At 42.5% G+C, this 59,130-nt stretch overlaps 1 protein-coding gene across 1 annotated transcript; it reads left to right on the top strand.

Annotated features, from left to right (window-relative positions):
• Positions 1-4,563: 4,563 nt before the first annotated feature.
• On the top strand, positions 4,564-37,265 carry LOC114694525 (liver carboxylesterase 1-like). Its single transcript, XM_028871495.2, is given in 15 exon segments — positions 4,564-4,680; positions 6,771-6,975; positions 10,610-10,754; positions 13,344-13,474; positions 15,165-15,318; positions 15,903-16,007; positions 16,652-16,756; positions 19,752-19,790; positions 21,472-21,612; positions 23,174-23,254; positions 23,778-23,925; positions 32,947-33,078; positions 34,109-34,181; positions 36,987-37,048; positions 37,051-37,265. Coding segments are annotated over 15 exon segments (1,650 nt in total). The 5' UTR covers positions 4,564-4,670; the 3' UTR covers positions 37,170-37,265.
• The last annotated feature ends 21,865 nt before the right edge of the window (positions 37,266-59,130 follow it).

Below are 59,130 nucleotides of genomic sequence, written 5' to 3'. Positions count from 1 at the left end.
TGCAAAATGTTTTAATGAATGTGAGGAGGGCTAAAGATTTTAAAGTGATGTGCACCATGTGCAGCCTTAACAAGAGTATAAAACTCCTACGAACCACAAACTCAAGGAAGTGTTTATACCCATTGTAGGCTTTTCTCTGTGGATGTCTGTCAGGTGATCACAGTTAAGTTTGTGGACCTGTAGCAAGACTGTGATACAAAGTGTTTCTGGAGTTCAGACACAAGGCACCTCGCAGGTTTATGTTCATGAATAAACAGAATTCTGTACCCAATGGAGAAAGCAAAAAAGGGGGGGCATATTTTTCATTATAGCTTTGTTCAAAAAATGTTGCAAATGAAGAGAAGAGTTTGAAAATTCTACCCTCCCATAGTTAGGGAGGAACTGGGAGTACTGGGGGGTGTGAGGAGGAAACCATAATCAGAGTACATTGTATGAAAATAACCTATTTTTAATTAAAGAAAAAGAAAGAAATGGAGGGTGGATCTATTTTGGAAGCCTGGGTCCTCTGCACCGTACTCTATTCACATTCATTATTATATTAAAAATGTCCACAGTTCAGATTCTGATCAATCTTCCACATTTCAAAAGTGAAATATGGGTCCTTTTACATCTAGAAAAATCTATTTGTTTTCAATTTGGTATGTGGGTTTTATTGCCCGTTTGGAACAGCCTGTCCTCAGGGACAGATCTAGTTTACTTTCAGAAGTCTAGTGGAGAGAGTGACTGAGGTCACAAAGGATTCCTTGTAAGACCTAGTCTAAAACCTCTTTCCAGTTTCTTCCTGTACCAAATGGAAGTAAATAAAACATCCCAGAAAATGCTATCTACTCTGGCATGGTCATGGAGCTTACAACAGTAATTTCTTCCATATGTCACCAGCCATACCTGTAAGGGGGTGGGGGTGGAGGCATGGGACATCAACTGTGACTGACAGCCCTCTTTCCCAGAATATTCTTTGGATGTTCATAGCAGGATGAAGACCACCACCACTCAAAGGCGTTAAAAACTCCCTGGAACTCCTTGGAGGAACCTATAAGCAAAGCATACAGCACAGAAGTACCTGCCAGTAAGGAGACAATTAAGGGTTCCATACTGGTTGTGGGGCCATCCACTGGAGTCGAGTCAGTCTACCAGTGGCCACACCCTTAAAGGAACTGACTCTTCCTACTAGCAATCAAACACTCTCAAAAGGCCTAAGTGAGTGGTGGGGGCTCATGACTCCCCCCCCCCCTCCCGTGCTAGAATGTTGACTGGCTTTGGTGTTGTACAGGCAAGTTCAGCTACTGTGAGATCTTGAGTGCCTTGGTCCTGTGATGGCGAGAAGACATGGTTTTGCTCCAGTTCTCCCTGAACTCTAGCTCTACAATCCTTCCTCTCCTTCTTGCACAGTGTTTTCTGAGCTGTGGGAGAGGAGGGTGATACAGATGCCCATTTGTGCCTGAGCACCCCACCTGACACATGCTCTCTGTACATTGCACTTGTTGATCTAGAAAAGAACCTGTGTTCAGTTCCCAGCAACCACATAGTGACAAAACACTGTAACTTTAGTTCCAGAGAAGTCAGGTCCTCTTCTGACCTCCACAAGCACTGCAGACCTGTGATGCATAGAAATTCATTCAGGCAAAAAAAAAAAAAAAAAAAAAAAAAAAAAAAAAAAAAAAAAAAAAAAAAAAAAAAAAAAACCCAAACCAAAAAACCTTATACACACAAAATAAAAATGAACAATCCTCAAAAAAGATACAAATTTAGAAGGCATTTGATATTACTTCCATTTATCAGATAATTGTAATTGTGTCCTTTTTTTTTAGACAGGGTTTCTCTGTGTAGCCCTGGCTGTCCTGGAACTCTCTCTCTCTCTCTCTGTGTAAACTAGGCTGGTCTAGAACTCAGAGATCTATCTGCCTCTGCCTCTGCCTCCTCAGTGCTAGGATTAAAGGCATGTGCCAACCTTCCAGCAGTAATAGTGTCTTAACTAGGATTTACTATTGCTGTGAGGAGACACCATGGCCATGACAACTCTTACAAAGAAAACAATTAATTGATGGTAGCTCACTTACAGTTTCAGAGGTTCAGTCCGTTATGATCATGAAGGGGAACATGATAGCATGTAGGCAGATGTGGTGCTGGAGCTGAGAGTGCTATAGATTGCAAGCAACAGGAAGTTGACTGCCTGTCACACTGAGGGAAGCTAGAGAAAAAGAGACCATAAAGCCTGCCCCCACAGTGACACATTTCCTCCAACAAGGCCACACCTCCTAATAGTGCCACTCCCTTTGGGGGACATTTTCTTTCAAACCACCACAAATAGGTTCACCCTTGGGACCTATGAGCTCCCCAATCATGGGTTCGTGGTCATATTTGGAATATCAGGTATAAGTTTCCTCCTGTGAAGCAGACATTAAATCCAATTAGAAAGCAGTTGGTAACACCTATAACATTTGTGCCACTATTGAATCAATGAGTCATTATTATAGCTTACAGGGTTCACAACTGGATAAGACTATTCATGAATCCCCCCATCCCAGCAGCCTACCCACCACCTTTCTAGTACCATGGACACAAGCCAGTAGAGGGGGAGCTTCCTGCTTAGTACCGACTTGATTTCTCTATGCCTTGTGACCAAAGGATGTGGTGTCTTCAGCTTCAGGGTCTCACTGTAAATTTATGTTGGGCTATCAGAGCAGTGGCAGGAGCCTTTACTGTTTTGGGGGTTCTCCCAGACACTCTTGACTAACAACTTGAGTGGGGAAATCTCCTACCTGGTATTGGGTTTTTATTTGGTAAACTTATTGTTTCTGGGAGGAGTACTATTCTCTATGTAGGGTAACTCCAATTAATATATTTTATATGAATATATGCTCATAAAATATTTATTCTACTTTTAAAATAATCTTTCGTATTAATTGGTCCTACTCCCAATCCTTCCTCTACCTTATCCTCTCATCCTTCTCCCCACTTAATCCCCCATTGTCCCTGTTCCCCAATCCATATTACCTGTGTTTTAATATCTCCTCTCACATTAAGATCTTCCTTCTCTCTCCCATGAATGATACTTTTCTAGTTTTCTGAATTCTGTAAGTAGTTCAAGTTAAACACAGAAATCTAAAATGTTGACACTAAGATATTCATATGAGTGACAACATGTGACATTTATCTTTCTGAATCTGGGTTACCTCACTCAGAATGACTATTTCCTGCTCCATTCATTTACCTAAAAATTTTGTAATTTCATTTTTTAATAGCTGAATAAAATTTCATTGTATATAAGTACCACATTTTCATGATGTACTCATCAACTGATGGCATATAAGCTGTTTCCACATCCCAGGTATTGTGAATAAAGCAACTATGAACATGAATGAAGATGTGTCTCTATTGTAGAAAATAGAATATTTTGGCTATATAGGAATTTATATATCCAATGGTTATATGATAGATTTGTTGCTAATGTTTGGGGAAATGACACACTGACTAATGAAGAGACCTTCAGGGAGGCAGGATGATTCAATACATGTGGTATGAAAGCAGAAGAGGGAACTAGCTGGGAAAAACAAGAAAACTAACAAGAATGATGGGGTGGGGCAAGAGGTACAGAGTGTGCAGGAGAATAAGAAAAAAAAAACTGTAATGACACACCTAAGAAAAATGCCTTAATGAAAGCCATCACTTGAAAACCATCCTTCAAAAGACACTGTAGAACTCTTAGCAAGAAACTTGTGCTTAACAGTCAGAACATTAGAAACAATGCTGTGTTTCTTGATTTATTTTCACTGCTACCTGGGCAAAGGGGGAAAGGTTCGATCTTCCGCCTAAGAAGACTACACTCACAGGTTTATGAGCATCATAAACCTACATCATCATAAACATACATCAGCAGCTAGGTGTAGTTTTTGCTTTCCCAGTGTCCTTCCTGTGGAAGGAAATGCCAGACATTTTAGCACATGCTTAATTATGAACAGACAGACAATTGGATGGACAGTGATTAGAATATGGAGGGATGGAGTTAGTCCATCCCCAAATGCCTGCTCTACAAGGTAGTGCATTCTCTCACAAGGTGGTGTGCTACACAGGAGCTCTTGGCAGGAATATTAAAGGCAATTCAGACAATAAGGGAGATGAGATCGTGTTTAAGATTGCTTCCAAGCACAAGACCTTAGATCTCTAGGAAACACAGGCTCAGGAAGGTGAAACCATTTATCTTGGAGCTGAGATTTTTGGAGGCCTTGAGTTGTTCTAAAATCTCCTATCCTTTTCAGGGTTGCCAGATCAAAGCTACCCCCTTCCTGAAGGCACCTGCCTGCTGTGCTAGTTTATACCTCTAGGAGGCTCACAGAACGCCGAGATTTGAATGTCACAGAGACACCTTATGCAAGAATTGTCTTTGGCCTCTGTTATCTGAGAGTTGGGCAATGACTGTGCAAAAGAGAGAGTAAACTCTAGGTGGGCGTGGCTTAGAGCTCCCACTAGACACCCGGAGAGCTCTTGTTTGAGGAATTTCATCTCGTTGTCTTATGCAAATTGGCTGAGTGGGCAGGAGTTCAGTGATTTGTGTATAGCTATGGGGCAGGATCAGGGCATTCCCTCCAAGCACCAGACACCTCACTGGACCCGAGTCACTGCCCTTCCATGATGTGGCTCGTGCTTTGGTCCTGATCTCTCTCACTGCTTGCATGACTCAGGGTGAGTACTCTTGGATGAAGGTACGAGGTGCACATTTGAAATTCTTCGTCTTGGGTACAGGTTTATGGAGGTGCATGTGGAAAATGACAAAACAGGCCCAGCTTCTCTAAGGTGTTCATCTGTTCTGTTTAAGTCTCCTACAGACAGAGGGGCACAAACATTCTAAGACCCTCAACTCCAGATCAGAGCCAGAGGAGGACATAGATAACCTCCTGCCTCTGCAGGAGGAATTAGTAATTTGCCTCCTATTCTTAGTCTAGGTCTCATCGTGGCATGGAGAAATGGCTAACCAAAATATTGAAAACATAAACAGTAGAAGCAAAATGCAGGGGTGCATCTTAGCTCTGTGTCTGGAGCTGTGAGTTCTTGGGTAAGGTATTGCATTTTGTAGTGCCCGGACTCCCCTGTTTCTAAAATAGATATGCCAACAGCATCTTCCTCATTTAACTGCATGAAAATGAAATGAGTGGTTATGCCCATAGCAGCCCACGATGTAGCCTGCTCTAGAGGAGATGCAGAAAAGGGCTGGTTTAAAATGCAGTATGCTCACAGATAATTTGACATGGAAAATCATACCAACAGCAGCTGGCCACTGAAAAGATGATTTATCACTAAGAAAAGGGGCACACCAATGTGGCAGAATGGGAGGAAAGCACTGGGGTCAGTTAGAAGGTTGAGACAGAGTGGAAACTGGTAGCAAAGGTCTTTGTCATGGTTTACCCTAGAAAAAAGAAAGGAAGCAGAGAACAGTGGAACAGGCTTGGCTAATTAGGGTTATTTCAGGGGGGTTGGGGATGTAGAGGCTGTGTCTGGTTTTCGGGTACCTAGTTTCAAGTGATCAAGACAGGTCAGTGGTAGCCCAGGGTAGGAGACTGAGATGAGCATGTGTCTGGAGTGAGAGCTCTGGAGTGGTTGGACCCCAAAAGTGTGCCGTTTACCCCAATAACAAGAGCTTCAAATGTCAAAGCAACAGGTATAGAAATCACATTCACAGTCAGTTCAGGGGTCCAATGTGGGGCTCTGGCACCCATCTTTGTCATCCCATGGAGGGGGACTGAGTTTTCCAGGGGGAATGTACCAGCCCAAGGTCTTCTGGAATCATACCCAGCTCTGTCTCTAGCTGCAGAACTCCCACAGTGCTTCCCCATTAAGGGCAGTGGCAGCACTGACATGCCTAGACTTTCTCTTCTCTCTGGCTGTGTGACATTTTGAGAGGCTGGGAGCAGAGTGTGAAGCAGAATGAGAAAGGATTCAAATTTGGAATTGAACATTCCTGTGCTGCTGTTTTCCCTGTCAATGACCACCTCATTTCTATCTTCAGAAAGTTCATCCAGGCTGCTTGCAATTCCTGATTCCTCATCTAGAGCATGCCCTTGATAGCCCCTATCTATCAAGGCTTTGGGGAGGAAGACTGTAAAAGATTAGGAATGTATATGTCATATACTAGGTGGTCAATACGTACATACCCATATTACATAATTGGCAGCTTCTGTAGCTCCATTAATGCCTCCTGTCTCGTATGTCTGCTTTTCTACTTGGGACAATCTAGTTTCTACACACCTCAATTGCATGGATAATGATCTTGAGTTAACATAGGTCACACCTAGTGATTTCCGCTCAGACTTTACCCTCCTTATCAGAACTCTGGGCACTCTCTCTCCTTCTCCCTGGTTTCTCTAATGCTGTGTCCACTCTTCTCCTGCTATGATTCTCAATCTCACATTAGCTTTTTTCTGTGTTTAAGCTTTTAATCTCTCTCTTTTTTCCACACTGGTGCCCTAGTGTACATACATTCATGATGTATTCTCTCATTTTCAGATGGATAACTACATGCCTGTCACTGACCACCTTCCAGTATTGAAATGCCTCCAGATTTCTCCATAATTCTTTCCCCTAATTATACAATAGCATTCTAGTATAGATGTTTTGGAGTCACACAAAATAGTAATGCTACTTCCTATAGGCATTTTAACACATATACTTGGCAGGAAAGACATCTCAGTAGGACTGGTGACCTAAAAGCAAAGCGAAAAAGCATGTAATTTGTCTTGTGTCTCTGATGTGTTCTTTTACTTCTCCATGTACACCAGGACACCCATCCTCACCACCTGTGGTGAACACTGTTCATGGCAAAGTCCTGGGGAAGTATGTCAGCTTAGAAGGATTCGCACAGCCTGTGGCCGTCTTCCTGGGAGTCCCCTTTGCCAAGCCTCCTCTTGGATCCCTGAGGTTTGCTCCTCCACAGCCTGCAGAGCCCTGGAGCTTTGTGAAGAACGCCACCTCCTACCCTCCTATGTAAGCCACTAGGGTGGGCCTGGGTCTCTTTAAGTGGAGATGTCTGTCTCAGTGTGGTGCAGGAATGAGTCAAAGGGATCTTCTGATTGGCTATACTTTCTTTTTAAATTCTAACTTAATCATTTTTCCTATTATTGAAAATAGATTTTTATACACTATATTCTGATTATGGTTTTCTCTATTCTATTTATTTCCCCTGTTCCTCCCAGTTCCCCCTCACCTCCTCTTTCCACTGGCTGCATAACTTTTCTGTCTCTTGTTAGAAAACAAACTGACACCTAAGGAATAATAATAAAGTACAGTGAGAAAACAGAAACAAACAAATTGGAATGGGACAAAACAAACAGAAAAAAAAAAGAGCAAAGAAAAAGCCTGAGTAACACCTAATAGATACAGAGACACACATGTTCACACGCGCAGGAAATCCACAAAAACAAAACTGGAAGTCATAATATGACTCCATTTGAGGAGCAGTATGGAAGCCTAATAGAGCAAAAGCTTCTTAAAATAGATACACATATAAAGGACAAATAACAGGGAGGACAGAGCCCCAACTAGACATCTCTCATAACCCAATGAAGACTCCAGTTGCAGGAAGGTTACGTCTGTTCGAGTTGTTGTCTAGAGGGGTCCCACATGAACTGCAAAGCATCCCAGGCTACTTGTTGCTCTCCACAAATGGACAGCACAGCGCGATTGCTGAAGACAACACCCACATAACTCTCAGGACATGGAGAAGTGGAGCTGGTGCCTACAGAGAGCCCTCACCCCTTCTGACTAATGTTCCTGGTATTGGAAGGTACTCTGGGACTCTCAAAGGAGAAAAGTAAACACCAGCCCAGTTACACACCCTTCCATCTGTAGTGGTGATCAGCTTGCAGGACATTTTGGTACAAAAGTGGCAAGAAGCTTGTGGGAATGGCTAACCAGATCTGATTTGATTTAAGGCCCACTCCATAAGACGGAACCCATAACTCACACTGCTTGTGTGTCCAAGAACCAAAGGCTAGATAGCCCAGGGACTTAGGGTAAAACCAAACACTACTGGTCTACAAAAGGAATGTAGCACCACAATGACTCCTAATGACATTCTGCTAGACTCATAGATCAGTGCCTTGCTCAGCCATCATCAGAGAAGCTTCCCACTGCAGCAGATGAGAACAAATATAGAGACCCACAGCCAGACATGCAGAGAGTGAGAGATCATGGAACACTTAGCCCTAAATGAGATGTCTCCATAAAGACCCTCCCCTCAGGGCTCAGGGTATTTGTGGAAGAAGAGGTGGAAAGAGTGTAAGAGCCAGAGGAGATGGAAGGCACCAAGGAAACGAGGCTTTCACCACAGAATAACAGACACACCTATGAAGTCACTGAGATTGTGGCAGCATGAGCAGGGCCCACACACATCTGCACCAGATGGGGTCCTAGAGCTGAGAGGAGAAGTGGACACATGTCCCCACTCCTAACCCAGAAACTATCTCCAATTAATAACTATTTACAAATGAAAAATTAATTTTCTCCAAAAGAGTCTCACTGGGGAAACAAACCAGTCTTAAGGGTAGGCCCCAGGGCCAGTAGTAGATGGTCAACAGCAAATAGACTCAATGGCATCTTTGGAGGTTCTCTGTCTCATAATGTTTTGTCAGAGCTTTATTTGTCTATCTATCTATCTATCTATCTATCTATCTATCTATCTATCTATCTATCTATCTATCACCTATCTATCATCTATCTATCTATCTATCTATCTATCTATCTATCTATCTATCTATCTATCTATCTATCTATCATTTATTTACCTTACAGGACCTGTGCGAATATAAGACCTCAATCAATGGCATCTTTGGAGGTTTTGTTTCCTATATGAACTCAACTTCTTTGGAGATCTTTTGGCTGTACTTTCTCATGGCATCCTTAAGGACACTAGTACCTCTAAGGAATCCTGATGCTGTCACTGTCTTCTAGATCCCTTTATTTAGTAGATTCTTACTGAGCCAGATATATTCTAGGTTCTAAAACCCCATGGCAGACAAAAAAAAAAAAAGATTCCAACTCTAGTGGACATTAAATATAAATTAACAAAACAATTGTATATCATTATAAAGTGTGCTAAATATTTTATAATGCCCACTGTATCAGCCAGGGGAAATACTTCCTCGTGTTATTAATTCTCCCATCTTGAACCATGGCATTGCTTGGGAGTAGAGTGTGTAAGGGTATAATGAATAAGTGTCTAGTTTCTAGGACACAACCTGAACAATGTCTGGATTGACCCTGTCAGCCCAGTCAGTAGAGCATAGAAGCCCCAAAGATGCAGATGGTCGCAGAGCCACCTCCAGGGCACCCAAGGTACCTGCAAGTGTCAGTTCAGCTATTGCCTCCTCAACAATGCTTCCGAGGAGCTAGGATCCTATCTCTAGATGTCTTCCTGCCTTCCTTCCCTTGCTTCTCTTTTTAAAATATTTGCTCTTTTTATATTCTTATTGCAAATGTAAAAAACATACATATTTCAGAAAAGCCCAGGGAAACAAAGACAAAAATTGAAATCATGTACATTTAAATAGTTAGACTAGCTGTTCACTTTGACTCATGTCCAGTTTTTGTCTGTTGTATACCTTCCACTTTAAAATGGATCATGTATACAATGCCACCTTACACAATTGACTATGAACCGAAAGTTTATTAATAGTTGTATTTAATTGGGCATATAACTGTAACTTACTGATCCAGTGTCTCATTTGGGGACATTGAGTTATTTTTTAATCTCAACATCATAAAGGGTGCTGTAATAAAATATATGATAGATAAGTCATTACAAAAAATCATGAATGTCCTAGGACAAGTTCCAAGAAATAACATTTCTGAGCCAGAGTATCTATGTAATTTTCATTACATTTACTTATATATGTGTGTGTGTATTTCTTTCCATAGAAATATGAAAAAAGCCATCCAGTAGACCATTACCAAATATTAAATTTTTAGAAAAAATGATTTTTGTCTATTGTACGAACATAGTAACAATCACAACAATAAAAATTGTGACTTTGCATGTCTCTAAATACCAGTGAAGTTGATCTCTGTACCCATTTTCAACTCTGAATTTCTCTTCCTGTTCTGATGAATATTGTTCTTGGTGGTCTTGGGAAACTTTCCCAGGATGGAGATGTGGAAGTTATCTGTGCTGGCTGCACTCTTCCCACTGTGTCAGGGGACACCTGTGTCACCCTGTTCTTCTGGTTGATGGAAGTGTATTAAGGACTAGAGAGCGTTTACCTGATTGAAGAGCATGGACACCCCGCAGGTCATTCTACAAAGCCTAGAAAAGGGAAAAATTCTGTCTAGACACTGCAGGAACTCTCTTCTCTTAGGGAAGTCCAGCACATAAGCACATCATTCCTGGGTCCAGAATATCCCCAAGGCTCTGAGACAGGAAGAAGTGCCAACTTGTTCTCCCTGTTCAAAGTTAGGAGGCATTTATAGAACCATAGGGTTACCTTCAGGAGCCACAGAGACTGTCTTAGGCACTGATTCTCCACTAGTAAGCTCAAATTCACAAAGCAAGCAATGTTGGGCCTCAGATAACATATCCAGCTTCTATCTGCTATAATTTGGGTCTTGTCTCTCTCCTTCCCAGGTGCTCCCAAGACCCAGTGGCAGGGCAGATGCTCTCAGAGCTCTTCACCAACAGAAAGGAGAGCATTCCTCTCCAGTTTTCTGAAGACTGTCTCTACCTAAATATTTACACTCCTGCTGATCTGACAAAGCACAGCAGGCTGCCGGTAAGCATGGGATCCACTGGTCCATACTTTTAGGTTCCAGCATCAGGCTCTTCTGTGACACTGGGAGGCAATGAGGGAAGCTGCTGGCAGAAATACTACAGACAAGGCCTGAGTCACAAGCCCAATGATATCAGACTTCGGTGGGGGCTGTCTTTTGTCTGAGATGCTCATCTTAATCTTCCAAGCTCATTCACACTAAAAGTAATATGACTAGCAATAATGACTACTCTGAATTATTATGGTAAGAATTTGATACCCAGAGTAGGTATAGGCTAATTTTCATGATACTCAAAGCTGAATGTAAAGAGAAAATTGAATGATACCTTTTAAAATATAAACAGATTTTATTTAATGTATTCATTATAGTCCCAATACATAGGGGACTTCGGTAGATTCTGCTAGTGTGCAAACAAAAGAAATTTCTTTGATTTTCTAGAATTTGCAATGTGATAAATATGACAATTAAATGATTCATAATGACAGTCAGATTAACATGAATGCTATGTTAGAAACAAAATGCTATTTTCTCATTAGATTTGAAGTAGTTTTCATAGAAGAAAGGTTATTTAGTTGGGCTATAAAATAATATGCATTTTAATATGCATAAATGGTTCCTAGGAGGACTGTGGGAATGAGATATTTTAGAATTTGAGGGGACAGGAAGCTAGTGCAGTCTGAGAAGTACTTGAGGACCGGAGTTTGATTTCCAGCACCCAGCAGAAAGTAAGACATGGTTGTACACACTTGTAATCTCTGGGCAGGAAAAGGAGATGGGAGGGTCCCTAGAGACCAGAGGTCATCAGCCCAGCAGAGGTGCTGAGGCCAAGGTCCCACTGAAGAGACCCTGCTTCAAACAACAATGAGGAGGGTACCTAAAGACAGGGCCTAAGGCTGACCACTGACCTCCATGTATATATATTTGACATAGACATGTACTCCAATGTCTATACATTTGAATATAGACACATACCCCTGCTGGAGAACACCAAGATAAGCTGGACCATCCATCTGGTCCTGTCTTGCCAACAACACACAACCCCTTGGTCTAGAGATGTTCCAGAAACACCATATTGTTCTTTGATAATCAGAAGATTTATAGATGTGTCACACCAGCGTCCATTCCTGGAGGTATCATAGAAATGAAGAGTGCCACTCTTCCCCAGAACTCCTGAAATTGGAACTGCAGTTTACAAGCTCTCCACATGATCTCCATGTATGGTGAAATTTTGTTTTCTGTTATTCATAATTGGAAGATCAACAATCATTGTATTTAACATTTGAATCTCCTTAGATCCTGCTATCAAATTCTGATGTTTGAAGAAAGGACAGACTACATTAGATAATTGAACTTAACAAAGACACAAACACCGAATAGAGTATTTGTGATTGGAGGGTGATTTCATTTTCCTCTGTCTCCAGTTGTCTGGGTAGTCTTGGGGAAGTTGTTTTAGCTTTCTAACTCTCATTCCTGGTACTGATGACCTGGTGACACTGACTGTGACTTTCAATAGCTTTAAACTATAGGATTCTATGAATAAGCAAGAACAGTTCACTTAATACTTCTGTGGCACCACAGACTTTCAACAGTGTGTATCTGAGGTGAGACTTTTTCCTGTCCATGAACTGTTATATTCTAGCTCCCTGTTCCTTCATGGGGCGTGACTAACATTTCATGCTATTTCATTGCCTTGTAAGAATCATCCAACTGAGGCAGGAGAGATGGCTCAGCAGTTCAGAGTGTGCACTGTTCTTCCAGAAGATGTGAATTCAGTGCTCAGCACCCATGTCAGGAGGCTCACAAAGGCCTCTGATTCCCTCTCTAGGAACCCATGCTTACCCACACAATCCCACTCTTTACACATATACACACTCTAGAATAAAATGAGCCTATAAACAAAAAAGTGTGTTCCAAATAATTGCACAGCTAGAAACGCAGTCTAATAGACATGGTTCCGAGTGAGAAAATTAGGATGTTTTTACTCAAAAGGAGTGTTGATATTCAAGTGAAAAAAGTAAAATTTTGGCTAAAGCATAAAATGCATAGAGACATTTGAGTACCTTCTACAACACAAGTCATGAGGCTTCTTTACTGTACTTTGTATAATGTATGGAATTGTGTATATCACAAAGTCCCATGTGTTCTGATGCAGAAACAAGCTCTTTGTACGATATGTAATGTAATACAGATCATGCATTTTTTCTTAAGTCTCAAAACACCTTTCACGCGATCCCTTTTAAAATGTCTATTGATTTATTGTTTGGGAAGTTCATGCATGATACAATGTATTTTGATTGTGTTCATACCCACTCACCCCTTGAAATCCTCTGGAATCCTCTTCTACATCTTGCTTCCACCTCACTATATATGTATGGTGATGGGGCATTATATATGTGATGGGACAAGCTACCTTTTGTAGGCCAAAGTGTTGAGCTGGGCCTAAACTGGAATGGAGAGAAGAGTTCCGGTGGCTGTGTGACGGGTACTGATGTGGTTTGGTTGATGCCCTTCTGAGTCACAGCTTCAACATTAGTATCAACACTGAATGAACTCTATGGTCTTCCCCATTTTGCTATATTCTCCTTGTCCAGGTGATGGTTTGGATCCATGGAGGTGGACTGGTGGATGGGGCATCCACCTATGATGGACTGCCCCTCTCAGCTCATGAAAATGTGGTAGTAGTGACCATTCAGTATCGCCTGGGCATCTGGGGCTTCTTCAGGTGAGCTACCGGACATTCTTAACCTGTGTCAGTCTCTTTTCTGTTACTATAACAAAAAGCATGGGACGTGTAATTACATAGAATTCTAATTTACTTAGCTTTAAATTTGAGATGCTAAAAGTCCAAAATTGTGCAATTTCAACAAATGAGCCATGATCGGAGACTTTGGCTGTGTCACAACATGGTACATAAATAAAAATGGAAGCTAAGCATGCAGACCGATCACATGGTGGGACAAGTATTCCAAAGAGCGGGGTGATGTTCCTTTAAAAATTAACTCATTCTCTGGGGAGCAATCAGGGTCACAAGAGAACTGTATTAATTCCTTTCCAGGGCTGCATCTGCAGTGACCAAATTTCCTTTTACTGAATCTCAACTTCCATAGGTTCCTTCACTGCCTACTAATGCCACAACACAGAACAGGACATGGAAACTGAACCTTCAGTGGGCAAACCATTTGCAAACCTAAATGATCAATACACAAGTCCTTTCTCCAACTCTAGTTAAAGTCCCATGTGTCTAGACTGTTATTGTTATAACCATCTAATATTATAGCTGTTCTGCACAGGGCCCAGCATGCTCTGTAAAACATATTAAGTCCTGTCATTCCTCTACACAATGTTTTTCTGTAGCATGAATCTTAGAAGGTCTTATTAATAAAAACAAACCTGGAGCTGGGTATTGGGGTGAATGCTGGAAGGTCAGAGAAGCAGAACCAGCCACAGCCACTTCACCTTGCCAATTCCTCAGCTGATCCTGTTTCCTCAGACTGGAAGCCTCTCAGCTGAACTGTGCTCAAAAGCCTAAAAGCTTAACCAGCTCTACTTCCTGGTTTTCTTGCCTTATATACTTTTCTGCTTTCTGCCATTATTTCCTGGGATTAAAGGCATGAGTCACCATGTCTGGCTGTTTCCAATGTGGCTTTAAACTCACAGAGATCCGGATGGATCTTTGCCTCCAAAAGGCTAGGATTAAAGGTGTGAGTGCCACCATTTTCTGGCCTCTATGTCTGTCTAGTGGCTGTTCTGTTCTCTAACCCCAGATAAATTTATTAGGGTGCACAATATATTGGGGAACACAATATCACCACATTTTTCCTGTTACTTAGAATGATACAAAAGTCTTTGTCAATGCCCATAGCATCCATTCTACCTACATCTCACACCAGCTACATTCACTTCTATTTCTGTGGCCCTGGGGCCTTTGTAACTATGCTTCTCCTACTGTAGCTCCATCTTCTGATACTTGCAAGACCCACATGCTCATTTTATTCAGATCTCTACTAAATGTCACTGCCTAATGAGGTCTTCTTTGGCTATGCAATCTGAAATACCATGCTACAGTCCCCACCCTGTCACCCCATTTCCCCTTTCAGACCTAATTTTATTTTTTTTTCACTAGCTTTTCCTATACTCATTTCTTCTGTTGGTCTATGGACTTCAGCAGGAGCCAACTGTAGTTAGAGATTTCATCTGTTTGTTTTCAGATGAGCCCTAGCATTTAGACCCAAGTTGTGTGCATGGTGGGTGGCTCCTGAGTACAAAGTACCTGGATGAAGAGTGTAGGGACCACCACAGAGCATTGTTGTAGGGATGAGTGGCAGGTGAGAACTCACTAAAAGCCTTAGTTTATTTCTTGTGTTTAGAGCACAGTCATGGCATCTCTGCTCCAACTCACCATTGTCCTACAGCACAGGGGATGAACACAGCCGGGGGAACTGGGGTCACTTGGACCAGGTGGCTACCCTGCGCTGGATCCAAGACAATATTGCCAACTTTGGGGGCAACCCGGGTTCTGTGACCATCTTTGGAGAGTCAGCAGGAGGTTTCAGTGTCTCTGTTCTTGTAAGTGTTTCTAACTCCATGGAGCAACAGATAATCCAGGTGAATGGATGGGTTAAAAGGAGTGTATGATAGAGGAACCCACAGAGACAGCTGACCTGAGCACATGGGAGCTCAGGGACTCTGGACCAACAGCTAGGGAGCCTCAATGGGACCAACCTAGGCCATCTGCATGTGTGTGACAGTTGTGTAGTTTCGTCTGTTTGTAAGGTTCCTAGCAGTGAGATCATGACCTGTCCCCTGGTGCTTAGCTGACTTTTGGGAACCTGTTCCGCATGTTGGATTACCTCACCCAGCCCTGATGCAGGGCGAGGAGCTCGGTCCTAACCTCAACTTGATGTGCCATGCTTTAGTCAAGCCCATGGGAGGCCTGTCCCTTTCTGAATGGAGATAGAGGAGGAGAGGGTAGGAAGGGGTTGGATTGGAGTTGGGAGGGATGTGAACAGGAAGAGAGGAGGGAAGGGAAACTGTGGCCAGCATGTAAATAAATGAAAAAAAAGTTAATTAAAAAAAAGAGCATGTGACAGAGCCCCAAGGGCAAGTGAGTTACTGACTTCCCCTGTGAGCATAAACTCTCTTCCTCCCAGGTGTTGTCTCCCCTGGCCAAGAGCCTCTTCCACAGGGCCATTTCCCAGAGCAGTGTGGTCCTTAATCCTTGCCTGTTTGGGAGAGATGCCAGACCCATAGCTAAGGTATGTGTCACTGTCACCTTGGACAGCTCCTGTGCCAATTACTCTGACCTGGGACCTCAAGGGTTTCTTGCTGTGGGATTCAGCTGAGGTGCTCAAGTGATCTCTGAAGAAGAATGGCTGTGCAGGAAGGGCTATTGCTTAAAGGGACACACTACACTTCATGTGTAACATGTTATCCAGGCCTCCAGCCATTCTGCCCACATTTTAGTGTATAGGAGACACGGCCATCTCCCGTGCATATATGAACACCCTCATTTCTAGGTGGAGAAAGTAAGGCATGAAGAGGCTGAATGACTTATCTAAGACAACAATGTGTCAGATGTGGGATCTGAAACCAAATAGTGAAACCCAAACATCCTCAGCAGCTGCACTTGACTTTGAGACCATTAAGTCCTCCTTGTGTTTCTGGGAATAGAAAATGTATCCATTTTATCAGGCACCAGAGGCATGGGGATTGTATAACAAGATCCTGTTCCTGTTCTGCTCAGTAACAGGAGTTACACTCTGGGACTCAACTCCTGTATTTGCTGGTCTAGAATACTGTCAAGCAGCCATCCGGTTGCCTTAGAAATTAGGAAATAGAAGAAGCCACAGTCTGCATGGAGGGAGGGAAAGATTCGCTCTTGACCCCTGATCTCTTACAGAAAGTGGCTGTTCTTGCTGGCTGTAAAACCACCACGTCAGCTGCCATGGTTCACTGCCTTCGCCAGAAGACAGAGGAGGAGCTCTTGGAAATCACACTGAAAATGGTAGGTGTCTCCATCCTAGTAGCCCCACCCTGTATATCTGGCTCAAGCGTTCATTTGTTCAGCTATGCTCCGGCTTTATATCCCCTTAAACAATTTCTTGCCTCTCAGAACTGTCAACTTTCTATCTAAATTGAGATTTTTCACTGCTTTCTTGTTATGAAATATTTCAAATATCAAAAGGTCCAATAATAACATGATGAGAAATTATATGACAGACACCCCCCTGCTTTATCAAAACACAATATTTTGAGAAATTGCATACTGTGTGAGGAGCTCGGCAGTGAGGAATCCCAAGCTAACTGACCCTGGAGCCGGGTTCTGAGAGGAGTGCAGTTTACAATAAAACCAGCAAGATGTCTGTCAGGGTTCTGGAAGGTAGCAGTAGTCAAATGATGAGGCTGCCCATGGGGACTTGTCTTGAGCCAAAAGAACTTTTTCACTGGGAGTAACTGACTCCTTACATGCTACATCTGGTCTTCAAGTCTCACATAAGTAAGATAGGAAGACTTTGGAAGCACCTGTCACCTTATAATCCTCATTCACCATGAGTGTAAATGGAAGTCGGTAGAGCTTGAGAATTTCCTGCAATTAAATGGAAAACGCCATAATGATTTGTTTGTGTATTGGTTTTACACTTAGAAAACCCTGCAATGGTTTGGTTTAGGATCTTCCTGTGTAAAGTGTTAGGCCTGAAATAGTTGTAGATCAAGAATTTGAGCTGAGTAAAATGAGGAGAACTTGTGTGCGTGTGATATGTTCATTCTCTCAGTGTATTTCATAACTTCCTGCTCACATAACCTTTATGTAGTATGTGGGGGGCCGTTGGGGTGTGTATTTATTTCTGGTTAGTCAGATTGCTGCAGACACCTTACAAGTGGTGCAGATCACGTTTACTGGCATTGTGGTTTTCTTGTTAATGACATCATAGTTCTTCTGGTATACATTGCTGTGTCTGGTGATGCATTAAAATATTTTCTCATAAAAACTATACTATCTTAACATCATCATTTTCAGATCTTTAAGAAACAAAATCTTCCCTATTCCCACATATAACTGTCAATCTGAGTTTTGGGGATGAGACATGAAACAGAAAGCATTTAAGGAAAGTGTCACAATTAGTGTAGAAAATAAATTCACAGCATACTGGTAGCCCAGTTTTCTAGATTTTTCCAAGGTATTCACTTAATTAAAGTTCTAGGATTGCCATCAATCTCCCTACCAATTCATCTACCAACAATCTATTCATCTTTATAACCGAGTCCTGTTCGTCACTTTTCTCATCAATCTAGTAGAGATCCATCTAAAACTTTGAATTAATCCCTTTCCAATCTATTCATTATCCATGAATCATTCAGTCAATCTCTACCTACATGCCTTCACCCAGACCTCCAAAACAATAGTCTGTTCTATATCTACCTATTACTTTTCATCTGTATTTTTAGTGAATCCACCTAAATAAACAGTACTTGTATTGATCAGATACATCTGTACATCTATCTGATGTCTGTGTCTCCATCTATTTTTGGTCCATACAAAAGGGAGCTGCTGTGGGACGGTCTATATGTCAAATTGCTCTGATTGGTCAATAAATAAAACACTGGTTGGCCAGTGGCCAGGCAGGAAGTAGGTGGGACAAGGAGAGAGGAGAATTCTGGGAAGCAGAAGGCGGAGGCGGAGAGACACTGTAGCCGCCGCCATGACCAGCAGCATGTGAAGACGCCGGTAAACCACCAGCCACGTGGCAAGGTATAGATTTATGGAAATGGATTAATTTAAGATAAAAGAACAGTTAGCAAGAAGCCTGCCACGGCCATACAGTTTGTAAGCAATATAAGTCTCTGTGTTCACTTGGTTGGGTCTGAGCAGCTGTGGGACTGGCGGGTGACAAAGATTTGTCCTGACTGTGGGCAAGGCAGAAAAACTCAAGCAACAGGGAGCTAAAAGGGAGACAATGAGGATATAAACTGAATGCTTTTCTGATCGCAACAAAGAAATGCCCAGGATGCAATGTGTTGCAATGAGCATGCAGGATTTGAGGTTTTCTCATCTCAAATGAGAACAGTCTTCAAGGTTCCTTGAACGGGAAAAGAAATATGTTGTACAGAATTTTCAGATAATAAAAATGTCCTGGAACAAATGGCTTAGGGTGTGGCTGGTTCTAAACACTCTTAGTATACTGTTGGGGATGTACCTATCTCCATCCTTTAGCTCCCCATTCTTATTTGAGGGAAAATGGAGTGGGAGGGCTTCTCTCTAAACTAGTTTCCTTTCTTAGCAGGTTAAAGGTTTTAGAATTCTAGACTAATACTCTATATGCTTGGGAGGCAACGTACTACACAATTCAGCAGTAATGTTAAGAGTATACTCAGTTTCCCTGACAGAGTTTTACCAAGATCTCTGATTTCTGTGAGGCAGAGTGTAGAAAGGAGACAGAAAACCAGTTGGAAAGTTCTATCACTGCCTTAATCCAGGCAAGGCATCTCCTGGACACAATGCTCTAGGTCATATACAGTTGCCTGCATTCCTGAGTCAGGGGTGAGGAAGGAGAAAGGTAGGGGTGATGTTGAAGGGGAAATGCTGTTCTGATGCACATCCCAGCTTCAACCTTGTCTTCACCCTAGGCACTGTGTGCCCCCTACCACTGCCTTGACCTAATAACTCTACTCTCCAGGGGAGACATCAAGGTGTTGTGCTGGAGAAAACAGATGAGGGAGAGAGATGAAGAGATGGAGAGCACAGGCAGAGGCCCCAGACATCCTCTCCATGCTCTGGAGAGCCTGAGTGGGCCGCAGGTCCCGTCTCTTTACTGCATCTGCCCCTCTTCCTGCTTCACCATGTGCCCAGACTCTGAGGATCCAGCATAGGGTCTTCTAATTCTGGGCCCTGCCAAGGAAGGATCAGGAGAAAGAACTTAATATCTTAGGGTGAAACGCAAAGGATTTACTTATGTCTAAGGGAAGTTCCTCACCCACTTTCTCTGACGTTCTCTCCACAGAAGTTTGGTGTTCTTGATTTTCTTGGAGACCCCAGAGAGGTAAGGCCCTTTGCTTTCTGTATTACAAGTGTCGAGTCCTACCCATTAAAGGAGAGAAAAGAACTCTCCTTTGTAGATCCCTATTGTTTCTTATGTGTATTCTGCTCAGTTCCAGAGAGGGAAAAATCACTTGCTTGTAATACAGTCCTGGCAACCAGGGGCAACCAGGGTAGCCTGATTCCCAGTTCAGTGCTTCTACTCAGCAACTGGATCCCCTAGAGTCACCTATTTCCCTCCAGTGGATGTTTTCTGCTTCTAAAATGATCTATAGGAGAAGGATGAACTAGACCTTTCAAAGAGCTGAGATGACTCACTAAGAGTCCAGGAGCCCTCACCAAGGAGCACAAGTCTCATGGGATGACAAAGGGCTGGTGTATGAGAGAGGAGCCTGACCAAAGTCTCAGTGATGAGGATACTGCCCCCCTCCCAGCATCCAGAATACACCCTTGGTACCCCTCCTCTCCCCGTCCTTCTACTTCCTAGCACTGACCAGGAGGGGAATCCCTATTCTTACTATGTAGGAGGAATGTGTAGGAGCTGGGACAGGACAGTGAAGAAGTCAAGATTTTCTACTTTCTTAGAAACTTCTTTTCTAATGGGGCACAGTATCAGGAAGATAAATTGATAAATTGTGTTGTGTATCTGGCAGTGGTAGAGGAGAGAGAATCGGCAAGTAGTTTGCATGAAGGGCAGATTCGGGTTATGGCTTGAAGAGTCAAGCCATGCTGGAGGGAAGTGAAGTCAGCTATCTGAAGCCTAGAAACTTTGCAGCCTGGAGCTGCAAAGGCCTGCTGCAGGATCGTGTGTGTGAAGTAGAGGCAGTCAGGACAGAAACAGACTTGAGTCTGGGGAGGTGGAGGAGGAGGGAGGTGGGGGTTGGCTATGGAGAGACTTGGGTTGTGATTCAGCAGGATGGGGGTGGGGTGGGGCGGGTATCCAGGAGGGTCTGAATGGAGCAGTGAGATGTGTTGAGTTTACAAACATCTCTTTGACTGCAATATGGAAATAGATAACAGAGGAGGGGCAGAGACCTGCCAGTGGTCACTGTGTGACTACAGCACAGGCAAGGGATTCTGGTGTCTATGCCAGGTCACGGCGGGGTGGAAGCATCAAGCAGTAGGTGTGGCAGCAGGATCCGGAAGCTGAGAGTTCACACCTTGAACTGCAAGCATCAAGTAGACAGTGCCAACCAGAAGTGATGAGCTTTAAGCTTTCAGATCTCCCAGGGACTGACACACTCCCTTCAGCAAGGCCACACCTTTTAAAGCTTCCTTAACAGTGCCACCAACTGGGGACAAAGTGTTCCAACAGGGAACACTTAAACCACACACATACACACACAAAACTGTGTATCATTTATAAATTATAATATATTTATAGTTAAAAATCATGTACAATTTTAAGTATATACATAAAATGGCATATGATTTGTTACATACACACATATAATATACATATGTTGTATATATTGTATATTTTGCTTAAGATCAATACCCACTCCCTGCCAATATTGTTTCTGGTTCCCTGGGCACATTTCTGTTTTTAGCAACTCATAGACTTAGCCCCATCTGGGAGCCACGTGAGTCTGTGTGCTGCCCAAGCTTTGAGACAGGTAGAAAGTGGAGTCTGATGTTACATGGGGAAGAGTAATCACAGACATGGCATTTTTTTTCTTCCCTAGAGCTACCCTTTCCTTCCCACCGTGACTGATGGAGTACTGCTGCCAAAGACACCGGAAGAGATCCTGGCTGAGAAGAGCTTCAACACTGTGCCCTACATGGTGGGCATCACCAAGAAAGAGTTTGGCTGGAGCATGCCAATGGTGAGAACACACAGGCCTCTTAGCAGTACCCATACAGCCTCAACTCATACAACACACCTTTGTAACTATGCGTTCTTTCTAGTCACAATCTCCAACCAGCCCAGAGAAACTGTCAACACTGCCTTATTTCCATGAAAACATTCTCCAGAATGGCCCAACTGTCCTCTGGGAACTACAGACCTAGAAAACCCTCTCCATAGACACTATCTTTCCTTAAGGAATCTTAAAATTTCCAGGCGGGGAGGGTCTGTAGAGAAGACGGTGATACAGATGGAGTGATAAGGGACATCTTGAGAACAGAAGGAGCTGGAGGTCAGGGGAAGCAGGCTGGAGCACAGTAGCTTCCACCTTGGACCTGAACTATTGGGTCATACAGATCTCCATGAGTGTTCTTGGTACTTCATTGTTGAGGTCCATAAAATCACTTCAGAATAAATTAAAATTGTTTCTGGAAGGTAAGGAGTATGGAGGTCTTTCCTCTGTCAAAGAAAAATTCAGACACTGACTAAACCAGTAGGATGTGTCTTATTTCGTAGAATTTTGCAGTGCGTTCAGAGTCCTGATGTGTATGGAGATTTCCAGGCAGAGATAAGCTCCAAGAGACACTGTGGTAAGCAGTGAGTCAGTGTCTCTAGTTACTGAATTTAATTCATGCTCACTTACCAGGAACAAATTCCCTTTTCATCACGATAGGACGCAAAGACACAAGTTGAAGTATGGGCCTCAGCAAGTGAAGTCTTCATTCTCCATGGTGACCCAAAAGGAGATCAGGAGTTACCTCCCCAAAGGGTCACATTTTCTAAAGGCTAAAGAGTTGCAAGCAACTTTTTCCTCAAGCCCTTGAGAAAATAATGTCGCTGAGGAAACTGTATCTCATAGGACAGAGAAAGGATTGGTGATCACAAGAGAGGGCTCAGGGGCCAGTCCACCTATCACTAAGTACAGGCCAGAGATAGAGTAACTCCAGTTGAGTTTCCTGAGCTTTCCCAGGCACCAAAGAGAGACCAGTGTCATGCTAGGGCTCTGGGCTAGCCTTTAGCTGCTGGAAGCTGTACTGGAATAGGATCAAGTTTCTCAGTACAGACATTTGGACAGGGTCTAGACACACAGAAGGTTCCCCAGCTCTACCTGAAAAGGAATTGCAGAAGTCATCAATGAAACTCAGCCATTTGGTTGACTTGACTCTGGTTTCCATAGACACCTGAGATACAGGTCAGGGCTTGTATCCTCCCTGTACTCTCAACACTATCCTAGACTGAATACCACTCATTCTCTGAAGGATTAGTGCATGTTTGTAATTATATAAATTATATATAGTATAGATGTGCTATTTATAGAATATCTAATATGTCATATATGTGATATGTGTATCCTCTTGTACTACATATATCTCTAGATACAACTTGATTTTTTTCATAGGTTATTTCTTCAAACATGAAATTTCACATCTAACAAGGCCTGGTAAAGGAGCTTCCTTCTGTATTGGTTTGGATGTTTGATGTTTTTGCTTCTTTCTGTTAATTCCACATGATTCTCAAATGGCAATCATTGTGTTTAACAGATGATAGGCTTCCCACTTTCTGAAGACAAACTGGACCAGAAGAGGACCACTTCCCTTCTTTGGCAGTCTTACCCAATCCTTGTAAGAATTTAGAGAATCATGGGACTCGGCTGAGAAACAAAGAAGTATGGGTGCTTGCCTCCAAACACACACAATGCAGTAGCTAAAAGTACTTATGTCTGTGTCTCAGCCTGTGTTCTGGTTTGTATGCTTTAGTACAATGTAAAAAACATTTGTCACTTGTTGCTTAAAAATTCCAGTATTCCCAGGACATATTATTGGGGAAAAAAAAAGATTCTTTTGGAAAGCTAGCAAAAGATGGAGGCTATCATCAGCAAAGGCCAGCATATCTAGGGGGTGGAGACCCAAGACATCTGCAGGTAATTGTTGGGAGGCAAAGAAGACAGGTGGGCACCACAATAATTTACAAATTTTGACGGCTTTGAACTTCTGACACATGGGCTGCTACTGTCTGTAGGTCACTGGATGTTCTGGGCTCTGATAAGCTAAAGAAAGTTATTGACAAGCAAATCTCATGAACCATGTCTTTCTCATTACATTTCTTACACATACTTTTTTATGATCACTTTCTGACCCACTTTAGAACATCTCTGAGAGTCTGATTCCAGCTGCCACCGAGAAGTATTTATCAGGGACAGACGACCCTGCCAGAAAGAAAGACCTTCTCCTGGACTTAATGGGAGATGTGATGTTTGGTGCTCCATCTGTGATTGTGTCTCGTGGCCACAGAGGTGAGTGCATGGGAGAAAGCTATAGACTCACCAGCTCGGCCTCCAACACACCCTCCTCTTGAATTAGACAGGAAAGCTGCTGAGGGTCAGGCCTCAAAAGCTGGTTCCCTGTGACCTGCAATCTTTTGTTTCACCTCTGCCAGTAGGAGTCTATGAGAAAAGTGTTCAAAAGTAATTTACTGTAGGAGATAGTACCACCAAACACTATGTTGGGATGAAGTAACACTTAGAAAAGATTGAGGCAAACTAGTGTACTGCCTAGCATGTGCGGCTCTTAGATAGTTGCAGCTTAGGGTTTTTCTTATGGTTTTTCTCTCTCAGCAGCAAAAGAGCTGTCTATACTCACCTGTCATTGGCTAAGAGCTCTTCCACAGGGATTATTAGGTTTATGACGTCTTTATCTGTTACAAACATGAGCACAGTTGTTTCTAATGATCAGGAAAAGGCTCAGGCAAGTCCTGTTGATGTTGTATGTGAACATCAGGCTGGCCTGCCCAGAAACATGGGCAGTTAGTAAGAAGGTGTAATTGTTCCTTCTCCCATTCCATAACAAAAAATATGACATGTCAAAACTTAAGGGAAGGAGGCTTTACTTCAGCTCAGAATTTTCAGCCTGTCATTTGGGGAGTTTGAGCAGCTCACATCATGAGTACAAGTAAGTATTGAAGCTGTGTGGAGCAGCAACAGACATGGTCCTGACTGGGTCATATGAGTATGACCCAGTGACCTACTTTTTATAAACAAGGTCACACCTTCCCCAGTTCGACTTCCACCCAGTAATGTGTTAGAACTTTGAATGCATCAACAGATAAAATATTAGCCATAATGATCTAACTGTCTCTGGAAACACTCCCATAGACACAAAAGTAGGATTTACTAGTTTTCTAAGTATTCTTAATGTACCCAAGTCACTGTGACTTACCGTCAAAGGTATTGCATCTGCCAAAACTGCTCCTTCTGTGAGGTTAAGATGATTTTCTAGCATTACTTTTGCAGCTACCTGTGAAAAACTACAGTAGTGAAGAAAGAATGGAGAATACAGCATAATGAAATATTTTGAAAGAGAGAAACTTTCTATCATTTCTTAAATTGCAAATTGATAAGTTATACTTACCAACTTAATGGTGTACACATTTTTTGCTTGATTATACAATGCCTAATAATTATATCAACTGATTAACACACACATTTCTTCAAATAATTAACATTTTCTACAGTGAGAAGACTTGAAATTTCCTCTCAGCTATTTTTTCTGGGGGGGGGTGCGGCGGGTTCGGGGTTCAAGACAGGGTTTCTCTGTGTAACAGTTCTGGCTGTGCTGTCCTAGAACTCACTTTGTAGACCAGGCTGACCTTGAACTCACAGAGATGTGCCTGCCTCTGCCTCCCAAATGCTGGGATTAAAGGCATGCACCACCACCATCCCGCTTCCTCTCAGTAATTTCATCATTAATATATACTATACTGTGGGTTGGATGACTAAAAAGAGAAAGAATTCCTTCCTGCTGGATATTTTTATTCCTCTTCTCCTTCATCTTCCTCATTCCTTGACCTCCAATCTTCTTAACCCCAAGTTTTGTCTGTATGCTTGTGAGTAAATCTAGATTCCACAATGAGTAGCAACAAATGACATTTATCTTTCTATGCTCAACTATTTCACATGTCATGGTGCTCTCTGATTCACCCCACATTGTAAAAGTAACCGTTTCCTTTTTGAGGCTAAAGAGAACTCCACTGTCTACACATCCGTGTTTTCCTTCTCCTCTGATGCTGATGGGCACAATTGATTCTGTAGCTTGATTGTAGTATGTTCTGCTGCAGTGAAAGTCGGGAGCAGACATCTCAGAAAACTCTTCCCACATATTTGAAGTAAACACCCAGTAGTGACACTGCTGGGCCATATTGTGGCTTTGCTCTCAGTCTCTTAGGAACCCCACATCGCTGTTCATTCGCTTCAATAGTATTTAGAGAGTTGCCTTTTCTATACATATTTACTACAATTTTCTATTTTCACTTCTCAATAAACATCTATTTGGATCATGAGAGAAGACTTTCATTATTATTTTAATTTGGATATTTACATATATTCAATGATAAGATAATAAGAACTTTTCACTTCTTGTTCATGGAGTTGGTGTTAAATCTGTGTTAAATCTAAGTAATTGTTTTCCGTGAATTTCCAGAATTACTGCTTTTCCTTTATGATTCTACTTGTGATTGGGGTTTCTGAGCTTAAATTTGTCTTCTCTCCAGTATGGTTTCATTTATGAATGTGGAAATCTGGTTTTCTCAACAACATTGGCTGAAGAGACTGTTTTATCTTATCTTATATTCTTGTCACCTTTGTAAAAAAGCAGTCAGTCCCTGCCTGTGTTCTGATCTTTGTTATATCCCATGGTTCAATGTATACACATGGGTAAAGCAACTACCATACTGTTCAGTAACTGTGGATACAGAATAGAGTTTAAAATAAGGCAGTGGGATAGTTCCAGCGTTGTTCTTGCTAATCATGATCATCTTGGAAGCAAAATTTTTAGATTATTTTTCTCTTTCTATGATGAATGGCATTAGAATTGGAGCAGATATTTTATTAAACCAATAGACCACTGTGAGTACTATGGACATTTTAAAATGGATCCTTACACTCCATGATCAGGAGATGTCTTTGTATTCATTTGTGTGTTCATTTTCTTTAACCTATGGGCCGTAGTTTTCAGCATTCAGCAGTAGTACCATTGGATTAAATTTAGTTTTATATTCCGACTGCCATCATTGTGTAGGTTTCCCAAGGCTTCTGCAGAGTGTTCAAGATGTCTGTTGCTGGCATAGAGGTAGTCCAGCTGGCTGACTGACAATCCTTCGGGTCAAGGCAGCCAAAGCAGTAAGAGAAAGTCCATCAGCCACTAATGATGAGGTAAAATGGTCCTCATTTTTTGCTAAGTTACAGAAAATTAACATCAGGAATAATGCATACAAAAGAACTAAACAGAATGTGTCCTTAGCAGGAGCAGTGATCTTAAGGATTTTAACTATTTATCACTTGCCCAGTGGTCCAGGGAGTACTGGGTCCCCTTAACTGTCTCTGCTCCTTCTGGGTTATCCTGTTCTTGTGCATGTCCTTGTTTGTAGTAGTTTCTTATGTCAGGTTCTGTCTCTGGGTTCCCTGTTGTAGAGTTTCCTCTTTCATTTCTGATTGTGAGTCTTTAAATTGATTTAGATCTTCCCTCTTCTTTTGTGGTTAGTAGATTTATCAATTTAGGGTGTTTTTTCTTTCTTTCTGAAAAAAAATCTCAGTTTTGTTCATCTTCCTTATTTTTTAAATTCTCAAGCTTCTGACTTTATGATTTTGTTCCTTCTTTGAATTTTGGTGTGTAATCTCGGGTTGTTTGAAACTCTTCCTCTCTTAATATCAGTGTTTATTGCTATAAGACTCCCTTACAACACTATCACTATTCCCTCACTATCACCCACAAGTGTTGGCATGGTGCACTGTTTTCCTAGTTAAATTGTGCAAAGACGGTTTCATGCATGTAGATAATGCCTTCTGATCACTCTCAGTCCCTGCCCTTTTACTCCCTCTGTCCCCCATCCCTCCCCCTTTGCTATATTCATTTCCTTTTGATTTTCTTTGCGAGCCACTGAGTTTAACTGGGGGGCCACCTGTGTGGCTGTGGGTATGGAACTATCGGTGGAACCTGCTGGGCTCTCCTGAGGGTAAACATCAGATGGGTAATATCTCCTTTTCCCCAACAATTCATCAGTAGCCAGTGGTCCATCAGCGAGGAGTAAGACCTCATGAAACCCTTCGCTTCCAAGATTGGCTACTGATAGGACCAATGCTTCAAAATCCTAGGACAGGCAGTACAGCTGCTGTGAATTCACGACTACAGTGGTTGTGTCGTGCCCAGAAGACAGGACTTCACGGCCATTCTCCCTGTATTCTGGCTCTTGAATTCTTTCTACCACCTCTTATACTATGTTCCCTGAACCCTAGAGGAAAAGGTACTTTATTCTCATTTTTTTCAAACTTATTCTCAATTTTAATTTCTTCTTTGGGATATCTGTGGCTCAGGATCATGTTTCTTAGCCCTTGAATTTGAATTTTCCAAAATGATTCTTGTAGCTGATTTTTTAAAATTTATTTTTAGTGTTGTAAAAGTAGGTATTTGGTACAATTTTAGTCTTCTCGAATTAAATGACTTTGTGTGTGTGTGTGTGTGTGTGTGTGTGTGTGTGTGTGTGTGTGACACACTCAGTCTACACTAGAAAATGTTCGGTGGGTGGCTGTCAACATTGGATAGAGTATTCTTGCCATGGTTTGCTTTCTATTGCCGTGATAAATACCACAACCAAAAGCCCTTCGAAGGGAAGGGTTTATTTCATCTTTCATTACCACATCATAGTTCATTGTTAAGGGAAATCAGGGCGGGAGCTCAAGCAGAAACTGAAGCAGAGACCATGGAGGAGTACTGCTTACTGGGTTGCTCTCAATAGCTTGTTCAGCTCTCTTTCTCACATAGCCCAGGACCACCAGCCCAAGTAACTACAGTTTGTGTCAAGTGAACATAATCTTAGCCTGCACAATTCTGCATATTTCTGATTATTCTCTTTGTCCCAATACATTATCAATCTAATATTGCTTGTGAATTTTCTTCCTGAATGATCTGCCCCTTATTGTAAATGTGTGTATTGGAGACTCCTTATTGCTGTGGTATTCATTGTGTCCTGTCTTTCTCTTCATAATCTCCACTATTTGTTCTATATAGCTAGGAGCCCTGATGTTGAGTCTGTATTTGCCATTGTTATATGCTATGGTTGATCTGACCCTGTCCTTAACATGATGTCCTTTATTTGTTTCTTCTGAGATAAGGTCTCACACTGCAGTTCGGAATGGTCTAGAAATCGCTGTGTATCTGACAGGTCTCAAATTCATAGTAATTCTCTCTCAGCTTCCAGAGTTCTGTAAGTAAAGGTGTGAGCCACCAGGTCTAGCTCATTATGTTTTTAAACTCAGACCCTATGGTCTAATATAATAATTGCTACCATTCCTCTTGTTTAGTTTTCCTTTGAAATTACATCCATTCCCATCCTTTCTCTTCCAACCTTCATTTCCACTAAGGTAAGCCTGTGGGTATGGTATATTTAAAAATCCACTCAATTCATTTCCTTTATTTCAGAATTTACATTAAAGATAATTTTGGTCCTCAAAGACTTACTACTGATACTTTGGTGGTTCCATTATGATTTTATAATTTTTTCTTCCTCTTTTGGTGCCTTTCTTTGTGGTTTTTCTGCTGTTCTGAAGGAGTATGCCTTTAATTTTTTTCTAATTTTGGGTTATGGTTCTACTGAAGACTTTTGCTTTGTGTCTACCATAAGTCCTACATCTACCATTGTGCTTTTATAGGTATTTTGTTTCAATGTGCTTGTGTGTTTGCCGTGCACCCACACCATCATGTCATGGTGAAGGTCAGAGTGGGAGTCAGTTCTCCTGTTACATCATAGGAGTTCCAGGAATTGAACTCAGGGCTTCAGCCTGAGCTATTTCACTGGCCCCTAGTGTAATTCTGACAGCCTATAGTAAGCTGGTAAAAGTGTAACTCTGATAACATATAACAGTTTATGGCCATATGATTCTGAATGCTTCTTTTCTCTTGTGATAACATGGTTACTTTATGACTCTACCCCTTGATAAACACACACTTTCTGTCTTTTATGTAAAATCTGTATGATTGGATGTCAGTCTATTTCAACCCTACTTGAGGAGTTGCCTCAGCTATAATCATTAGCATAATTTCCTGTTGACTCCTTGTACTATGTAGATTAAAAAATGTGTCCATATCATTACTACAATCCTTGAATGTGCCACATCTGACTCATTTTACAGCACTGACTTTCATATGTCTCATGTTATGCATGCTGTCTTGAAGTTTCAATTTAAAGTACTCCCTTTAGCCATTTGTATAAGGCAGGACCAGGGATGATAAGGCCCATAGCTTTTGCTGGTCATGGAAAGTTTTTATTTCTCCCTCCATTTTAAAGGCTCGTTTCCTAAATACAGAGCTCTGGGCTGGCAGTTCATTTCCTTCAGCACACTGGCAGTCAGCCATGCTCCATGGGAAGGCCACATATCCAAGGATATTTGGGAAGCACAAATTGGATTTGATTGGTTAAAAAAATGAGGAAGTTGGGTGAGTAGGAAGGGTGGGTCTGGGAGGACTTAGACGAGGGAGTGAATATGATCAAAACACATTGCACAATTTTTTTGCCGGGGGGGGGGGGGGGGGGTGGTGGAGAGAATTAATAAAAATAAAGACAAAAGCATTTGTTTTGAACAGGAAAGTTACAAACATACCTTCTGCTGTATGCCTTCAAAAATGTGTTCTCATCCACAAAGTTCTCTGCAGAGTTCCAGTCTGGGCTCCCTTTCTAAAATAACTGTGCAACAAAGACAAGGTGAAACTGTCTTTCCAGGAAGCTCTATCTGGCTTTGGAGCACTGTTTTATAGGTGGATTGCAGATTCACAGGATGGCCTAAAGCTGTGGTGATAGAGTTGTGAGTTAATTAAGTTATTCCTTATCCTGTATTGTGATGACATGTGCTGTCCTCATCCACTTCTGTGGGTGGATAGCTCATGGTATAAAGTAATGACGGTGTATTTAATGTAATAGACACAGAATTACCTCAAATACATGTATGAAGTATATGGGTGATAAAACAGAATTACAAATGGATAAAGATGTATATGTATTTATAAAAATAAGAATATATAAATGTACGTATATATGTCTTGTAATAGAGTAGGAAGCTTTTCTGGTAAAATTATACATTTTCAATCATTTTCCTACTATATCTAATATGTGGGTATCTATTCCATTATTATGACCATTGTTTTGAGGGTCCTAGACTGGAGTTTTATGAGCCAGTACATAAGGAGCAAAGATTGGTACCTCCCTTGACCCTATAAGCAAAATAGTGACATCTTGACACTTGACAGGTCATCTTTGTTGGTGAGAGAGGAGTCAATGGAGAGGAGGAGAAAAGTTGGAGGAGACACAAGTTTACCTTGCCCTGGCACTTCAATTTCACCACCATTTATAGGCCATAAACATGGGGAAAACCAAATGCTACACAGCAATAAAATGACCATTAGTTAATGACATTCTGCTAATACTGATAGATAAGTGTCTTGCCTAGCCAATTATCAGAGACGCTTCCTCCTGCAGCAGATGGGAACAAATACAGAGACCACAGGTAGACAATGTGCAGAGTGAGAGCCCTTGGAAAATAGAGCCCTAAATGGGATGTCTCCATTGAATCCCTCCTCTCGGGGATCAGAGAAAGAAAACTGTTCAAGAGAAGGCAGAAAGGACACAAGACCTTCTAGACACAGCAGATGGGCTGCCCATGTGAACTCACGGAGTCCATGGCAGAACAGGGTCTGCACAGGGCTAAGCCAGACGGAGTTCCAGTGCTGAGAGAGATGTGGACACATCACGCTTCTCTAGCCCAGAAGCTATCTCTAGTTCACAGCTACTTACACAGGAAAAATGAGTTTACTCTAACAGAGTCTCCTCACTGGGTATACCCTTAACTCTTTTTTTTTTCCTTTCATTTTTCTTTATTAAGAAATTTTCTACTTGCTCCATATACTATCCATAGATCTCCCCTCCTCCCATGCCCCAGCCCTCTTTCCTGAGCCACCCTGCATCCCCACATCCCCCAAATCAAGGTCTCCCATGGGGAGTCAGCAGAGCTCAGCATACTGAGACTAGGCAGTTCCAAGCCCCTTCCCACTGCGCCAAGGCTGTGCAAGGTGTCACATCACAGGCACCAGGTTCCAGAAGCCTGCCCGTAGACCAGGGACAGATCCCAATTCCCCTGCCTGGGTACCCCGCAAACAGTTTGAGCCAAACAACCATCTTCCATATCCAGAGGCCTAGTCAAGTCCCATGGGGGCTCCACAGCCACCAGTCCACAGTTCATGGGCTTCAACTAGTATGGCCGGTCATCTCTGCACATCTTCCCATCATGATCTCGACGTCCCTCACCTGCAGTATCTCTCCTCTCTCTCATCAATTGGGAACTAGAAAATATCATCTTGAGTGAGGTAACCCAGACTCAGAAGGACATACCCTCAACTCTTAAGGGCAGGCTCCATGCCCAGCTGTAGATGACAAACACAAAACTAACTGAGTGTTATTTTTAGAGGGTTTTTCCTTTTCTCATAATGCTTTGTCTGGGCAGTTTTGTTTATATATTGTTGCTTCCAATTTTGTGTGTTTTATGGAATTTCTGTGTGTGCGAGTGTGTCTCTGCCTGTATGGGTTTCCTATGCTTTTTCATTGGTTCTTTTTTCCTGCTCGTGTGTTTGTTCTGTCCTATTCTGGTTTGTTTGTCCATTTGTTTGTTTTCTAATGAGAGAGAGAAAGAGATGCTGTAGATTCAGCTTGGTGAGGAGGGTCCAGGAGGAGTTGGAGGAGGGGAAACTGTGATCAGAATATATTGTCTGGAAAAAAAATTTTTAAAAAAAGGCCTTACACTTGGGGTAACAAGCTAACAAGTTGGAGATGAAATAAGAACCTTCAGTTTTATGGTATCATGAAATGCAAGAGACCGATCGTTCTATGTCAGCATAGAATCCTGTTTGTGTGTCAACCTTTCCTTTACTCTTCTCTGAAAAGCTGAGAGAAACCCTGGGAATGTCCAGAGCTAGCTGGATGAAAGACAACTGGGAGGTTCTCGATCTTCCTGGAATCGGTACACGGATGTGATCACTGACACTCACCCGGTGCCATCACCGCATGTGTGGATCCATTCTTGTTAAGTTAGTAAGCAGCATCTTCTTCAAATCCTAGTTCTATATCAACCAGCTGTGCAGCCCTCAGCGAGTCACCGGGCCTTCCTAAAACTATTTCCTATGAAGCTGAAGAGTGGTTTCAACTGCAGGGCCTAAGGTCTCGACACCATCCAGGTGTGTGTCTGGTAATGTGAACTATGAATGAATCCATGTCTCCTCAGATGCTGGAGCCCCCACCTACATGTATGAGTTTCAGTATCGGCCAAGCTTTGTATCAGACAAGAGACCCAAGACAGTGATAGGAGACCATGGTGATGATCTCTTCTCTGTATGGGGAGCCCCATTTTTAAAAGGTAATGTCTGTTTGCTGGCTGTGGCCTTGGTGATATGAAGCCTGGGTTTAGGTTTTGGCTTGACTGTCTTGAGCAAGTTCCTCCTTTTTAAATGGCTTTTGTCATGCTCTGTAACGGCTCAGCTGTAGGACAGTCTCCAGACTTTCTCCTTTAATACACACCATGGGACTGTGTTAATGTGACCCGGCCATAGTCAGTTCTCAGAATCCTGACCTGTAACACCAATAAGAGAATTCGAAGGTCACTGTCTTAGTTGCTGTGAAGAGACACCAATGACCACAACTCTTAAAAAGGAAACATTTAATTGTGGTGGCTCACTTACAGTTCAGAGGTTCAGTCCATTATCATCATTACAGGGAGTATGGCGGCATGCAGGCAGATGTAGTGCTGGAGCTGAGCGTTCTACATCTTACAGGTAATAGGAAGTTGACGGACTGTCACACTGAGGGAAGCTTGAGCAAAAGAAACCTCGAAGCCCACCCCACAGTGACACACTTCCTCCAACAAGGCCACACCTCCTAATAGCGTGTGCCCCATGGCACACCAGTGTCTCTGGGCACCTCCCAGTTCTGATTGTTTCCAGAGTCTATGCAGAGGTGTATGTGTAGGAGGTTGAGAACAGACATAAGGGCCAACAACCCTGATGTTAAAGCTGAGGAAACTGAGTCTTGTTGCTACTGGATCCTGAGAGGGATGCCGGGTAGGTCAGAATGAGAGAGAAAGGCATAGAGCATCTGAAATATTCCTCTTGACTTTAAATCAAAGGCACACTCACTGATATCTTCTTAAAAGGCAGATTTGTGGCTCAATGAGTATGCAATAAAGACCAAGAGAGCATTTCTCCCCTTCAAATACTAACCAGGCCTGACCTCATTTTTTTTCAGAGATCAGGGTAGATTGGGCACATTCAGCCTGATGTGTTCATAAACAAGACCACATTTATTAAAGGTACTCAGATTGTACTGTGGCTGTTCATTAACCACATCTTAAGTTAAGTAAGTAAATTTTATTTTATTTTTTTTTAACACAGATGGTGCTTCAGAAGAGGAGACCAACCTCAGCAAGATGGTGATGAAATTCTGGGCCAACTTTGCTCGGAGTGGGTGAGGATGGGGGCAAAGATGCCAGACCCGAAGGTGTGGTGCAGTGGGTCATACCTACAAGGAAGAAATAGTTTTCTAATGTTTGAGTGATCATCCTTCTGTCCCTGTGATCATAGCATTCCATCTGTGAGAGCTCGGTTTATCTGGCATGTAGTTGTGATGAGATTTGCATGAATCTTCAACATGAGGAGAGATTGTGAATTTTAGCTCAGACTGAGAGGTTTCAGGTTTTGATCATTTTGCCTATTAGCTCTTGTGTCAGAACAGAACATCGTGTGGGTAGCATATAGTAGGTCAAAGCTTCTTACCTCCTGTTGCTTGTGAAGGGGAGAAAAGGACCAGGATCCTAACACAATCCTCAGAGGCATTGTCTCCCATGATCCTCCTCCTCCAAAAAGTCCTTCTTTATTATTTTTCTGCCATGTCCCAGTGGCACTATCAGGTGGGAATTAAGGCTTCAATCCATGAGCTTTTGGGGTCGTATTAAGTTCTAAATTATAGTCTTTCCATGACCCCCAGAAGCTTATGTCCATCAAAAATACTCATCCCCACAAATTCCTAACTTCTTATCACTTTTAATATTGCTTTGATATCCAAGTCCAAAAACTTCCCAGTCTGAGGTAAACCTTTGCTATGAGAACCCACTCAAACAAAAAAGTAACAGATTTCCAAGATGCAAGGACCGTGCCCAAATATTTCCTATTCTAGAGGGAGGAAGATAAAGATAGTACTGAGAAATCAGACCAAAGCAAGTCCAGAATCCAAGAGAGAAGAATTTAAATCCTAAATCTCCTTTGGAACATTCAGGAATCTGTTGACAGACATGGGCTCTGAAAAGCTTGGAAATGCATTCTCCTAAGGTCTTGCTGCCTGCAGCCTCTGTGGCCTTTCTTGGGTCCTGTGTATAAGTGAATAAAATAATACCCACATTAATATATGGGTATAAAATGGAGCCCATAGGCTCCTATAGTTGAATGCTTAATCACCAAGGAATGGAACTCTGCTTGGATTAGAAGATTTGGAGGTGTGGCCTTGTTGGAGGAAGTATGTTACTTCTCCAGCAAGGTCTTTGTGGTTTCAAAAGCCCATGTCAGACACAGTCTCTCTCTCTCTGTCTGTGGATCAGGATGTAGCTTTCAGCTACCACTCTGGTGCTATGCATGCTCTCATGCTACTGTCACAATGATAAGGGACTAAACCTCTGGAACTGTAAGCAAGGCCCCAATTAAATGCTTTATTAAATATATTAAATTTAATTAAATTAATTAATTAAATGCCTTGGCCATGGTGTCTCTTCACAGCAATAGAATGATGACTCAGACAGACTTGTTCTACTCACAGCATGATGTTTCCTGGGCAGCTGTTCCAAGTCATGGCATCTCTAACTTACTAGGTCTCCATCAAAATGTCACTTTACTTTTTGCTTTTATTTTACATGCATCATGCTTTTAGGGTTGCTACCTGGGACATCAAACCATGCACTTGATGGCTTCACACGCTTTCATTTGAAATCCAGGTAGCAACCTTGATGACCCCATAAACCTTGCCTTTTGCATGCCTGCCAAACCAATGCCACATGATGATGCCAAGAGAAAACTATATCTTGAGATGTAGTTCAGCTCCATGGACCATTGACTGTAAAGCCTCTGAGTATCTGAGCACAAGAAAGCAAGCCTGACAGAATCAACTTTTTATACCACACAGTAGATGAAGAGATACTTAATGCTAATACCTCAAGCAAAATCTTTGAAGCAAGTGATAACTTTGTGATGGACCATCTTGCAGATTCCTGAGACGTCCTCAGGATAACTTCCTCTTTCTATATGTTAACAAAACTTGCATCTTTATATGGGCACTGATGTTTATTGTGAAAAACTGAATTTTTCAAATCCTTATGCTGTGATTTTTTCCTTTAATTTCCCTGTAAATCTAATCAAAATCAACAAAAAATACCCTAACATTGGCCTGAAAGCTGTGATACTTTTGAACAACCCCATCCAGTTACATGGTCCACCCATCTTTGAAATCAGCCTATCAAGAAAGCTTGGGGCATGGACAAATGTATGCAGAATGAACACTAGTTACCTCCAGTCAAGTTTCTCATAGATGCCTCATTCCCATTGAAATATTAAAAGCTTGGCTTCATTGTCTTTTTTTTTTCCTTTTAGAACCTACTAGAATCCATTGCTAAGTCTATTTTGAGTTTTATAGAGCACACTCTTCAAACTTCCAAATTCCTTCACAAACCAATTTAAAAGTATTCTGAACCACTCCTCAGAAACAGTTTTAGGTGTTAGCTCTCAAATACTTAGGTAAAATGCCCAACGTCCATCAACTTAAAGAATGAAAGCTTTATTGAGTTCTGAGTTTTACTTGGATTTTCATTTGTAATGAGGCAGAACATCATGGTAGGAACACTCGGGAGAAAATGGCTTCGGGTCTCTTAGCAGTCAAGAAGTCATGATGTGAAGAGTGGAACCCCTGCACTGTCCAAGGCTTTGGTGATCTGCTTTCTCCAACTGTGCTACCCCTCAATTCCACTAACTGTCAGATTAGTGTCAGCCTATAACACATGAGGATTTGCAGAAAATGTAATATTTAAATCATAACATGATTTGAGAGAGAGAGAGAGAGAGAGAGAGAGAAAGAGAGAGAGAGAGAGAACTACCCCAGGAGATAGAGATCTGTCCATCTGTAGATTACTAGTTTCTTGGCAGAGATAAGCCAGGCATCCTTGCACATCTCTGAGTACCATGGGGACAGCACAGCTGATGTGGTGACTTTCTCTTTTTATTCTGTTCACAGGAATCCCAATGGAGAAGGGCTGCCCCACTGGCCAGAATATGACCAGAAGGAAGGCTACCTGCAAAAGGAGTCCCAACACAGGTAGCTTATAGGCTGAAAGACAAGGAAGTAGCCTTTTGGACTGAGCTCAGGGCCAAGGAGGCAGCAGAGAGGCCAACCCAGCGGGAACATGTTGAGCTCTGATGAGGAGGCCCAGTCAGGTATGAGAGGCTGGAGCCAAGAGAATGGATATTCCACAGAAGTTGTTTCCAAAATAAAGCATCTTATGCTGAGGACATAGAATCGTGTGGCATACTGTATAAACACAATAAGGAAAGACAGAATTGTATGACATACTTTACAAATACAACAAGGAGAAACATTTGATTTTGTACTCTCAAATTTTAACATCACAAAAGCATTCCCCTGGAAATCAAACTAGAGTCTGTGTCTTTGGCTCAAGATGACTCTATGTGCATTAGAGAGGAAAGTATGGAGAGAGATCCAACTTCATGAGATGCCACCTCCACAGGGGGTGGATAGAAGATTGTCCTGCTGTCTAAAGGAAACACGAACACTGTGGGATAGATAAGATTTTTGTTGTGCCACTTTTTTCTGGGTACACACAAAGGTCTACTCATCCCAGAGTGGGCAGGAATGACCGAACAGAGAAATGATTCCATCCAAGTGAGCACTTGGAAAATTAAGAACATCTTACACACCTGTATGACACAGTGGACTAGAGTATACATTACCATTCCAAAATGGTAGATTTGGGGCTCATAAATTAGGAATGGGGAAGAGGAAGATAGTATTTGCCTTGAAAGACAGTAGGGCAAACATTGTGTCCTTTATGTTCATGGCCTACACCCATGGCATATTATGCTCATATGAGAGCACCGAAAGTCAAGAATCTCCTACTCTATAGGTCTGCCAGTTTGCTGCATATGGCCTCTCTGAACTGGCCCTACTCACTGTTTGTAGCTCTCCTCTGTATGGGTTTCACATTTCCTTCTTTTCTAATCTTCTAAGGTCTCTGTCACATCTCTGGCTTCACCCTCATAGCGTTGTCCATGGCCTTTATACAGGCTGCTAATGGCCATTTGTACCATAACACACATGGTCTGCTTTTCCTTTGAAATCCATATCAAGGCTTCCATGAACCAGTAATTTGCATACTGTGTGCCTGCAGAAACAGCATCATGGATGATGGCAAAGTCTGTCCCCAAATGGTGGGGTAGACAGGCCCTTAGAATGCAGTTGTAGGAGCCCCTTAGGGCCTAGGGATCAGAATGAAGGTGTAGCACGAATCGTAAAAGGTCTTATTAATAAAATCAACCTGAAGCCAGGTATTGGGGGTGAATGCTGGAAGATCAGAGAAACAGAACAAGCCACAACAACCTCACCTTACCAATTGCTCAGCTGATCCTGTTTCCTCAAACTGGAAGCCTCTGAGTCCTCATGCAAATGGATCTCAGCTGAACTGCTGCTCAAAAGCATAAAAGCTTAACCAGGCTCTAGTTCCTGGTTTTCACGCTTTATATACCTTTCTGCTCCCTGCCATCACTTCCTGGGATTAAAGGCGCGTGTCACCATGCCTGGCTGTTTCCAGTGTGGCTTTGAACTCACAGAGATCCTCCAGAATGCTAGGATTAAAGGTGTGTGTGCCACCATTTTCTGGCCTCTCTGTCTAGTGGCTGTTCTGTTTTCTGACCCCAGATAAGTTTATTAGGGTACACAATATGTTAGGGAACACAATATCACCACATGTAGGGAAACTCTCTTGAGGTATGTGTGATAGAACACCATGGAAAATCTATTCTTAAGGCAAATGTTTATATTCTTGAGAAGAATGGGTGGGAAATGAATAATTCCTATGATGCCTTCAAGGTATTTTTTTTATCCAGATGAAAATTTGTGGCTTATTTTTTAAGTCTTTATTCTGGCCATCTACCACAATGGGTTTCCTTGTCCCCAACCTCAAATGGGTTTTTGCCAGCAAACTGCATGTTTTCTTATTGAGTTTTGGTGCTGGTTTTCATTGCAAACCCAGCTATCAGTATCTACCAATAACATGCCAGGCTTGAATGCTATTCTGTCTAAAGTTTCCACCACTAGCAAAATTTTCACCATCAGCTTTATTAACCCCCCTTTAACCTCAGTCACAAGCAAAATCTCAGGCTGTGAACACAGTGTAGACAACTTCCCTGCTCCCCACCCTACCCCCAATAGCCTCTGCTAGGCATTTCCAATGTGTTAACATTAAAACATGACAGTATTTACAGAGTTCACACTCTAAAACTAGTCTATCAGGTTGCAAAAAAAAAAAAAAAAAAAAAAAAGCAAAAAACAAACAAAAAACCTACCACAAATCTCATAAAGCTTTGAGTAAGTTTAAAATTTCATTGTGCCGCATTCACAGCTCCCCTCTGCTAGATGCCTGGCAGTTCAGTTCCCAGTAGAGTCTCATTGCCATATGAAACCGGAGGCTCCACAGTCTTATTTGCATTCTGTTTCTGCTGACAACAGCCTCTACTCCATATCTCCAACTGTTTCAAGTCCTTGTGGACTTCATATAATAGCCATATCACCAGCCTTATGCCTGGTATAAAGGCTTTTAACTAGACTTTCTGTCACTAGGACGAAGACACAAACTAAAGAACTTAGAAGTAAGAGCTTTATTTTGGTTGATGCATTTGTCCACCTCAGTCCATCATGTGGGGAGGGTATAGCCCTGCTGAGCAGCACACACCATGGTGGTCAGGACCACAGAGGATGCAGGCTGTGCAGGCTGACTCTTCCTTCCTCCCATTTTATTCCACCTGAGACCCCAGCCTACAGGATGGCACCAATCACATTCAGGGAGAGCATCTCCTTTGCAGACACAGCCACAAGTGTGCGCTACTAATCTGGTGTCTTCTCAAGCTAAGTGAGTTGGTAGCCGATATTAGCTATCACAATTTGGATTATTTGTCTTCTATCAGATGAACAGCTGGCAATCATTTTCTACTCTTCTGTTCATGGTCTTTGCTATGTTTTTTAATTAAACTTTTTAAAATTAAAATATAATTACATTACTTCTCTCTTTCCTTTCATCCTTCAAACCCTACCATATCTCCTCCTCTGCTCCCCTCTCACACGCACACACACAAAGTCCATTTAGTGTGGATTGTGTGTACATGGTATGAGGCTGACTACTTTCTATTGTATAAGCACTTGGGGCACATCCCTGGAAGGGGCTGATTCTTCCTCTTAGCACTCATTAGTTGCCTGTATTTCTTTGTCTGGGATGGAGCCCCATGAGATTTCCCCTTCCATGTTAACACAGCTATAGCTAGTATCATTGTTCAGGCATTGTTTTAGCAGCTAAATTGTTGAGGTATTGTCAGTGTGACTTCCCTGTTGTCTTGAAGAGAGGCTATTTCCCAGCAGACTTCCTGGTCCTCTGGCTCTGTCAGTCACTCTGCCTCCTCTTCCTGATGCTCCCGGGGCCTCAGGTGTAGGAGTTGGTTCATATCTGTTGGTTATGCATTTTGTTGTACACAGCTTTTCAATTTGATATAAGGTCAGCTGTCAATTCTTGCTTTTATTTCCTGAGTCCTATTTAAGAAATAATTGTGCTCAGACCTGATGTATCTTCCCTCTGTCTTCATTCTACAGTTTTATATAATTCAGTAGGACTATGTGTTATTTATTATGCGTGCCGTTTACCTTGAGAGAGAAACATGAGGTGCAACAAAACCCGCTATAAGAGTTTCTTAAAGAAAGGGGATAGGTGTAAAGAGATGCATGGGCCTATGGAAACAACCAGTGTGGATAGGAAGCGGAGAAATGGGTGGAACCTGCTTTTATGGGTCCCCCTGAGCATGCACATGTGGTCCTACACAGCCACACCACGCATGCGCATGTGGTCACACTGCACACAAATTATATGATCACACTGTTCATGTATTGGGTAAGACATAAGGCCCTGGCATGACTAAGCATCTTGCCTGGCTGCTGGACACCATCATGTAGCTGGGGGAGTGGCTAGGAATCCTAATACTATGTTTTCGTTTTAAGCTGAGTTTTTTATGGGGCAGAAACAGGTCACTAGTTTCTACCTTCTAAAGCAGGTAGCCATTTTCCCCAGCACCACTTTAAGATTCTCTTTCTCCAATGTGTGCATTTGTGCTTTATCAAGGATTGATTGTCTCTAGCTGCATGGATTTGTTTCAGGGTCCTCCCATTCTATTCCATGGGTCTAGGTATCTGTTTTAACGTCAGTACCATGCTCATGTTGTTCCTAAGGCTCTGTAGTGTGTTTTAAAATCATGCTTTGTCTTGTCTCTAGCGTTCCTGTTTTTACCCAGCCCTATCCATTTGATGTCTCTATGTTTTTGTATGAATTTCAGAATTTCTCTCTGTAGATACACGAATAATGTTATATGGATTTCGTTGGGGATTGCTTTGAATCTGTACCTTTCTTCTGTGTTGTGTGACCATTCAAACAATATAAAGTTTCTATTTGTGAACAATGAAGGTCTTTGCATTTTCTAATGTCTCCTTAAATTTCCTTCTTGAGTGGTTTATGATTTTCTCTGTTAACTCCTTGGTTAAGCTTTTTTTCTAGGTTGCTTTCTGGGAAATCTACTGACTTTTGTGTGTTCATCTATGTCCTGGAGGTTTTAGAAAGCCACAGGAATTTTAGGTTCTCCTTTCACTGATCCTCTTCCAGTCCTAGGATGATCTCCTGGTGTGCTTGGCCAGAGTCCCAGCACTTGGATCCCTTAAGATGGGCATGGAGAGAGCAGCTCTCCCTAGGGGTCTCATCCATATGTAAAGGACTCTGTCACTCAGCCTTCAGGAAACTGACCCCCTATTTACAACACAGAATCAAGAACCTAGAAAGTGTAAACATAATACAAACTCTGTCTACAGAGCTGAATGTCAGCAGAAGACTTTCTCTGAAGCCCAAGAAAATGGTTACACTGATGATGACCTTGTTACCTAACTGACTGTCACAGTGATAGACAAGGTGGACATACTTTATTTTACTAAATGACTATCAGTGATTCAATTTCTATACTGAATGAATTGTTTTTTGATATATCCTTTTGCGAATAAGACATTATTTTGTAGACTATGATTTTCTTGGTTTTTGCCAGTATTTTGGTTTTAGAAACAGTGACACATTTTCCATGCCAACCTCCAATTTATTGTAAAAAAAAAAAGTATCTTTTCCATTTATGGGAATAGTATTAAAGCTCCTTACTGAAGTAATATGTTACAGTAAAAAGACTCAATGCATTAACAGAACACTAATAGTACAGATGGTGTGTTCTTTGAGATCAACCTTTAAATAAAAACAGAGGCAGAAAGATGTGTAAAGAATGCTGCCTTTATTTGGGAGTCAACATGGGACATTGTGATGCAGAACAAGAATGCCATGGGAACGGCTGAAGGCTGGCTAAAAGAAACTTTAAGGCACAACCAACAGAATTGTTGTTAAAATGCTATTTTAAAATAGCATTCATTGACTACAAGGATCTTAACAGGAGCTCCAAAAGTAACAGTGGTCCAAGTTTGAATAGATGTTTCCAGACTAGCATCCTTTTGGAAATGCTTTGGCATGTGACAGTGACATTTGTACAAGAGTGTTATTTTTGGCAGACTCATTTGCAATACTTCTTGGTATCAGGTAAAAATAAACATCATTCCCTTCTTAAAATTCCACTGACTGTTTTGTGTTAGGGCTCGACACAAGTGACTGAATTTGGGTTCAGGTAGCTTTCACAATGACCAAAACGTGACAATATGGGAAAAGTAGAGACTCCAGAAACATGGCGATGTACTCTGCACTGGAAGATGCTATAGTACCCTTAACTCAATGAGTGGCGAGCCGCCGGGGGTGGGGTGGGGCATGTATGAAGCAGCACCTTCTCCAAAGCTCTGTCCTCATACCACATTTTCAGAAGAACTCTACAAAGGCACATGGTAAAATCCCAGTTGTAAGGATTTGATCCTTAATTATGTCATCAGCCTTCGCCGGCTTCCCAGCCTAAAAAGAGGGTGAGCCCTCTGTGGGCTCTCTCTGTCCCCTCTCCTCTCCCCTCCTTCCTCCCATCAGCTCCCCTCTCTCCCTCCCCCCCTTTTTGTGTCTCTCTGTCTCTCTGTCTCTGTCTCTCTCTCTCTTTCTCCCCTCTCTCCCCCCAATAAAGCTTTAAAAAGGTAACCATGGCTATGATTCTTTTAATCAGCACGCTGCTCCAACCAGCCACGAGGGGCAACGCTGCGGCATAAAGACCAGCCAGGAGGGGCAACGCCGGAGCATAACTAACACCAGTCTTTCGACTTCCCAGGCTAGTGTTCTCCACGTGGTCTGCCCCTGATTAGTCCCATGCCTTCTAAGTAAAGCTAAGTGTAAGATGCAGTGGGATGTGGTTTGCCCATATGTCGGGTCTTAGTCATATGTGCACACCATTAATTAATATGTTAGATAAATTAATGGGTATAAGAAGGCTTATGGAGTTAATTTGAAGGCAGCAAAGATATCTACTTTGCCATGCAATGCCAGTTTCTTGAGACTTAAGGCCACTTCCTAGGATTTTACTGACCACGTCACATATTCATAAAGATTCCACACTGGAATCTTTAGGGAAAACATCTCCATCAGTTGATGCATAAACACAAAGAGGTAACACCTGCCACTTATAGTGTCATTATAACTGATTGTGTCATTACAGTTCTCTCCTGAAGTATGGGGCACCACACCTTGTCAGAATGAGTACTAATGAACACTTTTTAGATTCTAGTCTCCAAAAATTTCACAGCAGGCAAAACTGCATCTTAGGAAAGGGCTCATCAATGTGTCTGTGGTAGTAGGGGGCTGACTGGGTGCTACTTGCCCAATCCTTCCTGTTATTAACATTGATCTGATCTAGACAATGACAGGCTTATCAAGACATCTTGGTGAGAGAACATACCTCCCTAGGTTCCTGCTGCTTCTTGTGGCTCACCCAACCCCTGCACCCTTCCCTCTTAATCTTAGGCCAAACAAGAACTGATGTCATGATTGTGCACAAAATCTGCTTTATAATAAAGTTGCTAGATAGGACCTCTTCCTGGTGAATTAACAAAATAAGTGCCTACTAGTCACCATAAAGTAAAAATGTGTTTCAGATTTCGATACTGACTTTGCCATTGAGTTGCTGTGTCGTGTCACACATCCTCTGTGCATGTCTGGGAATCAGCTTCCACCAGGCAACAAAAACAAGGTTGAATTGGGCTCATACATCACTCTATGAGCTGCTATAACAATATAGCACAAGTTGGGGGAGAGGGTACATACCAAAATTCTCCTTTCTTTTGTTTCTAGAGGTGGGTAGTCTGAGTTGACACACACACACACACACACACACACACACACACACACACCACTAAGCATAGGGTCTGCTACACTGTGAGTGCTCAAGGAATACTGTCAAATAAATGGCAGGATGGATAACAGTAGATAGAAAATTAAATAAACAAAAGTGTACTTTTATAACTGTGGGGCATTTACCCACCAACCCCACACCTCCCCAGAGTTTTCTTGAGTGTGAGCAGCAGGAAATATTAGATAGAAGGATTTAGATTGTGGAGATGAACAGATAGAAATTAAAGGATAGCCTCAAGAGGGCCTGGAACCTATTCCAACGGGCCCTGACTGTCTCTGCCCCAGGATATTAACAGAGACGCCAAGGGGTGGAGCAAAAGACCTCCCCCGAGCACAGCCAAGTGCAGACCACTTCAGACACCTGTACTCAGGCCTGTGGTCCTACTCATCCTCTCTATGCAGATCTGCTGAGTAAAGCCATGAGGAACCTGAAAACAGGCTCCCACATATAACCATTTTATATTAACTAGATGTGTTCTGGCTAGTTTTATGTCAACTTGACACAAGCTAAAGTATTTGGGAAGAGGAACTCTCAACTGAGAAAATGCTTCCACAAGATTTGATTATAGGCAAGTTTGTAGTACATTTTCTTCATTAACAATTAATGTGTGGGGGCCCAGTTCAGTGGGCATGGTGCCACTCTGGACAGCTGGTCCTGGCATAAGAAAGCAGTATGAGCAAGCCATGGAATACAAGCAAATAAACAGTATTTCTCTTTCGCACCTGCTTCAGTTCCTGCCTCCAGATGCTGGCTTTGAGTACCTGCCCTGACTCCCCTTAGTAACGAAATATATAACCTGAGAATTGTAGGGTGAAATAAATCCTTTACTCCCCAAGTTGCTTTTGGCCATGGTGGTTTTTTTTTTTTTTTAATAACAGTAATAGAAATCCTAAGAGGAGAAGTAAGTTATTCAGAATGCTTCCTATTCAAAGAATAATTTTTTTAAAAAAAAAATCTGATGTTTTCTTTTCTTTTTTTTTTTTTTAAAGATTTATTTATTTATTATGTATACAGTGTTCTGTCTGCACACACCCCTACAGGCCAGAAGAGGACACCAGATCTCACTACAGATGGTTGTGAGCCACCATGTGGTTGCTGGGAATTGAACTCAGGACCTTTGGAAGAACAAGCAGTGCTCTTAACCTCTGAGCCATCTCTCCAGCCCGCAAAGAATAATATTTTTAAAATAGGATTGTATTATACACAACTATATTGGAGAAATTTATTAAACTATAATTCACATAAAACATTTATTTTTAAACGTCTAACTTATGGCTAAGTCTATTTAGATGATGCATCATTGGAGAGCACAGGAAAAGTTGAAGAGAAATGATATAATGAAGTAGAAATGATGTAAATAATATGGTACTCATGTATCAAATTCTTAAAATAATAATATATATAAATAATGTATAGTTTTTTATACATGACTGCTAACCTCATAACATTTTCATCTTTCTAAAAAGAGACCAGACTCTAATTAGCAGTCACTTCTTCACCGTCTTCAATAGTCTAGAAAAGCTATGACAATTATAGTCTGAGACAAATCTTGCCGACTGTCTATATTTAAAAATAAAGTTTTATTGAAACACAGTCATATTCATTTACTCATGTATGGAGACTTTCACCATAATAACATAGTTAGGTAGTTGCCATGAAAGCTATATGGCAATTTAAGTGTTAGTTAAATTCTACCATTTACCCAAAGTTTGCCAGTACCCTATCTAGATCCAGGAAACCATATAGAATGCCATCATTCATCTCCCTCTCAAAAATTCCTTAGCAGTTATGGAGTGACTCCTAGTGTGTTTGACATGGAAGCCAATAGTATCTGTGTTAGTAAATTGCACCAAAAATGTTAGTAAACTCATTGCAAAACTCTGGGTTTGGTGTCCTGGGTTTTGGCACCAAAATGTCAGTAAACTGGTTGCAGAACATGAGTTTTGCAACTCTGTGGGTTGAATGTTCTGACTACCTGGGTAGTCAGGCAACTCCTTGAGCTGTGTAGCACAGCTGTGATGGCTGAAGCTGCAGAGATGGTTCAGCCCTAGAGGGTGAGGTATCCCAGACACCTAGAGCTATTTAGCACAGCTCTGACAGCTGGGACTACAAAGAAACAGCCCAACCCTGGAAGGGAAAATTTTCTGACTTCTCGGGAGAGTCGGGCCTGGAACTGCTTCAGCAGGGAAGGGTATCCTGACTCTTCAGGAAAGTCAAGGTATGCCTGGTGTGATGGGGGATGGTCTCCCCGCAGGATATAGCAATCCTGCTCCTCTCCTGGAGACTCTACAGCTGAGGTACTCAGCCCCCACTTAAGGGGGCTTCCTAGCAGAGCTCTGCTCCTCCTGCCTCAGATGTTGCTTCCTTTGCTTCACTCTGCGAAAGTGGAAAACTTTGCAGAAATGTAGCAATCTCCTCCAGCTCCAGAGAAAAGTGTTACTTATGGTTCTCTCTATCCACTGAGGGGCATCTCAGCCAAGATCGTCTGTTCAGCTCCTCCTTGCCCTGCTATTTCAGCTTCTCCCTTGCCCTGCTATTTCAGCTCTCCCTTGTTTTGTCCACTGGGGGATGTCTCAGCAAGGATCTTCTCTATGCCAGTGAATGAAGATCTTCACACCCAAAAAACTCTTTTGAGGAAGAGATTTATTTGGGAAAGAGAAGTCCAGGAGAGTAGCTGCCTCTACCAAAGTGGAGAGAACAGCCTTTTTTCTAAATGACTAGGAAGAGTAGTTCACACAGGAAGTCTTGGGGGTGGAGTCAACCCCGGGCCCAGGGTTCTACTATCCTGCTCTGTGACTGGTTGGTTTTACAAGTCAGTTGGCCAGGGTCAGAGATAGCTCCGATCTGACTGAGCTAAACTGTGTTTCTTTCTGCCCTGATCTGAGCCATCTTTCTCTAGTTCTGGGCTCCAGGGTCAGGGTGGGTTTCTTTAGCCAGCCCCTTTTTCCTACAATCTGCCCATAAGGATGTAACATATCTATGGAGAATGTAATCTCTCCTGGAACTCAACTAAAGACCGAAGATTCTCTGACACTGAATCAATCTTCAAACCTGATTGATCCCAGGGAGACAGACTCCCCCTGTTTACAATATAGCATCAAAAGCCTAGAATGTGCAAACAAAAAATGCTTCACAAGGATCTGGATGTCATCATAAAGGAAGTTCTCTGGAGGCTGGCAGTGGTAGCGCACGCCTTTAATCCCAGCACTCAGGAGGCAGAGATAGGTGGATCTCTGTGAGTTTGAGGCCAGTCTCATCTACAGAGCAAGTTCCAGGACAGCCAGGGCTACATAGAGAAACCCTGTCTTGGGGGAAAAAAGAAAGAACGAAATGAAGGAAGGAAGGAAGGAGAGGAAGGAAGGAATTTATCTGAAGTTCAAAGAGATGAGTAATCAGTCCAATCCCTGTCACTGAACTAGTGTTCATGACTGTTCAAAGTGGTTGATGCCTTTATGTTACAGAATCAACATCAATGCTCATTTTCCATCAATGATTTTTTAACATACATTTTATAACCAGACTGTTATATAACATGATTTTATTTTTAATTTCTGCTTTTATTTGAGTTTTAGTTTTAGTATCAGTTTACTTTTAATTTACTTTATTTTAATCCATGTCTCCCACTTGTCCACATCCTATGCAAGCCCTCTTTTGAATAAATATATTAAAGTAAAAAAGACTTAATGCATTTAAAAAGCTACTTTCATATGTTTTTCTTAAAAATGAGTTTAATTAGATTTTATTTACAGGAGCATATGTGACAGTTTATTTACAGGGACACTGGAGCATGCCAGTGGGTATATCAATGAAGAAAATGTCTCTCTTTTTCTTCCTCCCCAGAGATATAGAGATTCTTAATGACTGCATATAGAATCTTAGGGAGGCTTCATATATATAGTAGGACAGGCCCATAGAGTCGGGGAAATTGGCTCAGGCCAGTAGCCAAGGCATGCACATAATGTACTCCTTAAGAGCCAACCTGGAGGACGGGTTGTAGTGATGCATGCCTTTAATCCCAGCACTTGGGAGGCAGCGGCAGGCAGATCTCTGTGAGTTCAAGGCCAGCCTGGGCTACAGAGTGAGTTCCAGGAAAAGTGCAAAGCTATACAGAAAAACCCTGTCTCGAAAAACAAAAAAAAAAAAAAAAAAAAAAAAAAAAAAAAAAAAAAAGGAGCCAACCTGGAGTCTGTCCAAGGGCCTAGTAACAGGAGCTGCCAGAGTTCCTAAGGGATGTCAGAATTCCTGATCATGCCAAGTCTGCCTGAGGACCTAGCAAGAGAGCAAGAGTTGCTGTCAGAGTTCCTGATTGTGCCCAGCCAATGAGGGACGACCACACAGACTGGGTACTGGGAGGAGGGTATATAAGGTATACCCTGTAATTGAATAAATGAGTTTGTTATTTGCTTTCAATGGACTCCTGGTGTCTGAGTTGTTGATGCTGCACCTTCTCACCCCCTCACCCTAGGGAGCAGTTAGAATCCAAGCAACATCTTGCACTTGAACGTGGGGCTTCTGTTACTTTGTTTCTCTCAGTGCAGGTTCTGGTGTCTCCCTCTCTTCATTCATGGTGCTTGACAGCACCCCCAAGACAGTGTGTTTCAGTGAGAAGGACCCTCAGTGTTGTGTTCTTTTAGTCCCTTTGGCAGGTAAGCATTGAGACCCCCATTTCTTTCCTTCTTTTGTGTTGTCTGTCATGTTTGTCTGTCCATTCCATTAGGAGGGCACATTTTTTTTCCACTTCCGTTCCCCGGCACCTCCACATAAGGATTGACCCCCCAGGAGGTGCAACCAAGGCTCGCCTCCCAATCACCATCCCTCATCGGGAGACACTGTGTGGGCATACATTCATGGCCTAAAAAACCATGAAAGTCCCCCACTAAGCACAGGACACAAGGGTCTGATACAAATTTTCATCCCATTGAAGATATGGGCAATTGTTTCATCATCCCAGCCAGTTCCCTGTCAGATACCTCTGCAATATCTGATGATGAGGAGACAGACAGTTTGGTCCCTGAGAAATCTGTCAGTTTGAGTCCCGAGATATCTGTCAGTTTGGGCCCCCCAAAATCTGGCAAGGTGAACATAGCTTTCAATATGAGACCCCAAAATCTGTCAAGGAGAACGTAGCTGTCAGTTTGGATCCTGCCAAATCTGTCAAAGAGAAGGCAGCTGTCATTAGGTCACGTGTTGCTATCCCCTCTGCTTCCCCACCACCGCTGGCAGTTATCTCTCCGCCACAGTATTCTTGGGGCAATCTACCCCAATACCAGCCTGCCTCAGGAGGTAGGTACTCTCCCACAGCTCCGGGTGTCTTACAACCCTCACAGCCTGCACCACGGTCAGTCCGAGGCCCATAGAACCCTTCCCAGTCACTGTGGGCCCAAATGCCAAAGACCAGCCCTGGATTCCCACCCCCATACTGATCTCCCTCATATGGAAGTCAGCCAACGAGTCAGGTCCAGATTCCCCCTACTTTCAGCAGGTCCCTGCTCAATGTTCCAGGCAGTTACAAACTTATTTTGATTGGCACCATTTGCTTAAAGCTGTGTTGGAGCCTACAGTCTTTCTTAGCTGGAAATCAGCCTATGAGGATCAGGCAGAATCCCAGGCCCAGATGAACATCTTACTTAATGTCCAGGTGACCCATGATATGCTCACACTCCCCATTGCTAACCATCTATCTTGATGGACAAGCTGTCAAAGGTTTGGTTGACATGGGTCCATATGCTACCATTTTAACCAAGACTGAGGTGTTCTGCTTCCCTCACTGGAAGTATAAACCTGCCCCCCCCCCATCAGTGGTGTGGGAGGCCAACAAAATTCTAAGACGATCACTCATCTGGTCCACTGGAAGGATATTGATGGCAATTGGGGAGCCAGCCATTCACCCTATTGTTTCTACTGTACCTAGGAACCTGTGGGGCAGAGATATTTTGGAGGATATGGGTGCTGTCCTAACTACAGATGACAAGGCCTTTTTAAATAACATCAAGGTCCATGAAAAGGCAGGTCTGGTGATCTGAGACCCTGCACAAGATCTGCACCCCCAATTCTAAGGGCCACTGTCCCCATGAGATCCATGACCATCGAGCTTCCTAGCGTCATTTCATTGACATGGCTCTTGGATCAAGAAGTATGGGTCAAACAGTGGCCTATAGTTGAACACAAGCTGTCAATCATAAAGGAATTAGGTGCAGAACAGTTAAAGATGCGACACATTGAACTGTCCACAAGTAAACATAATACCTCAATATTTATTATCCCCAGGAAATTGGGACACTACTGCCTTCTGCAGGATCTTCATGTAGTTAATAATCTATATAGATGATCTCCTCTTGGCACACCCAGATGCAATTTTTCTACAAAAGGCTGCCAAGGGAGTAATAGAAGATCTTGCATTGTTATATCTGGTGGTGGCTCCAGATAAGGTCCAAATGGCAACCCCCTTTGCCTTTTTAGGATTTTTCATTGCTAAGCAGGTCTGCCCCTTTCCTTTAAATTGGAAATGAAGGTATTGTACTCACAAACAGAATTACAGCAATTGTGTGGTGCAGTTAATTGGCTTAAACCTTTTTTTAACTATCCCTGACCAAGAGATGAGACACCTATTTTCATTGTTGGAGGGCCTCACCTGTCCTTCCACTAAGGTCAGGCTTACCCAAGAAGCTAAAGAGTTGCTACAAAAGGTTTTGGCCATTGTAGCCACATCCAGCCTGCAACACCATGATCCCCAATGATCTTTATCAGCAATGGTCCTCTGGACACCCAGGGGATTCTTGGCAGTGTTATGACAATCTGGGCCCCTTCTATGGATACTTCAAGCGCATTCTGACATGCACAAGGTCACCTCTAAGTTTGACCAGTCCTTCCAACTCAGCCTTAAGGCGCAGATGCTGGCAAGGAGAACATAAGGATGAGAGCCAGATAAGCTTGTCTTCCCCTTTTCTTTAAAGAATACCCAGTCCCTCTGGGCAGATTCTATCTCATTCCAGGAAATGGTTGCAGGATTCACAGGAACTATTGACAATCATTTGCCAAAAATAAGATTTTAGCTGAGCTCCCCACACCTCAAATACAGATACAGTCCACATGCAGTCCCTCCTCGTCCACTCCGTCCCTCATGTCACTCCGACCTTTTCAGATTCCAGTAAAAACAAAGATGGTGTTCTTATCCAGCGTCCTGGCTCCAAAGATGTTATACGTGTTATCCCTAACCCTGGTTCTATTCAATCGGGTGAGCTATTGACCCTCCTAAAAGTTCTAGTAGAGTGCCAGATCGAGCCCATTCATATTTTTTCTGACAGCCAATACATACGCTGTGCAGGCGTTCGTGTACTCACCTTTTCTCTAGGTCAAAGACTCACTGACCCCCATCACCAGCACCATGTTGATCATTCAAGATGTCCTAAATCAGAGGACTGAGCATTATTGGTACCTGTCACATATTAGATCTCATCCCAAATTACCCAGAATATTGGCTGGAGATATGAGGTCACAGACACTATTGTATTAACAGCTAGTATGGATCTCCTGGAGCAAGCCAGGGCTCTTCACCAGCAATTCCATCTGTCTCTGCAGAATTTACACAGACTTCTCCCAGAATTACTGGATTATTAATATAAACATTTGTCCTGGGCATGTGTCACTTGCGCTCCTCTGGCCCTCTTAGGACCGCTTCAGTGTGCAGTGGTTAATCCCCAGGGCTTGTTGCCTAACACCATCTGGCAGATGGATGTCACACATCATGCCCTCTTTGGCAATCTTAAATATGTTCATGTGATAATAGACACCTGTTCCTCCTTTGTTTATGCCCTTGCCCTTTCTGGGGAGAAAGCTATTAATGTTATCAAGGCCCTTAAGTCAGCCATGGTAGTTATGGGGGTACCTTGGGCACTTAAGATTGACAATTGCCCTGCTTATGCCTCTCAGCAATTTCATGACTTTCTGGGGGTCCTGGAAGATATCCCATACCACTGGCATACTCTACAATCCATAGGGACATGCCATTGTTGAGAGGGCCAATAGAGCTTTTAAGGAGATGTTGACGAGGACTATCTTGCCAGAGGCTAGAAATGTCCTCATCTGGCCTTAACAGAGATCCTTTCCCATATGGATGTTCTCAGTTTTGATGACAAGGGGCTCAGCCTGGCCTACAAGCACTGGGCATCTCTGCCAAGGAACATGCCTCTGCCCCTGGTGAGATGGAGAGATCCTATCTCCCTCCCATGGCAGCCACCAGCCCCCCAGGTAACCCGTGGGAGAGGGTATGCTTGTGTTTTTCCTCAGAGTGCCACTATGCCAATATGGGTCCCAGCAAGAGATGTGTGCTTGGCCATAGGTCAGCCTGCTTCCACTAAGGAGGAAATCACCCAGGATGGGTAATGTTTATACTGCCCTTTCTTGCTCTCATTGCCCTTCTAAAGGATGAAGACTTGTGGAGCCTTGCTTTTCCTCATTTTGTATGATGCCTTTTGAGATGAGGGATACTAGTTTAGTAGCCTGGAAGATAGCTAAATATATTAAGGGCCCATGGTCAGCTAAGTTTCTATATTATCCATTACAGCTAACACATGAAATTTTCCAATTAAATCAGACAAGAGTACAGGTTATGGCCTTTGACTCTATTTTTTGAAAAGGTTTGACATGATATAAAGAGGCTATTTGATCCGACCTGAATTTCACTTAGGTTTGATTGGTGGGGTGGTGCTTTTGATCTTTGTCTCTTAGACATCCAACTCATAGCTCTCCACAGAAGGTTATGCATCCCTAGCTTTCTGAATTTCAAAAGGCCACTGCCTGAGGACATGCAGAGATGACTGGCCACACTAGTGGAAGCCCGTGAACTGTGGACTGGTGGCTGTGGAGCCCCCATGGAACTCGACTAGGCCCTCTGGATACAGAAGACAGTTATTTGGCTCGAACTGTTTGGGGGGCTCCCAGGCAGGGGGATCAGAATCTGTTCCTTGTCTGTGGGCAGGCTTCTGGAAATCTAGTGCCTGTGGTGTGACACCTTGCACAGCCTTGGTGCAGTGGGAAGGGGTTTGGACCTGCCTAGGCTCAGTGTGCTAAGCTCTGCTGACTCCCCATGGGAGACCTTGATTTGGGGGATGTGGGGATGCAGGGTGGCTCAGGAAAGAGGGCTGGGACGTGGGAGGAGGGAGGATCTGTGGATAGTATGTGGAGTGAGTAGAAAATTTCTTAATAAAGAAAAATAAAAAAAAGAAAACAACAAAAACAAACAAACAAAACAAAACAAAAGGCTACTGCCTGACACTTCCCACTGGGTGACTCCCCAGGGATGGATGCTCTTCAAGGGCTGGTAGTCAAAGACAGGTAAGAGCTTGTTTGGCACAGTCCAATTGCTGAGCCCTCCTGAGGCAGGGTCAACAAGGCCAGAGCAAAGAACTCTGATTCCCACTGAGTGCCCATGTAATAAAAAAGGGTGGATATGTAGTAGGACAGGCCCATAGGGTTGAGGAAATTGGCTCAGACAAGTAACCAAGGCATGCACATAATATACACCTGAAGAGCCAAGCTGGAGTCTGCCTAAGGACCTAGCAACAGTTGCTGTCAGAGTTCCTGATCATGCCCAGTCAATGAGGGACAACCACACAGACTGGGTGCTGGGAGGAGGGAATATAGGGCCTACCCTGTTATTGAATAAATGAGTTTGTTATTTGCTTTCAACAGACTCCCGGTGTCTGTGCCATTTATGCCATGCCTTCTCACCCCCTCATCATCCAGAAACACAAAAGAGGGGAATGTAAGAAAGAATGTAAGAACTGTTGCACACATCACCCCTCAGCAGCTGGGATCACCTATACAAGATGGAGGCAGTCAAAGTTCCAGCAGGCCTGGGGGCGGGGTCCTGAGGTCACGCCCCTAGCAGAGGAGCTATTGACAGTTGATGACTGCGGAGAGAAGAAGAGTCACTCTCCTGTGGGGACATGGCTGATGGTAGGTCACCCATGTCCCAGGGTTGGCCCCATGCCCATGCCCATAAGTACCATACTTGGACTCAGGTTATTAGTAACAAAAGGGGTGGACATTAAGTCAGGAGAAAGACAGAATGGTATCCCTAGAGGGAATTGGTGGATGATAAGATCAAATAAAAATTTCAAAGAACAAAAATATTATTTTTTTAAAAGTCAAAAGATAATTATTTAAACTATTTTAAAATAAAAATCCATGACTGAAGATTGGTAATGACTTCCAAGGATCAAATGTCTGAATGACTTTTGTCTCGGCTCCAGTTTAAGGTAAAATTCAGTTTTCACAATGCTATCCTTGGGAAAGTGTTATTCCCATGATATATTTTTTTGAGCCCCAAATCCATCTTTTTATTAGAGAAGTCCTCTCACTCATATAGCCAGTAACCAACTCCAAAGACAACGACTCTACTCCAGCCCTTGATCCTGCAAGGACCATTAAAGAATGTCCCAACTCTTGGAAGAACAGGGAGACTGAAGGGAGGCACCAAACTAGAGTGACAGTGAAATTTAGGTAAGGGGGTGCAGGGGTGTGGCTGAGGGTGCTAAAGAAGCCTCCTCCCCATGATATTTTAGTGGCCTTAGTGAAAGATTGTTACTTTGTTAGTCCTTTTGGAAACTCCTGTTATCAGGCCAGAGTTCACAATATCCCCTCCTGTATAATTTCCTGGTTTTATCTTATTTTTTGTATTGTTTAAGGTTCTGGATGATTTCTAAATGATTAAATAAATGAACAAATTTGTATAAGATAAGATAAGGCTGCATAGACACAGCTTATGCGTCAAGAGTACATTGAAAGATGTTTCATAATTTCAGTCTATATATGTTGAGGAGTGGTGAATGGTGCATGAGTGAGCAGCTGATCCAAACTACCTTCCTCTTGAGCCCTCATACAGTGAGGATTTGTAACGCTACATAGTGGGTTTCCCAGACCTTAGATCCCCCAGCACAGTGCATTCCTCTACAGTTTACCACTGATTAGTCCCAGGACAAATAAGTAAAGCATTATGGGTAGGTTGCTCTTGTGTAAGGCATATTCTAATATGGATGTCCACTATGCTAAGTACATAAATGGGCATGGGAAAGCTGGTCAAGATATTCTGGGTACTCAGAGACTCCTACCATGACATGTCCTTCCAACATATTAAGACTTAAGTCATTTCCTTGGTGTTTTCTCTCCAGTTCATATAGTTATACGTAGGCATCTTAGAGGATTCCCCAATGAAAAAGCAATGATAATGATATGGCTTACTATGTGTGTCAAATTCCCTGGAGTCACAGATTTGACTCAACAGTGTCTGAAACAATAATTTATTCTTATCTTTCATGTCTTGATAAAAAAAAATCCTTATAAATGGGGTGCCAGCACTGTTTGCCAGGTTTCAAACACCAGCTGGCTAGGGAAAGCAAGGTGTGTGTGTGTGTATGTATGTGTGTGTGTGTGTGTGTGTATTCCATAATTTGAAACAGTCTTTCTGTCTAATTAAGGGGGATGTACCATCCCAGGTAAATAGAGATAGATAGAACTTTAAAAAAATCTTGTATTTATTTTTCAAAATTTTGAACACATTCACCTCCTCTTCCCCAACTCTTCCCATTACTACAAGGGCAGGCTTCACTCCTAAGAAATACTGGACTCGATGAGGAAATAATTTTTATTAGAGTGCTCTTTAAGACTATATTTTCTTCCTTGATAAAAGTAAAGGAAGAACATAATCCCATATCAGTCTTTGCAAAGTAGGACACGTCAAGACATTGATTCTGTTATTAAGTTCCCATACTCAATAAAAGTCACACTTTGTCACAGAGAGCTAAAGAACATCTCTTTTTAGACCTGAAGTCTCCAGAAATTTCACTGCAGGCCAAGCCAGTGGCCTTGGGGTAGAACTGCAGAGTGTGTCCCGGGTGGAGGAAGGCTGACTGGGTGCTGCTTGCCAACCCTGCCTCTCATCAACATTGGTCTGACCTGGTGAAGAAGGCCCTTCTCTCTAGGTTCCTGCTTCCTCCTGTAGACTTTGTAAAAGTCTTGCTTCCTCACCTTATCTTTGGCTGTTAGACTGGCAGTGTGATTGTGCAAAAAAAAAAAAAAAAAAAAAAATTCCTTGCATTCTGTTTTATGAAAGGTCTGCCAGTTAGGTCATTGACCTAAGAAATCAGGCAAGGCAGGTGATTACTAATCACCCTTGTGTAGAAGTAATGCTTCAGAGTCCATTTCTGATTTTGAGATTAAGTTACTTTGCACCATTTGACACTCCTTTTTGCAACTGGGCCAACAAGAAAAACATTGGCTTGTGCTTGTGTGTTATTCTATTTGGGCTGCCTTAGCAAGCTAACACAGACTTGGTGGGAAGCAGGGCTGAATACAGATTATTAACTTCCTTTCTTTTGTTTACGGAGGCTGATCATCCAAGCTCAAGTTGCCACTATGGTTAGTTTTCTTTCAAGTCTTCTTTGATTCCCCTATACATGTGGTGAGTCTGCGATGCACACTTTCCAGTGGAATCCTGTTGCATGTCCTCAATTCTTTCTAAGATGACATCAATCAGATTGGATTAGCATGCACCATCGTGGCCTTATTTTACTGTCTCGTCTTTTAATGGGTCTATGTCTAAGCACAGCCACATTAGAAGGTTTGAGGATAGTTCATGCACAGTTCAACCTTCAGCAGACACATAGTGATTTGATCTCATATCTGGGAATGCATGCATTCTCTTACTTTGGGTTGCCTTGAAAACAATGAGATAAGCACTTCAGTAGGAATTTATTTTGAGAGATAAAAGGATGGTGACAAGTAATAAAAAGGAAAAGAAGAGGAAGAGGAGGAGGAAGAAGAGGGAGAAGAGAAAGAGGAAGGAGGAGGAGGAAGAGGAGGGAGAGGAGGAAGAAGAGAAAAATGGCCAGTGAAGGCCTTCTTATTTAGTCAGCTAGTACTATGAGTGATCAGGGTCAATGCCAGAAAGAAATGTGTGCAAAGGAGTGTGGTTCAAAGCTATTCCACAAAGAGGAGAAGTTGGGGTCCTTATTTGACTACTCTAGTCAGTCAATGACTGAGAATCACTCCAGGACTAGTAGACTGTGGGTGCCATTGTTTTACCTCAGGAAGCTTCCTAACGTGGGTGGGCAGCAGCCCCTGGCAGGTGGAAGTCACACAAGAACACTGGGGTTGTGTGGTTCTATGATAAATGTCAGTCACTGACAGCATCTGCACTACCTTTCTCATTCTGAGATCTGTGAACAAAGCTGTGGGAATGAGTTTTTACACTATAGCTTAGGTGAGAGACCAAACTGACAAGTCCTCTATGCTACTGTGTAAAAATACTTGCATTATGCTCTTACTTGTCAGGAACGGCTACCCCAAAACATGCTATGTATATGCCACACAGAGACCAATTGATATAAATAAATTATATATATAAAGAGACTCAAAATGGAGATTAATTAATTTCTTGGTTCTGAGAAGCCCCAAACGCTCTGAATTACAGAGTAGCTGTCACGCAGGTACATAGTGAGGACTCAAGTATTTCCATTGTGTAATCTCCCTGTCTCTTCAGCCTCACAGCTGTGGTTTCCAGCTAGAGGTAAGAAAAGTTCTATATGGAGAAAGCTCACCTGTCTCTTCACTACATTGTACATTGCTTGAGGACAATCTTCCTCCCAATGTTATTCTACTCCATTGGCTATAACTAAATCCATGTCTTCAGTTAAAGAGGTCCAGGAAGGCTGGACCTTGACTCCTGGCTTAGCAGGACTTTTTCCGAAAGGACTCTACACTGGCAGAAACAACAGGTTTCAGAGTCCAGCCACTGTCTCTCCTTCGAATCCCAAGGCTTTAAGCCATCTGACCTCCTGACTCCTCCATATGGTACTCTGTCACATCCTTCCTGGAGGATGGGAAGACACAGCAGAAGTCAGTAGGAAGGCTTGTGTGGGTGCTTTGTTGAGGCAAGGTGGAGGAGTTCCCAGGAGATGGAGGCTTCCCTAGTTCTCCCACAGTTAATCGTGTGTGTGTACATTGGCGTCACGGCACAGCAGTGAAGACTTTAGCTCCGTGACCTCACAGGTTTTGTTTAACCTTAGCTTTCTGTCTTATGTGATGTGATCTAGGGCCAGTCCCTCAGCCACACTGAGCCTCAGTACCCACTAGTGAGAATCACTGGGTTATTCTAAGCACCACTGTCCTGCACACAAGACACTGGGATCCAGGTTTGACAACTGCAAGCTCTCAAGAAACATTTGGCAAAGAAATATAAGGATAGATAAAAATAGGAACTTTAAATGAGTAGAAAGGGTACAGTCCATCAGGTTCTAGCACATTCAAAAAGATGCACAGTGTGCTACACATCACTGCCATCCTACCCCAGCATATTTCCATCACTTCCCAAACAGAAGGAAAACCCAAATGCAGCCTTGCCTACCAACAGCAATTCTCTGCTTCCTCTTCACATCCTTTTCCTTGGGCCTGAATAACCAGTCATCATTTTTCATCTTTATGTTCTGGAAACTTCATACAACTGGGAGCGTAAAGCCTAGTTTTGTGACTGGCTTATTTTTCATATTTTTACATTTTGGCTGCGCCGTAGTAGTGTGTTGTTTTTACAAACGGTATTCAGTGGGGCACACAGACTACCAATTTATTCATTGTTTAGTTCATGAGCATTTGGGTTGTTTCTTTCCACTGTTTTAAACATTATAAATGAGTGCTCTTTTGTAGACATGTTTGTATGGCTCATTGTTTTCATTGTTGTAAGTATGTTAATA

The sequence above is a fragment of the Peromyscus leucopus genome, chromosome 5 (genome assembly GCF_004664715.2).
Source record: "Peromyscus leucopus breed LL Stock chromosome 5, UCI_PerLeu_2.1, whole genome shotgun sequence".
In the NCBI taxonomy this organism is placed as follows: Eukaryota; Metazoa; Chordata; class Mammalia; order Rodentia; family Cricetidae; genus Peromyscus; species Peromyscus leucopus.
Note: the sequence above shows the minus strand (reverse complement) of the source record. Positions and strands in the feature narration are given on the sequence as shown.